Consider the following 61,108-nt stretch of genomic DNA (forward strand, 5'->3'; position numbering starts at 1 on the left):
ATGATCATTACTTTGCAATAGAGCTAATGCTGTAGAGTGATTAAATTGAACAGAGCAGATAGTGGGGGCTACTGTGAGATGAGCAGTAACAAATTCTGCCAGTGAGTATTGGGATCATATTTATTTAGCTATTCAGTACGTTGACTATAAATACATAAAGAACAGAACATGATTGCTCTTTGTCAAGAGGTTTGTTTTTCAGGATTCTCCTCTTGCTCTGTGTGTGTGTGTGTGTGTGGTGTGTGTGTGTGTGTGTGTTTGCATGCATAAGACTGGGGAGGGGCATCGGCTGTGGCTGGCCCCTACTGGACTGTTGATAACACATGCATGCTCTGTACAGTTCTCTAACAGAGACTACGGTTACATGCAGGCTTGCAGTTTTCCTGGAGAGCTCTCTGCCTCTTGCAATGAACTGTAAGTATAACTGCCAGAAGGAGGGGGGGGGGGGAATCAGTACTGGAACTGTTTAATTTAGCTTGGTGATCCTCCCATGCAGTTTCTTTGGTGCTGCAATAAGCAAAAATATTTGTTTTTTGCACCATGCAACCAGTGATCTCACATCCAAATTAACCAACAGATTCATTATGTCTTAAGAGCAGCACCAAACTGGAGAGATGGTTTTTGCATTTGGAAAATGCATGAAAGAAAACCTGGAAAGCAGGAAAGAAATTGGGAGTTTGAAATGTCTTTGTTAAAAGCAGGACGGGGGCGTGGAGAAGAGAGGAAGGCAGCAGTAGAAAAGAGCACTTCAACGAAACCTTGCTATCACTTTTCTGGTATCATAGAAAGAAATGTGATAGGTTTCTAACAACACAATCTTATATGTGTTTACTCAGACGTAAGCCAATTGAGAACAACGGTGCTTACTCTGAATGCATCTTAAACGAATTTGTGTTTGTTTGTTAATGTTGTCAGGACAATCCCTTTAACCACATGGATGGCACTCAAACAGAAATGCAACTCCTCTGTTGAATGTAGACAGGGCTGGCTTTTCTACTTACGATTGCCAAGTTTTTAGTCTTTCTCTGTGTAAAACAAAAGATGCAGAGGAGTTTTGCTTACTACCAAAATCCAGCACCATTGATATAACTGCATAAAAGCTATTGGGTATCCCAGGGGGTGCTGTTAGGAACACAAAATACCAGGTTGGCACACATGCATAACAAACATAACAAGTGTCTGCTTTGTACAGAGGGTAGGTACTGGAGGCGTTACCCACTGCTGAGGGTCACACAGTGAGTTAAAAAGAATTTTATGCCAGTGAAGGTTTGAGAATTTCAGATAAGAAGAATGCATTGCTTGCAATGAGCTATCACTGCTCATCTTTATCTGCCCAGTGTGTGTCCACAGCTGACTTATATCTCTCTCCTCTATAGGACTTTGGGAATGTAGAGGGCCCCTCACCGGAGATTCTATCACGGATGCTTTTGAATGATAAATGTCAACAGCTCCCCTGACTTCAGGAAATGAGGCTCCCCCAAACCCTTCCGCTCACCCTTCTCTTCCTGAGCTGCCTGGAAGGCACCACAAGCAGGAAGATCAAAGAGAGCAGCGAAAAAGTGAAGCCCGCTTCCTCGCCATGGGCACAGTCTGGACAGTTCTCCACCCGTGACAAACACCTGTGCACTTGGCAGGTGACCTCTGGCGAAGAAGCCACCGAACTCCTGCTCAGCTGCCACCAGCCTGGAGAGGAGGGTGGGAAGAGGCAGCAATGTGTCTACCGGGGCCAGCCAGAGCTATGCGCTGCCTACAGCTCCAAAGGCCGCCAGTTCTGGAAGCAGATCCTGGGCAAACTCCGCAAGAAGCAGCACCCATGCCAGGACGGCAGCCCGCTCAAATCCCGGCTTTGCAGTAGCAAGAAGGGGACTTCTGAAGCGCAGCTACACCTGGTGCCCACCGCTCCCGGCACTGACGCCCCAGGGGCCACTGAGGGGACTGCTAAAGGTAGATCCAAGGGGAAAGGCCGTGCCAAGGATGCGCCAGCCCCGCAGAAGCCACCTCAGGCGCCCAGGAATAGGGCAATCAGCAGCCCAGCCAAGGCGGAGGCCCCAGCCAAGCGAAACAAAGAGGGGAAGAGGAAAGAAGGCCCCGGCTCCTCAGCGGCCCCAACCCAGCCCTCCAGCATGCAACCTACATCGGTCGCAGGAGGCACGGAGCAGCCCACAGAGCTCAATGCAGGCGTGGTCGAGGCCTACTGCGAAGAGAAGTGGCATTCGCTATGTAACTTCTTTGTGAATTTCTGGAATGGCTGAACCTGGAGAATTGGGAGAAGGGTGGGGCACGGGTGGGGGGGAGGGTTAAAGGCAAGGGGGGTTAAAGGCAGAGTGTACAGCAGACAGCCTAGGTAGAGATAGTGTTGGAAGGAATGAATGTGGTGGTTTGGGACGAGGGCAAAAATGGAGGCAGGGGTGAATAGAGTCAAGTGGGATGGGAGTTTTTGAGCGCCAACAGAGCGTGGGTGAAGATTTGGGGCAGTGAGGAAGGGGAGGCAGGATGCGGTGGTTGTGCTTTTATGGGATGTATAACTTACTCATTCCTACTAATCCTGCAGCAGCTGCTAACAAAGTGGCCGTGGGTGTGCACTAGAAAAAGGTAGGTTAAGATGAAAGACATATTGTTCCTTCCATGCTAGATGTGCTCCAGCTGTTAAGTAAACTGTCCTGTTGCATCAGGCTGTTTATTCCCTACCCACAATCAAGTAGCTAATTCTCAGCTAATAAAAGATATTTGGGTTTGCCATGTCTAAAAAATAATCGCAAGGTTCTTTCTCTAACACAATGCATGCTACTGGGCGTAATTACATTAATGATAATAATAAATGAAATTATTTTACAGCAACCTGTGCTTGTTATTTCATTACACAGTGTCAAAATCTCTGCTATCAGTTTCAATGCTATCACATTTTACAAACTTTTATTTAACGGTATGTATTTTTAAAATATGTTTGTATCCCTCCAAAGCAGTTTCCTGGGGAAACTGTGTATTGTGTGTGTGCGCACACACGCACACGCACACGCACACACACACACACACCAGTTTTAAATTCACTGTTCTAGCCTTCCATCTTAATGAATCTAGCCATTGATGCAGAGTGACTTGGTTGAATTTATGTACCACCCTATTGTCAAATGCTTGAAATAGCTAAGAGCCAGTATTTATGGGCCAATAGAAGGGTCACCATAATAAGCTATTGCTTTCTGCGTTCCACCTCCCTTGCACTGTGGAGCCTCTGAGAAGTACTGAAGGAGACCTTCGTTCTGTTAGGTAGGGTGTGTTTTTTCTCCCACTCTCAGTCAAATTCTTCTTCTTCCACAACATAATCGGTCAAAATGTTCTTGACGCACATAGTTTGTATCACAGTTGCTGGGATTTATGCTTAGAGCCGTGGCAGCAATTTTATCAACAGACTGTTCTAACTTTTATCAGAGCTCTTGCTACTTCACATAGCCTATTTCACACTGGTTACATAGAGCACAATAGTTTTGCTTATCATACAATATATATATATATATAGGACATAGTTCCCGCAGTCTGTCCAAAGAATGTCACTTTCTCTCAAGGGAAGCCTAGCGATTACATTTTAAACCTTGCCTTTAAAAAGCTTCTATCCAGTGACAAATTCCAAGAGAGATCAAGCTCTCAGAATTTGCTTTCAATATTATGGTTTAGGACTGTTCTGTACATGCAGCTGTAGAACATGGTCAACTTTCCCTGAGACTACAGCACTGAACATTGCAAGCCTGGAGCTACCTAAAAACTTGCCCTGTTTTGATTGGGAGAATGGTGCTTGCATTTACACATATGTGCCAATTTTTCCTTTTCACTTAAGCAGATGCTGAAAAACAAATACGAGGATGGTAAATGGGAAGAGGTATTGCTTTCTATAGTAAAAGAACAATTGGGAAAATCTTGGAGGGTAAGAATGTTGATCTTTGTTCTAAAAGCCCTGAAGGGAGACTTATATTTGCCTTCTTCTACCTGAGGAATTTTAAGGAAAAAACATCTAAGGAGCTTATGTTCCAATGAGAGACAAACACATAAAATAAAGAAAGAATAGCAATAATGAAAGAATAAGGTAATCAGAGAGGTGGTTTTTTTAAATGAGCTTGACATAACAAATAATGTTATCTTGGCAGTTTCCACAACATATAAAAGTAGGGGCCCCTTGAGACAAGAAGGGTCCAACTTCACAATCAGGTGATCAGTTTTGATTTTTCAGAAGTGATACAGAAGTGGATAGCATCCGAGCTTGGATAATATGCCATAAGCCAGAGGTTTTCAACCTTTTTGAGTCCTTGACCAACTACATTCTTTCTGCGGCACCTCTGTGGGGATCAGAAGCCCAGTTATGTCACCTCTTGCCGGCAGAGCTGTCAGCTCCTCACCCCTGCCTTGTGGAGGCTCCTCTCAACCTCCTCTCTTCTCCCCTCGCCTTGAGAGTCCTCTGGGCAGCTGCAGCTGCCGCCTCTGGTCTCTGAGCTGCCACCCCCACCCCAAAGAGAGGTGCCTCCTCCCACTGCCCCACAGGGGCCTGGGAAGCACCCCCTGGCCAGCCCCAGAGGCACCATTCACCTGGGGAGCTTGTAGGCAGGGATGCTGCAACAAACAGCTGTGCAAGCCTTTCAGAGGCAGAGATGTGAGAGGGCATCAGAGGAAGGGAGGGAAGGAAAGAGGGGTAGAGGCCGGTGTTGCCCGCAGCACCCCTGACCATTGTTCAAGGCACTCCAGGGTGCCACGGCACAGTGTTTGAAAACCACTGCCCTAAGCATTTCACCTAGCACGTTGTATTTCATGGAAAGTAACATGTTCCAGTACTGCGGAGATACTTGTGCCTGTACAGGATCTTAAATGCTGAAGAATGAAGACGCTTGGGGGCTTCTGTGGAACAGAAACTATTCCAGCTTCACAGTGCTACCACCACATGGGCAGACAGGCTGTACCCATGTGGGCACCCAGAAAAAAGCTCGAAATAACTAAAAGTTTAGAAACTATCATAAGGAAGCAGCCGCAGGCATGTATAAAGCTATGCAAATGACTGCAGGAAGCTGTTGCTAGGTAACCTGGGCCTCCACATGAATAGTGAAGGATAACTGGAGCCTGTTTGCAGTTTGACGGTTGCAAACCCCAGAGATAGCTGGTCACGTGACACTGTTTAGGCAGCACCCCCCCTCCCCAAATCTTTGATCTATTTGTTCTTTTGTTCTTGGGAGCAAGAAGCACAATGGGAATGATTGGGCCCAAGGCCCCACACTGGGTGCTGCTGAGGCACCAAAATGTTTGAATCAGAAAAGAGGATGGTGAAGAAGTTGCTGGTGCAGCAGTGGAGAGAGAGAGAGAAAGAGAGAGAGAGAGAGAGAGAGAGAGAGAGAGAGAGAGAGACAGAGATGTGCATGGAAGAAGAAGCTTTTTTCACCTAAGGGAATTTATAGCTCTTCTTTAAGTTCCCTTCAGGCTTTTAAACACCTCAACATTTTTCATCTTCTCCACCTCATAAGGCTGACCCTTAGTAAATACTGTTTCGGGAGCTCTGACATGAAATGAGTTTACATGAAATTAAGTGCCATTGTTTCCCCTGCCCCAGCAATGTAGATATTCTTACTTTTGTTTACTCTTACCCGTTTACTCTTGACCTCAGGGTTGCGGGTTCGAGTCCTATGGCGAACCAAAGATTCCTGCATAGCAGTGGGTTGCACTAGATGACCCTTGTGGTCCCTTCCAGCTGTGCAATTCCTTGATTCGATGATTTGATACACACGCTAGAGATGTGCTGGGCCATTTGTCTGAATATGGAAACACCATCATGGGTGGGGGAACAGGGACACACACACACACCCCTACTGCTTTCAACATCCCTCTGTGCATCACATCTCGCATTCAGCAAGGAGGTTGTGTTTGCTTGACCTCCATGGTATGTCGGGAAGGTCTACAAGGGTAGAAACCAACCCCCTCAACCTTCCCTGAACAGCACAACAAAGTATTGGGACTACGATAAATGTGAAGATTTCTGGAGTGGGGCTTGTGTGAGTGCCCTTGCTCCTGTTAAGGCTTATTTCAGGATGCACCACAACTTTATGACATCACATTTTCTCTCTCCTTTGTCAAGCAACAGGTGACACCACTGCATGTTCCTCCATCTGCTAGAATACAGAGAAAGTTGCAAAGCTAATGGCATCACATTACATGGTTTCCCTTACTAAAAGCTCCTGCACAAAAGAAGAGGATGGTGAGACATGAGACTGTGGTTTCTTGCAGGAGTCGCGCAACCAAATATAACATGTTTGGACCAAAGATATAACTCAGACTCACTATGGAAGCTGTTTAGATGAAAGAAACATTTTGAAAACTTGCCTTTAGTTATGTAGTGAAGAACATTAGTTAATAGCTTAAGTATGCTTGATTACCAGAGTTAATTGAAACTGGTTGGAAAGTGATTCTTTTTTTCTTTTTTTTACAAGCATGTTAAATGACCTGTGATTTTGGAGAAAGATGCGACAAAATCCAACCAACCTTTCAAAAGAAAAAGAGCTTGACATTTGACCATTGATGTATTTTCTTTCTCACTCTTGTAGTAAATAAATTTGATCTGAAGTGCAATAGTCCAAATTCATTTATACCAGTCTGACACAGATGGTATCTGCCTGGGCAAAATTGTAAAAAAGTGGATCTCGTTCATTTCATATTTGAAAAGAAACTTTATATGTTCATGCATATAATTTATTTAAATAATCATTTGCATAGTTATATTACAGTACAAAGAAAACTAAATTAAAATTATATATTGGGCTTTTTTCCAAAAACAAAACCCAAGCCCTGATACAAAAGCAGACTAGAAAGCTGAATTTTTAAATGTACAAGAGATTGCTTCTCATTTAACTTTGCTCTCTATTGCTCTACGGCTGCTTTTCTGAAACACAGAATAGCGGGTGAGGTGGGGGGGAGTATAAAACAATAGGCATTTCCATGGCAGGCTTTCCTTACTAAAACAAGTTACTTCATTCATTTTGGATTTCTAAGGATTTTATGTTTAAACACCACCAAGGCTTTTCAGCTGGAAATGCTAGAGGCTGGAGCTAATTCTCTTGCCCCCCACAAACGTTTCATTATTGAAAAGAATCTCCAAAGCAAGATCCTGTATAAAATATTAAACAGCTTTGGAAATAATTTGGCGCCTTAGAGCTTAGCCATTCCCCACCCACCCACCGCACTCTACGTGCCTTACTTGGTGAAAACACAGCACTGTACATCCCAAGCAACACTCACTTCAGGGCCAATGTTTCGTTTGTATTGCTCTCAAGTGTTCACAAGGTTAATTATGCCTGTACTTTGGGGGGGAAGAGGGAAAGAGGGGCAGGAGAGAGAAGGCTGGGCCACCCTTAACTCAGCCCACTTTCCTGAATAGAGGAAGTGGCGTGATGGGGATGGCGTGATTTTACTCATCAAGAGCCAGCCTTGCCACAGAACAAGACCCTCCCCTCCTGGAATGCACCAAGGCCCTTGTTACAGGCACATTACATTCCACTTCGCTCACATACGGTTTTCAATGCGACAAAGGCCATGAGAATTTCCCAGGGCTGCAACAAAACTCTAAGGGGAAAGGACAAATGCCACGTCAACCGCAATAGCTGCATAGTACCTAGAAGGGAATATTATTCATGTCAATGCTCTCTATTCAGCAACATTTCTCGCTGTACGTTCTGTACTGGGGTATGTGGTCATGAGCACAAGATATATAGATGTCTTGCAGGAGTTGCAAAGCAGGCACATCCATGTAGCTTAAAGCTTTTCTGAACGAAAAAGGCTGGATAGCTCAGTTGGTTAGATCGTAGTGCTGGGAACACCAAGGTTGCAGGTTTGAGCCCCATATTGGACAGCTGCAGGGGGTTGGACTAGATGACCCTCAGGATCCCTTCCAACTATGATTCTATGAAATACATGGAATCAGAAATCAGGAAAAGACTGGCTTATTATAGCAATCACCAAAGAGATACAGTATATATGGCATTAGTACTTAAATGAATACTCTTGCCCATTGTTATTACGGTTATGATTATGAGTCGGGCTTTCCCTTCGTCTTTTCACATGTTCCCCAAATCTGCTCCAAGGGGTCCCTCTACTCTTGAAGGTGTGGAGGAGGCTGCAGGAGAGACAAAGGGGAAGTTTCACCGTGGTAGTGGCAGCCTGTTGCTTGAGCAGAACAGCACCACTGGATAGAGTTGTTTTTAAATTATTATTATTAATAATTAATTAATTAATTAATTATGTAATAGCAAATAAAAGCCCTTTCATAATAGTGAATAAAATTGCTGCTCAGATTATACTGGTAGGAAAGAATTAACAAGAATAAGCAAGAAGGTCACAGAGGAATATTGCTTCATGCTGATAGGCACAAAGATGTCAGAGATTTAGAAGTGAGCCATTGCCTCTGTCCAAGGACGAATGATGTAAAAATTATCTGCCTGCCTCTGCCAAGAGAGCAAAGGCCTCCCGACACCTTGGGCTGAGGGTTAACAGCTCTTTCAGATTCTGTTGTCTAATGTACCTTGACATGAAATCGTAGCCTGCAATTCATCACCCTTTTAACAGGAAAGGCAAGACCACAAGGAACTTTGAGGAGAGGGCGGGTGGGGCGGAGGGAGGGTTTCCTTTATCCCAAGGCAAGTTGTGTTTTCATTGGATCTGAGACCACATAGCGGGAGCATATTCCCCCCCCCCCCGCCTATGTGGTTCTCCTATTCTTTCGCAGCTATCCGCTGATATTTAGGCAAACCGAAGGACCTATTGAAGATAAGGCATGATGTCATGCCACCCAGAGAGGGACCAATAAGGACCCTGCTTTGGACCATAACAAAGACTGCTGTGCCTATTGACAGCAATTCCGCAGGCTCTAGTTTTTGAAACAGCAACTCCCAAAGGAAATTCATGAAATTCATGTATCTCCAGCTAGAGATGTAACCAACTCCAGGCTGAAGCCCTGGAGAGAGGCTACCAGTCAGTGTAGACAATACTGAGCTAGATGGACCAGTAATTTGACTCTTTGAAAGGCAGGTTCCTATGTGCTACCAGGCGTGGGTGTTGTGGTTAAAGAAGGACATGATACAGCTGCACACTGCTCTTTAATGAAGCCAAAATGCAGACAGAGAGTGATGGTGAAAATGTCTGCTAAAGCCAAGGTCACATGTAGGAGGGCAGAGAAGGCGTGGCATGGCACACTAGAACCGATGCAAAATTAGGACCAACAGCAGGAAACGTGAGAGATCAAAGTTCCCAGCTGTTAATTCATTATCCCATCCTTCCTCCATGTTCATGTTCAGTGCTGTGTGGAGTTCGGCATCATCTCATTTTAACCTCACTACAGCCGCCCCGTTCCTAGTATGTGACTTGCCCACACATTCTGAGCTGGTGAACTTAATGTTTCAGCAGGCATTCAGACTCAAGTCTTTCTAATCCAAGTGTAACAGCCTATATATTCTACACTACAGCTAGAAGCCCCAACAGTGGTGTATAGTGGTTAGAGTGCCAGACTAGGACCTGGGAGATTAGGTTCAAATTCCCTCTCAACCATGAAGCTCACTGGGTGACCATGAGCCAGTCACTAACCTCTCAGCCTAACCTACCTCATAGGTTTGTTGGGGCGATTAAATGAGGAGTGTGAAGAACCATGTATGTTACCTTGAGCTCATTGGAGAAAAAAGGTGGGATATAGACATAATACATAAAGACAACAACAACAACAACAACAGCAACAACAACAACAACAACAACAACGGCAACAACAACAACGGCAACAACACATAGGGCCCTGCCTGCAGTTACATTATAAGAAGTGAAGCGCTGTGAAGGTTCAGACTTCCTGAAACAGACTGATTTATCTTTGACCTGGAAGGTGTTTTTTATGTTAACCCCCCTAGCTGCCTATGAATTGGGTTAAATGTTTCTCCACGTGCTTAGAAAACACGTTAGCTTAAACCAGAGATCGGAACAGCTGTGCCCCCCCCCCCGATCTTGTTGGACTCCAATTCCCATGAGCCCCAGCCAGCATGCATGGTCAGGGGTATGGGGGTTGTAGTCCAACAACATAAGACACACAGGTTCCTCATCTCCTGGTTGATACATTCCAGTATTCAGTGCCATCAGTGAAAAGAGTTACTGGGGGGCCTGGGCGGAGGTTCAAATTAATTATATCAGAGGGGAAATTGAAAGAGACACAAACTTGGTATGACCCAGAAGAAAACACGGTGTTTTTTATTAGAAGTGGGCCTGGGGATTTATTTATTTTTTAAAGCAAGGTTTTATAATATTATTTACCATTTGTACAGCACTTTCCCTGGGTGTTCAGAGCGGCTCACTTCATAGCACTGACTAGTCTCTCAGGCCCTTGCAACAGCAATGACAATCAATCATGTATGTAGGAGGAGCATTATGGACCCTCTGTTAACAAGCATGTGGTAACATGAAATGGGGCTTTGAAACTGGAATACTTCTGTGAAAATGTAGGGCTTCTTCATTTTTAATTCAGCAGTTAAGCGAAGATCGGCAGGGTCAAAAAAACCCCCCACGCTCCTGACTGGAACTCGAAGGTGGCCTCTCCGTTATTTACTATCTTGGTAGGCAACAAAAGGATGTGAGAGGAGCTGCTGTGAGGAGGGAGTGGGCGAATGGGTGAAGAGGCAGGGAAGTGAGGCTGGGAAGCGTATTAAAATGAGCCAGGAAGACAATGCTAATGTGCTAAGTCAGAGCCATATGCAAATATATGCCGTGCCCTAGAAAGTCTAATCCCATCAAGAATGCCCAGGACTTTAATTTGCCCATCTTTTACAACTCATAAATCTATCCTCCTCCCAAAGCCAGCCTGCCAAATGCCAGGAGGAGGGGGCTGCTTTCAGGCTGGCAACTTCAGCGTAGCTGCCTGTATCACGCCTCAGTAAAGACTCATAAAGAGCTTTGTGTGGGGAGGACTTGGGAGCAGCTTCTCACATTTTGCCTCAATAGAGCCAAACAGTGGGAAACGTGAATGACAGATTGTCAGAACTGGTGGTCTCTCTTGTGCTGGCTTTGGCATCCTGAGCTACGGGCTTCTCGTTTTGCTGCCAGAGTTGTTGGGTTTTTCTGACAAGAATACTTTGACCTTTGGTATATATACCTGTGGGTGGAAAACTTACATGCAGTTAAAAGACCCGAGTTTTCAAAAGTTCATGTTAACTGTTAAATTGAAAGCTACTTGGTTTTCTAAGGTTGCAAATGCAAGTGTTTCGCACCAGCATTAACTGTTTTTAAAGCAAACAGGTGACAAAGAGCAGCCATGTTTTTTCTGAAATTAACTTGCTGTTAAATGAGTCTATGAGGTATATAGCAGACCTCTGGAAGAACAGGCTAATTTCACATTATCCTACATGTCATGATGGGGTGCTTATTCTGCTTGAACGGCGATAAGCGTTATTTGTTCTGTCATATCATAATCAAATTTTATTTGCCCTTTACAATGAGGCAGCTACCATAAGGTTATAACAATAAAACACGCAATTATAAAACAAATGACACAAGTTACAGCCATAAAGCAATTAAAAGCAGTTTCGTATACAAAACATTTAAAGACTATTCGAGATATTTTAAAAAATAAAAATATGAAACACCACACCCATTTATTCTGATTGGGGATGTATATTAATGAATGCAAACATCACCATAATTTATTATTTCTAAATCGCCCATCTGGCTGGGTTTCCCCGGCCACTCTGGGCGGCTTTCAACAAAACATTAAAAACTTCCCTAAACATACATTATTATACTTTGTTTCAAGCGGGGATAAGAGTGCAGGTGTCAGAACCAGCTCTACCATTAGGCAGTGAGAGGCCACTACCTCAGGCAGCACGTTTGAAACAAATTTCAACGACCAGTCTGGTTGGCTTTTGTAGTTAGAAGTGGGGAGGCGCCATCTTCTTTTTTACCTCAGGTAGCAACATCTTTTGGGTTAGCTTCATAGGGAAAGTGGGTTTTGACGAAGGGATTTATGGAAGAAAGTGACAGCCCCACCTGAGCTTTTCTGGAAGAGGGTTCCAAAAAGAAGAGGCCAAGAAGAGTAGCAGGATAGATGAAACTGAATGGTGAACTTACCTCAAAATACTATGGATGTTAAAGCTGGGCCATTGTGTCACGTGATAGCATGGGAACTACAGCAGCACTGCTCTTTCTGGTGCCACGGGCAGGGCTGGAATTAGGTTTGACGAGGCCCTAAGCTACTGAAGGTAATGGGGCCATATATATGTCCAGCTGTCCTTTGTCAACAACACATTGTCGCTGTTTTTTTGTGTTGAATATATGCTATATTGTAATTTATGGACCTAATAGGTATCTAAAGCCATTTGCACATGTTGCCATGCAACCACTCCATGCAGGATGTAGACACCCTATATATAGAAATGAGCAAACCAGTGATATTTTAGGGAGCAGGCTAGCAGGTAGGTCCCATTACAGTGGTACCTCGGGTTAAGAATTTAATTCGTTCCGGAGGTCCGTTCTTAACCTGAAACTGTTCTTAACCTGAAGCACCACTTTAGTTAATGGGGCCTCCCGCTGCCACCGCGCCACCAGAGCACGATTTCTGTTCTTATCCTGAAGCAAAGTTCTTAACCTGAAGCACTATTTCTGGGTTAGCGGAGTCTGTAACCTGAAGCGTATGTAACCTGAGGTACCACTGTACTTACATCATAGGAGCCTACACAACACAAAACACTGTTGCTATATGTAGGTTTTATTTGTTTATCTTAGATTTTGGAAATGTACATCCAGGTTTTTTTCCTTTAATTTTTTTTGGGGCCCCCAACAGAGTGTGGCCCTAAGCTATAGCTTGTTTAGCTTATACATAAATCCAACACTGGCCGTGGGGTTAGCATGAGATGCTCTGTGCAAATGCAAGAGCAGATCAGGTGAAACTGTGACTGGGAGCAGGGAAGTCACATCAAGGTCTCACCCTGTTGACACGGGGAAGATCAGCCTTGCTGCAGCTCCCACGTTACTTGGAAAACATGAGTACCCAAAGCCTAACTGACCATTTCCGGTAAAGATGGCTGTTCTAGATACCTTGCCCCTTCTGTTCTCCCAAACAAGATGCATCTTTCCTCTTTTGTCTGATAAGTAGCAGAGTTCCAGTTAGTCATTAAGAATCCAGTGTGTAGTTAACTTATACAGTGGTACCTCGGGTTACATACGCTTCAGGTTACATACACTTCAGGTTACAGACTCCGCTAACCCAGAAATAGTAGCTCAGGTTAAGAACTTTGCTTCAGGATGAGAACAGAAATCGTGCTCTGGCAGTATGGCAGCAGCAGAAGGCCCCATTAGCTAAAGTGGTGCTTCAGGTTAAGAACAGTTTCAGGTTAAGAACAGACCTCCAGAACGAATTAAGTACTTAACCTGAGGTACCACTGTACAGTGGTCTATTCAGAAGTTAGTCTCCTTGTATTTAATGTAGTTGAGTCCCATATGGGCAGCCCACTAAGTTATTTTATAAAAGATGGGTTTTTAATCTACAATAATTTTACTGTTACTAATTTTAAAAAATCTTTAGCGTTTAAAAATCTTGTTATGTATCTCAGTTCTGCTGCTTGGGCAGAACACTGTAAAGTGGGAGGTTTTCTTTCTTTTTACTGGAGAATTAGGAGAAATGCTGACTCCTTCCTATTTTATCTATTAAAGGAGTACAGTAAAAATAAAAGGACATAATTCTGCTTTCTGTAGTTCCTCCAGTGACTACAGACCTAAGACAACTCTTATCAGGAGTCAATCCCCGACACATTTGAATGTTCGGATCTAGTGCCCCCTAGTGCAAAAATAGAAAACACAAAAAGCTGTACTTTTAGGAAGTGCTGGGCGTAAAATATCTGTAACAATTACATTTCTCCTATGTGCGTGTCAGCTTTCTGAAGAAGTGAAATTATCCAGAACCAAGTGTTTCCAGGAATGCTATGAAAGCAGCTACTGTGCAAGCACTATTACAAATCACTTTTTGAGAGAATTGTCAAGCAAAAGTACAGGGAGTGTGGCAGCACTGCAACAATGCTAACCACTTATTAGAACGTTGGGATGATGTTATAGCTGAACTAATGTAAAACTTCCCTAAGTGTCTGAGGCTACTTTACATAGGTGAGCACAGAGAGCCAAGCAAGCTCACCCACACCATCAAGGATATGGAAGCGTGAAGGGGGTTAATTACAATAATCACAAGATTTAGTGTCGTTTGGCTAAAATGAGTAACTTCTGAATAGAATGTCCTTTTGTGTGACTGTGCCTATCCTACATAGCTGCCTTTGTGGTCCAAAGAGCAACTCAAAGATTGGGGAAACATGATTATTCCTTTGTATAGCCAACTTTAGGGGGATGTCACTTTAAATCTCATTCTCTACAGGGAATCCTGCTACTTGAAGAACAAGGACTTCCAAAACAAGTACATTTGCTCCTGACAGTCCTGTCAGAATTAATTTGGTTTCCCCTCTTCTTCTGCAGAAATATGGGGAGTAGGGCCAGGCCACAGCAATGCAGCCTTCAAGCAAGATAACAGGGAGTGAGTAATTATAATTTGCAAGTGAACTTAACTCCAGAGTTTGGGGGGGAGGGGAATGTCTGCTGTTGGTGGGTCGCTGCCCTTTTTGCCACACTTAATTGTAATGATGCAACCATACCAAAAAGTTTGTGAATGAAGTTTATTTGGGGCTGAATGGAATGGAATGTCGTACAATACAGGTAAGACACTTCAAGATGAGTAAAGCACTAATTGCACAGGAGGCTGGAATTTCACCTCAAGTCAACACAAGCAAAACCATTACTTCAGAAAAAGCAAGGTATGTCATGCAAAATTAAAAACAAAAAACCATTCTAACCAATCTTGTGGTACCATTTAAAATGCTACCCATACCACAATAATTTACATCACATTAAATAATCATTCACAAAGAATGAAGTATTTTCAGCAATGAAATGAATTATCTCAGTGCTTAAATGATAGTTAGCAGATTTTGCATGAACACTCGATCCAGCATTTAATTAAGCTAGCGAGTGGAAAACATGCAGTGATATAGTACCATACAAATCAAGACCCCTTTATATTTTTGTATTGCTTGCAGGAGCAATCACATAAAAGTGATATTTACTATATTTCCCACATGATTTTATAACTATCCATGCACTGACTTCATGTGCAATGCAATTGTTTAGGACTCAAGTCTCAAGTCCCCATATGAATCAGACAGCCCAAGCAGTCTTGGCAATCTCTCTTAAACCCTAATGTGATAATGATCCACAATTAAATTACATTATGGGTCACAATGTTGAAGAACTCCCATTGAAATGCTTAATTAAAGAAGTGGACAAATGAAACGTGGGATTATTTACATTTACGTAAGAGACTCTGAAACAAATGGGTAATCCTAGATGGAACTGAAATAAGGAAAACAGATGTTAGGAGAGGGTGTGAAAAAAGTTGACAGTGCCTTGAGGAGGTGTGCCTTTTTGTCTCCAGTGACTTTCATAGGGAAACCCAGCTACCGTCTACGATGAGCAGAACATGTCTTACAGGAAGTTGGTTAGCTAAACTGTAGACAGCAGACTTCACTCACGGAGTCCTACATGCAAAAATAAATTTGATCTCATTGCATCTCTACGCTTAGCTTTGTACTGCTGGAGGTATAGATATAGACTGGCTCATTACAAAATATATTGCCTTGGAATGAAATGGGTGCCCAAAGGTTTAACTGCACCATGTGTATAAAGTTTATTTACCTCCTCCAATAGACACCCTGTGGAGGATCTGTTGAGGAATTGGAATGTTCTGTTTCTCAGGAATGCATATGACTTAATGACTGCTGGGGCATTTCCTCCACTAAACTCTGCTTACTTAGCTAAAATCATGTGTATGTTTCTATTTGATTGGCAAATTACATGGGGTTCCCAAATCTCATGGATAGTGAAATGCAGATGAGTAATGCAACATTTGGGTGGGGGAATATTTGCATATGTTGTGGCTGTGAAACACTTTATATTACAAAACCAATGTAAATAAATACCAGGCTAGTAGAAAAGCTCTTATTTACAGGTTTTACAAATACAATTTTACTCAGTGTAAATGTAGTATTTTAAAGAACACAGTATTAGTAAAATGAGTTCCTATATAGCAATACAATTTGTTAAGATTTCACTGTAACAGCATATAGAAAACAAAGTTCAAGTTAATGTTTTATAATTTAGTACAGACAAACCCAGTATCACCTGGAATGAGATCTGTTAAAGTGCTGAAAAAAGGAAGTTTCTGAAATTTTAGAAAACTTACTATATATTTATTAAAGCTTTACTAAGTCAAAATGTTAGATTTTATTCACATTTTCTACCACAATGCTGTGGGGGTAGGATACATTTTTTCAGCAATTCAGTGTACTCTTCATTTTGATCTCTGCAAAACATCTGGGGTTTCAAGCTTCTGTGGCAGTTTCAGGTTTCATAATCTGGTACGTAATCAAATATTCTGGATAGGCCTGAAATATGAAATTATGTTTATTATTCTCTGTCATCTGTAAACATGTTATGTGAATAATGCATGTGATGAAAAATAACTGCTTATAGTAAGGACAAAATAGCTAAAAGTACCATGCACTTCTGAGCAAGTGAAGAACTCTCACGGCTTCAGGCTGCAATCTACGGGCTTACTTGGGAGTTAACCCCACTGAAATCAATGGAACCCACTGCGGAGTAGACATGTGCAGGATTTTGTTGTAAAAAGCTATTTCTCTTATTAAACAAACTGGAAGGCAAGATATAAAAATCCAAGATGCCTATGAATACCAACCTTCAAATTTAAGGAAAAGGGTGTTTAGAAAGTGAAATCTAAAATACACTACCTGCTCTCCTCTGTAAATGACATATTCTGCTAAAGCTAGTCCATTTACACTAGGCCGCCCAGTAACTGAATGGTGTCCTGGAGGAGAATGAGCCATTTTCATTGCACTGAACTGTAGAAAAGACTTGCCCAATGTAACACGACAAAACAGCAACTGCCTATATTAAAGAAAACAAACCCTTATTTATTGTGCAAAGGCAAAAATAAACAAGCAATACCATTTCTTAATATGCAAATAAGGTTTACAAAAAGCATTACTTTTACTTGAATATTATCCATATCCTCTTAATATTGAGTTTGATCCAAGAACACCAAGACACCTATTTTTGTTCTCCACACTGTTCTCTCAGAAATTCTTATCACATAACAAAAATGTGTTAAAGCACATGATTAAAAACACTATGTAGCTTAAAGGATATTGCCTTAGCTTTTCATAGAATTGTAGAGTTGAAAGGGACCATAAGGGTATCCTAGTCCAACCTCCTGTGATGAAGGAATATTTTTGCCCAACGTGTGTCTTGAACCCACAAACCTGAGATTAAGAGTCTCATGAATGAAAAGGCAACAAACTGCTAACGATCTGGCCAGGACTCCAACACAGATAAAACGTAAAAAGGGAATGCTTGCTAATATAAAGCTCACAATTTAAGGGCTAACTACAATCCATAAAACCATAAATGGGTGGCTAAAAATTCAGACATGATATTCCAGCTACAATTTGGACAGGTGTGAGAAAAGTCGGTATCTTTACCCTTACCCCACACAGGTAGCAGGCCACTTTCTCCCTGACAATCCAACACTGAACCAGGCATATTTTAAGTCTATTTTTCCAGTGAACTTAAACTAATTTTAACTTTTACAGATTCTGACCAAAATTGGATAATTAAAAGATCACCTATCCAATGTAGAGAAATTAATGTTCTTATGCGGAAGCAGACATACAAGGTTTTAATAGTCAATACTACTTTTTCCTCATCTGGCAAACATTACTTGGTTGCAAGTAACATAATATGCACCCATTTTTTGGGTTGATAGCTGTGCTGATAGAGACACTAGGGACAAACAAGACAGAAACCTTCTACCTTGATTTTATAGATGTGAATGATGGATTGGATCCTGAGTCTGCACAGGCAAAAGCAACTCAAACAACAGGACTAATCCTCCCTTCTCAGACCCACTGTAACTCTGTATCCTCTCTCCTGAGAGATGTGTCAGAAAAGTAACATATATATTCTATAAATAAGCAATGATGAGTCTTCTACAAATTTTAGTACAATACATATAGTTCTGTTAGGTTGTTTATTTTATTGCCCGCCCTTCAGCACAAGGTTCCAGAGTGGGCTACAAGAACGTAATCACAAAGATTACAAACCAGGTCAAACAACTTTACTGCAACTTACCTATGGCAGACGTAACAAGATCTGTCTTTGTGAATTGGGCAACCAGTGCCACCACCAATACCATACACATACTGGTTGCTTTTGGAGGAATTTTCAGCAAAATAAATTCCTGCTCCAAACATTCCGCCTATGTATGCATGCCTCTCGTCAAAACCTTTATGAATAATTGCATTCACAAAAGGGGAGCCTGTGAGTACATTATAATAAAAAGTGTTAGTCTTTATTACAGTCATACCTCATGTTACATTTGCTTCATGTTACGTTCTTTCAGGTTACGTCCCGCGGCAACCCGGAAGTACTGGAAAGGGTTAGTTCCGCGTTTTGCCACTTGCGCGTGCGCAGAAGCACAAAATGACGTCAGTGCATGCACAGAAGCGGTGAATATCAACCCGCAGACACGCCGCTGCAGGCTGTGTTCTTTTCATGTTGTGAACAGGCCTCCGGAACGGATCCCGTTCGCAACCAGAGGTACCATTGTATATATGCTCTTAGCACTGAATATTCTTCCATCTTGTAAATAATACTCATCACTATCCAGGGAAATACTGCAGGGACAGTTTTATTACAACAAAATCAGAAGCACTGTCCAACTGAATACATTAGGGGGAGGGGGAAGCAAAAAAAGGGGGGTGGGGATACAAAATCAGGAGTGCCTTGTTGTTGCTTGCACAAATTTTGGCACCAAGCCTAGTCCATAAATCCCATTAATAGTGTTGCCTTAATATCACAGGAGATGTTTGCTTTAGGCCTGCAAACACATCACCACTGTGCTATCTGGGGATGGTTTGACACTAAAGGAGGCATGACTGGCAACCAAAAATCCTGTTTCAGGTAGGGATGCTGCAGTCAGGAGAAATGACCCTTGAGACTCACAAAGCAGATCTAGGATGCACTGATTCAGGCTGCAACTGTAAATTAACAGGATAGACAGGTGCCTGGCATAGTTGATGACTGGCATGCTCATTGTGACAACCATCTTTTGGGGATAAAGTACTTTTGCCCAGTCTCTTTGCTCACAATAACGGGCCTTTCACAATTACACTTGCTGGAAAACTATATATCCCACCTGCCTCTCCTTATTGCTTTCTGTGTTATCATACTGAGGGAGAATATTTGGGGTGTGTGGGTATATATAATAAACGCACAATTATTAAATAGTGGCAAACAAAGACAACTAAAAAGAGCAGAATGAAAAGGCTAAAACAGCTGAGCATTAAAAACCAATATTCTTATGTTCACTCAGCTTTTTAGGCTTTTAATGCTCAATTGTAATGGAAATCTCAATGAAAAAAATCAATACAAATTGTTCTGTATAATATAATCCCAGATTTGAGAAGAGATTTAAGCACACAATGCCATTTTTAGAGGTTTTTTGGTTCTTCTCTTTTCCAGGCACTTAATGCTAACAGTATTGTACAAATACCAGTAAAATATTAACAATATGAAACTACATGGTAGCTACTGGTCAATAATATTTATGAGTTTTAGAAGACTTTAATGCTAAACATTATTTGGAGTTGAACTGCAGATCATTTCAAATTTCAGAATTAAAAAAAATCAGAACATTATCAATAGTAATGACTGGACATGAGAAAAAAATAATTTGAAATACCATGGAACAACATCCTTTCATTAGCATGATTATGATTCTCTTCAGAAACTTCTTTCCTCCTGTGAGTGTATCTTTCCCAGAGCTTTTTGTTACATACTTTCTGTATCTAAAAGGGCAGAAAACCCAGAATTCACAATTAAGTTTTCTTCAGTTGTCTGAAGTATAAGCAACTTCCACAAATCTGCTTAGGAAAAGGAATTACAATTAAGAAATTCAACTTTCTTGATTTTACCCTGAATACAGAGAATTATTTCTTTCCTCATCTCACTATAAATGCTAGTTAATAACGTCAAGATGCTAGCTTTATCATCTATCATATTGTTGTACAATATCATTGTGCTCCTCTTGCACGTATTCTAACTGAACTGTCACTATCTGTACTTTTTGTATTGAATTTTTCTCTAACCACACTTCCTTACGACCCCCATGTGTGTCTGCATATGCGTATGTGTGTGTATGCAACAAATGCATTTCAGGATTACACTTTATGCATTTGATGAAACAGGACTGTATCCAGAAAAGCAGTTCCATTAGTGTAAGGAATCCCCAAGAACAGATTTAGGGATGTGTGTGGAGAGGGAAGAGAAGTTTCATTCACACCCAGAAGTCCTTGGGCTAACGTAAGTATGTCACTGGAAATCACCCATGGCCTCTAGACCATGACATCTTAGGCCATAATAACATTTATTAATGCCACAACTCACCTTAGTTTTCTTCCCACTGAAGTGTTTCTATTTCTTTAACAGCCTACTGACAGCATTGTCAATAAACTGAAAGTTGCACATTTGTTTCTAATTCATTACAAATCCAGTTTTTGTTTCCTTGGCACAGTATATATTTCTACTTTCCAGACTGCACAATTAATTCAAGGGCAAGAACTGATAGCACAAACAATGACTTCTTGGTGACAGACACACCAATTAGTTACCTTTAGGATGTTGTATCTGTTGAAAACCCCGCCAGCATGTCCACCATCTCTGTGCTCTCGAACAGTGCTCTGCATCTGAAGTGGAATAAACAAAGACTCTCTAACCATAACTTTTATTAGATTCCATTGTGCTGAATAAAAAATTGCTCGGTGTCTTTGAATGCAAGGCAACTGCAACTGAGCTATGCTCCCACAAAGAATTTTATAATTATTTCCACAAACATAAGCAGAATTCAAATGGCAGGCTGCTTTAAAACTGGCTATATAGAATTTGCAGAGCCACTTGTGTGTTCTGGCTCACTACACTGAACATCTAATCCCATCTTCACATGTCCTGATTTAAAGCGGGTATTATGCCCCCCTTTGAGCCCAACCACAGCAAATACATGTCAGCACTATGTTAGTTCAGGGTATTTGGAAAAGTCACAAGAATTGCTTGGCCTATCTTATCTCAAGTGATACTATCTCCTCAGTTGGGGACAATGATTAATAACAAAATTAAAAGACATAACATGAGGATGAGCACCATGTGTTTAACACTGAATCAGCCAAGGCTGGGGGAAAAGGCTGAAAAATGAATTAAGTTTATTACATCTGATTACACAACAGTGAGGTTTTTTTATATGGAATATGAATTGAAAGATATACCTCTTCTTCCACTGACTGAAACTCTTTATCATCAGGGGATAGGTCTATGAGGATTGTTCCACTACCTGAAGTATTCAAAGCTAGGTAGGGGTTAAGACCTATGAGAAAATGCAACAGGTAATATTTAGACACATACAGCTCAATTAAAAATATATAATAGATAAGGTTGTAGTTTTAGAACTTAAGAGTTGTATCTAACAAAGCTGTTCTTAGTGCAAGGACTTCTGGTTGCACAATTTAAACTTTCCCCTCTCTCTTCCCTCAATTTGCGCCTGAATCTGTCCTGGGTTTTTCCCCCAACAGTCTGGAACAGGTTTTTGGGGAGTCTGTGCAACTTCTGTTGTGCAAGTAAGAAGTCCTTGCGCTAATGGAACTATTGGATTCAAGCCACAGAATTCATATAATACATAATAATTTTTGCTTGCAAGGTTTCCTGGTTCCAATACTATAGAAAAATGAGCTTGCATATCACACACATGCTCTAACCCCCCCCCCAAAAAACTTAGGGTGACACTGAGTGGTATTAAGCCCACATCTCCACATCAATATGTTCCCTTCCTCTTTTCCTCCACAACTTGCAACACAACCCTGAAAATTTCATCTGCATCATACCTTGTTGTCCTGAGATTAGTCTTTCAACTCCCTTAATTATTTTGTGTCTGTGCCCGTAAGCGTTAATACCAATTTCCTTTAATTCTTTGTGCCCCATTTCGACCAGTACATCTAATGTTATCTGCAAAGAAAAGTAACATAAATGCAGTTTCACATTAAACTCAGATTACGGCACAGATCTTTAGCATGGAAAACTTCAAGTTGCTAAGAACTGAAGCTATTATGCGCGCACGCACACACAACCGCAATTTAAAATTTCTCATTTTACATCTACATCTTGCAACTTGTTTTCCTAACAATAAAGCTACGCACCTGCTCTCTCTCAAATACGTCAATTAGATGTTCAAGTCCAAGATTTCTCACAAATTGATTTATGCTAAAATCAACACCTGAAACTGTATAAGAAAAGCAGACATTAGTTGCATATTAAAGGGCTAAGTGTATTTTACCTTTTCTGCAGGTTCACAAGAGTATAAATTAGAAACAATCTTCTGGATACAGGTCCAACAACACTTGGGACATGCTGTGGCACACTTTACAAGTTCGTGGTAAACCACAGCCACTAGTCTGCAGTAAGCATGCTGATTTTGCCTGCTGTGCTCCTTCCCACAAGAGAAACAAACCCACAATCTGTGGCTTAGTGTTAATATTAAAATTATGATCAGCAAGTCAAGAACAAACTTTGGGCACAAATCATAGTTTGTCTGTAGTGAAACACATCCAAACTAGAATTTTCGTTTAACACAATTAAGCTGGGGACTGTAGCAAAGTGGGCAAAATGACCCAATCCCAGTAAACCATTAACTATGATTGACCCGTGAATGAAGACAATGCATGTTTTAAGTATAAAATCAAAGTACTTGCTGACCTTATATTCTATACAATCAAATTAAAACATATTTTGCTCGATTTATTCTTAGGGAAATCTTCTCAAACCTGTACATAAATCCAACAAAGTGGAAGTACAAAAAATTATTTCAGAAATAACTACAGGAATGGCACTGGGAGGATGAGGGCATTGTGTGAGAAACTATTCGTAAATTTAACACACATAAGCCTCACATTCAAGTAATCTTTCTACCATACGGCTAATCAAGTTGCCCTGGAAAAAAATGTATTGGCATGTGACTATCTAAGAAACAGAAAAGATCATTTTTGGATATATCTAGCTAAAATCCAAATCACACATACATGCCCTGCAGAGCACTACTGTGCCTAAAGTTACATCAGATTCTATCTGTCTGCAATAATGAAACTGGTGTGGATAGGAATATCACTTGTAGCACCATTGGTATATGTTGCAGTCTTTGATGCATGTGTGGGCTGTCCTAATTCTTCATAAATCATCCACCCATCTGAGAAAGCCAATTCATCAGTAAGGGAAGGACTCACCTTCCTTCTTCTCCAAACCAGCGGCCCCATCAGCACTACTTGTACTAACAACTGAAAGTTCAGAAAAGCTACCAGACAAGTTGTCAAGGCTACTGGCAGCAGACAGATTAGAAGGGCTGGATGGAACAGAAGAAAGCGAATCTGCTGAAGATGCTGTGTTTTGAGATACATTTATAACCTGAGGCTTGTAACAAGATGGCAAGGCGGAAGGTGGCATGGCAGCTGTCAATAATGCACTAACATCATCTGCCTGTAAATAATAATTTGAAAAATTAGAATATCATTAAGACATTCAGAAATTTATTCAAGCATATATGAATACAAGGTAACATTTACAGTGAGTGGCCTTTTACTTGAGCTATCCTAAGAAGCCAGGTTTTCTTACATTCTGCTATTTACCAGTATCACCAGATATATTATCACTCTTATCCAGAGTCTGCTTGTGTATAATTACAATGCAATGAAAGGCATGACCCTAGAGACAAATCCTATACAAAAATCACTCACTTGCAGTGTACCCCACCTCATACATTAGAAAGGTAAAAAGACAATTTTTTTAATGTGGCAAACACTATTGTAGAAAGACTGGCAATGCAGCCCTATACATACCTACTCAGAAGTCCCCTTAGGTTCAAGAGGATTACTTCCAGGAAAGTATGCTTATGATCCTAGGCCAAATATAAACTGCAAGCTCCTAGGGTGCCACAGAGTGCACAATGATGCTATCTTTAACATTATACTAAGTAAGAAATTCTGTGTTGCGAGTTTTGGACCTAGACATTTTAGCCACAAACTGTGAATGGCAGGTTGCTATCAATAGTTTAACTTGAAGACATAAAGTAGCCCAGAAAATACTAGGTAATAACATCAAGCAATATGTTTGTAAATGAGCACAAATTCAATAACATAGTTTATCTCCTCTCTGAAAAAATGTACTTCCAAAAGCCACACCTAAACTAAATTGCTTGAGTCCATCTTCAGTCCCAACTTTAGGGAACTGCTTTTTAGCTTCCAGCCCACCATAATAACAACACGTTTTTAATCTCTCAGATTTCATGTCTGGGTCAGGAGCCAGGAACTGAAGCTTAATGCAAACTTCTCAAAAAATCCCATCACTTACGGTGACTAGGTCTAAAGGCGTTTGTCCTTCCTGGTTTTTCAGAGTAGGATCAGCTCCATGTGCCAACAATAAGGCACAAAGCTGTGTCCTTCCTTTCTGGGCTGCTTCATGCAAAGGTGTGAAAGCCCATTTGTCCGTAGCATTTACACACGCATTATACTTTATAAGTAAAGCTGCTACATCTACATGCTGGAAAATAAAATACATTTATGTAGTGCAACCCTTGGGGGGGAGGGAAGTTTGCTGCAATTTTCCTTTGGATTTCCTAAAAAAGTGAACGTTGCAAAATACATTCCATCAAAACAAAGAGGGCAGTTCAAGTCTCGGTACTCCGCTATTGCATGCAGGTCAGCTCACCCCACCCTGTTTTGTGGTTTGTTCAAACAGCCACCCTTTCTTGGAAGCTCTAATATGAGATATGATATTGCTAGAAATGCCTTTCTTATTCAACTGTTTGTCTCCATCTCTATACAGGGAGACTGTGGGGAAATGGGGAACAGCTTGCTGGAGAGAGAGTCAGCTTCTTGCCCAAGGCCATCAAATGACCTCAATACCAAGTTGAGATTTGAGCAGACAGCTTCTAGTTCATACTCCATGCTCTTAAACTCTAGCCCCATGTACATGTAATTTTTTACCCATGTGTGTAAACAACCAGCATGCTTAACAGCATGGCTGTTTTAAAATACTGTGAGTAGAACATAGCTATGGAGATTACCTGTTATGATGGTCACTAGAATGGGCAACATCTGGATAGTGCCTTTCCTAGGGAACATCATGCTGGGTAATCTCCATATCTAGGAAGCCCATGACAGTATATACACTCAATTTTCGTACAAAGAACACTTGTTCTGCAAGAAATCAAATGTATTCATACACTTTCTTTATTCAGGGCATTAGCAAAGTGTATAACTTGGTTCACAGAGCCACAGAGACCGTTGCCTCTGTGGTATTCTGACCATCAGCCTAATTTGGAAACTATTCCTTCGAAGTGTTCTAGGATTAGAGAGCAGAACAGGAAATAAAAGTAAGAAATGGCTTAATCTTGCCTGTAAACTTTAGTTTCTCACAATCTAAACTATCCTGGTTAGATTCCCTTCTTCACTAGAGTTGCGCTAGTAACTAAAAACGTCGACCCTCACCCTCCAAAATCATCTGTGGCAGCTGGTTTCGGAAGTACTGCTTCTAGTCTGTTAGCAGTATGCCTCTATCCCATATATTCTTTGGAGTGAGATGGGGGGGGGGGGAGAGACACACAATCAGAGCAGTAACAACTGAAGTTTTAACTACAAGTTCTCAATAGATAGGCTTGAAAATCAACAGCTTGAGTTGGAATTCACTGAAATTAAACATGCAAATACACATGAGTTGAAACAGCATGAGGGACACCTGTGTGTGTGTGTATTACTCAATACTGAGTTATGAAAAAGAACTGTTTCCCACAAATATTATGAAGTTTAGAAAACTCTCATACACCCTGGGCTGTATCCAGGCAAAATACTGGGAGAGTGAACACACAATCCTGTATTTAAGGAAACACCAACAAACATTGATTTGTGCTCAAATAAATTTTAGATCTTCTGGATCAATCACTCACTTCTTCCCATAGAGTTTATAATATACTTACCCCATAGGATGCTGCATTGTGTAGAGGAATTAGACCCCCTTTATCTTGTGCATTTACATCAGCTCCATGCTGTAACAGATATTCTGCAACCTCCAAATTGTTGTAACCAGCTAGCAAGAGAATAATTTTTTTTAATGGATTATCAAAAGGCACCTGAAAAATATTACTATAAATGTATCAACAAAATTCTTTTCCAGCTTACCTGAACCATAAAGTTCTGAACTATTTTTTTTTAATTGCAGAGTAAACACGGTTATATGTATACTCTGAGATGGAGAAGCCCAACTCAAAGGCAAAACACAAGCTTCACATACATAGCCTTCCATGTTCAGCCTTGTGTGTGTGTGTCCATTCCCATGAGGTGCTGTTAGCAAGCTTACAAGGCCGAGATACTAGACCTGCACAGTCACCCATCACTCTAGCTATTTTCTACTATTGAGACAATTTCTTTGGGTTGTATCCAATCTCTCTTCCCCTTTCCTGCCCCCTCTCCAGAGGTTCAGGGAAGCCCTCCTAAACAGTGTAGGCTGCACTGAGCTGAGTGTGAAAGGTTGCCTAAAACCAGGTGGGGTTTTTGTTAGATCTCTCAACCCAATTTTTGAGGGTACAGAAGACTGCAGGAGGAAGGACGTAAAAAAGCAAGATTAGCCTGAGGATCTGCCTTTGGCTTTTGCAACTGCTGACTACAATCCAATTATTTTAAATAACCCGTTTTCAAGTTCTAGTCCAAGACAGATCCTTAACAAATGCATTAATATGGTAACACCAACCTGCCAAGTGGAGCGGAGTGGAGTGTCGGCCTTGTGTATCACGGCAATTTACATTATCAGGGGAGCACAATTTCTTCACCCGAGCCAAGCAGCCCTTTTTCGCAGCATCTAGCAAAGCTGCATCTCCTCTAAGGAGATCCTGAATATCTGTGTCACCATCTTTAACAAGGTCTAATGGTGTGTTTCCATCTCTGTTTTTCTTTGTGGGGTCAGCCCCATGCTAGATAAGAAAAAAAACCCAACAACACATTCATTAGCTTTCATAACTCAAGTAGAAACATATTTAAGATTTGTATCATTGTCAGCTGATTATTTCTTTCTCTATTAACAAATATTCAAATATACTAAGAATGCTCACCAGCTCTGTGCGTACCCCAATTAATGAGGCAAACCAAGGTGATTTGGGTTGTGGTTCCATGTTGCTGACTTGGGTCCTGCTATTAACAATGCATCTTCAGGAGGCTAATGGACCCTCCAAGCATCCTCATTTCCCCCCACCCCACAAAAGGTTAAATGCACAACCATTCTCCCACCTTCCCTTTCCTGAGAAATGAAACCAAGCTGATTGGGGAAAAGCAGAGGGTTAGCAAGGTGGTGGGATCTTCCATTTTCATGGATAGGTCTAGCTTTTACTAATGCGTTTGACATTCACTGTAGTATTGTGTTTTAAAGTTGTAAACAGTCTTGCAGCATTTTATATGAACGTGCAGTATATAAAACAAACAAACAAACAAACAAACAAACACTTTTAAAGGTTCCTGCAAAAAGTCTGTCCAACATTTAGCAGGCTTAATCCACTTAATTCCCCATTATAATCCATGGGGATGAAAGACAACTTCAGATTTAAAAGATCAGATTTTAACCCAAATAATGAATTGAATGGGAACAATATGGCGCAGAAATGAAACACAGTGGACTGCTTCTAAATACAACAGACACAAGGTGAATCTTGTGGTAGTTGCTCTAATATAGAACATGGGATAGTTTGAAACATTTCTTTAAACACAAATTTAATACCACTAAATGGAAATAAGCAAACTAATGAAACTGAAACATGCTTCAGTTTTTCATGTGACGCACCTGTAACAGAAGCTTACAAATCTCGTATTTCCCTTTTGCAGCAGCTTCATGTAAAGGAGTGAACTTCCACAAATCAGCTACATTGACAACTGCACCATGTTTAACCAGCAGTTCAGCCACTTCATAGTGTCCATAAGAACAAGCATTGTGCAAAGGGACAAGGCCTCTGAAAATATGAAGGAAAAACATCCATCAGTGTTTGCATCACTTGGCGGGGTACCTTAATTTTGGCTAACATTTTCAGTATCTTAAAAAAGTACCTCAATTTTCTAAAGACTGACCTAAACATACAGTTAAGTATAGCTGTTATTAAAAATAAAATTATTTCAGAAAAAAGTGCATGAAGAATTATGTGTTCATATGGAGATAAATCAAATAATTTGGTCAACTAGATACATTTAATTCAAATAGCCTCTAGTTGCAAAGCAGTCTTCCCCAACCTAGTACCCTCCATATATTTTGAACTACAATTCTGATCAGCATAGGCACCAGATTGGGGAAGATTAATATAGTGTATATTTTTAAGGTCAACACAAAGATCATACAGCCATCATAATTCTGTAATTTGTAAAGTTGACATCAGCTAGAAGACCAGTTGTTGGGGTTCCAGGCTTTGCAAATGTTAAGCCGCTGAAGGTATAGAGGGGGACTTGAATTCTAAAATTCCTAGACATTTAATATATGCTTGAGGGAACATTTAGCCTTGTGTGGTGGATAATGCCTTATCTATATACTGAAACTAAACTTAGATGACAAAAAGATTATGAGTGGGGGGGGGGGATAAGCCATGATACCCTATGATACCTATTTTTTCTAGAAAAATTTTTTTGAAGCATAGCCCCCACCCAAAGCATTCTTGATCCAATACATGTGTCAGGCACTAACACAAAGAAGAATGGAGAATTGTCTTCCGCCCTCTGCTCCACTGCCTACATTCACTATGAGCTATTTAATGGAATATTTACCCCTTGTCTTTTGCATGAACATCAGCACCATGCTGCAGAAGATACTCAACCACTGATACTCTGTTGTATCCTGCTGCAAAGTGGAGTGGAGTGGACTGGCGGCCTTCAATATCCCGACAATTCACGCTTTGTACCGTACATAACTTCTAAGGAACACAACAGTTGAGACACACGTTACTTCAGCCAAATATTCAGCCAAACCCCCACCCCCCAAAAGCAACTGTCTTGAAATCAGAACTTTTATATGATTTTGTATTTCAAAGCAATTAAAATAGTTATCTAAATTTTCAACGTTTTCTCATCTCTGAAGACATGAGAATAATTTTCACAAATTAGCCTGCAACACTTATATATGCCATCTTTTTGATAGAAAGAAAAGCCACAATCCGTTTCTAAACTTACTTTTACTGTGTCCACATCACCTGCCTTTGCAGCTTCCAGCAATTGCCGATCTGCTTCTGAGTTGCCTAAAGGGACACCTTCTATAAAATAAATGAGGGTATAAATTACTTAACCAAGTTCAAATAGCACAGATGACAATAATAAATAGTCATTAATACTAACCCTTAAGAGGAATGCCATTTTGAGATCTCATAGTCTACAAAAATATAACTATCCTAGACAAAAGGCTTGATTTACAATTTAACTGAACATACCAACAAAACTTTCAATTACTAGTTAGAGAAACTCAGGTACAACAAGTAACTGCAGAACTATTTTTAATGCAAAATTAGACATGTACTGTTGGAACTGAACCTGACATTTTTTACTGAGACATAAGTAATTTTCATAATGAATTACAGTATGCAGTATTAACATACACAAACTGTCAGATAATTACACCAGCTGAATGACAAAGGTTCATGAAACAGCCAACTAAAGTTGGAACTGCAACACACAATCTTATACTGTAGACATAACTTTAGCAAGATGAAAGAAAGAAGGGAACCACCAGTCATTACGCTCTTCATCTCTGAATTGGAAAAGGGGGTCACTTGAAGAAGAGTGACAACACTCCCCCACTTTAACATTGTGCAATAGCCTAGCCTGAAAAAGCAAGGCCAACCATTTGTACCTATTCTAAGAAAACAGGCCACCATTAATTGCCCATGACATTTTTTCTGTTTTGAAGTTCCTTCAGCATGTTCCTCAGGTGGAGAAGAATCTGTGGGCGCAAGGGATGAAGGTTTCAGAATTAGTTTTAGCTTGTAGTGCAGCAAACATTTGCTGGTACTGCAAATCATACACATCAATTATTTTTCAGTTCCAACAGAAAAAAAATTCTAAAGATTGCTTAAGTAGCCGATACATTGACAAGGCAGAAGTGTTAAAATTATTACCTTGTAATAATTGCTGAACACTCTCATTTCCCATCTGAGAGGCTGTGAAACCCTGCAGTGACACAATTGATGGATCACACCCAGAGCTCAACAACAGGCGGCAGGTCTGCAGATGACCACAGTGTGCTGCTCTATGCAGAGATGTCTGCCCAAGGTTATCCAAAGCATTGACCTAGAGATGATCACAAAATGTTAAAAATATCATTAACATAAAAGTGTGCAGAATACATTTTTCAAGAACAATCTGAAGGAATTCTACTTACAAAAACCAAAAAACTACAGTGTGGAATATTGGTTTGCAAATTTTATTGCCTGCAAAGCATCTTTACAGCAAAAATGGACTGTCTATCAAGAGTTTAAACATTCCCAAAAATCTTTATCTTAGTCTCTATATAATGCCAAGAATGTAACAGTTGGGAAAATCACAAAAAGGTACACGCCTGAAGGTTATTATTAGGAGTAAGTTACAAAATTTGCAGGTTTGCAATTCTCTACTTTATTATATATGAAAATATGCCTGATTACAATTAAGTGGCTCATACCTTTGCTTCATGTTTCATGACTACTTCAACAACATCATTATGACCTTTTTCTGCTGCCACATGGAGAGGTGTCAGGAAGCTTGATTTAAAAAAAGTAATGACAGTTTCCACTGAGTTTTCTTAGACTGATAATTGATAATTAGTATGCAAATACAATGGCTAGAGCATCAGTTTGCAACTGGGGAGAACTCAAATTATGCATTATTTATTTAAGTATTTATATACTGCACTTCTCATAAAAATATAGCAAGGTACTATACATTGATAAAAGCAACATTAAAATAATCTTTGTGTGGCCTTCGACAAGTCAATGGCTACATCTGCATGTCCTGTTAAAGTTTACCATGAAGTCCATAAACCAGAACAAGCTGCAGCCTTCTCCTCCTTCCATGCAACCAAGTAGTTCAGAAGCTTTTGCTTCTGTTTCAAGTTAATTACAGTTTGTCATGCTGCCTGCACCTGGAATTATGGCTGACGTTAACTATGGTTTCAACAAGATAGTTTCATAAACCACGGTTTGAAGTTGACTTGTTATGCAGTGAGCACATTCTAAGGCAACTAAGTCTGCATGCTGGAATGAACCAGAGGCTTCACCTGTCTCTCTAGTTCTCATCTCACATGGCCAGAAGGACTTTGGCGGCATTTAGATTCACTTTCTTCCAATCTTAACTTGTTCTGTTGTATGCATCTACAATCATGGTGTTTATCACAAACTGGACAATTTCCAAACCACTAATGGAAGGACTGCCCTGAGATGCTTGGAAGCAGGGTGGAATAAAAAAGTGAAATGAAAACTCACTCTTTTGTCTTTTCATTGATGTTGGCTCCTTTTCTTAAAAGCAGTTCACAGATTTGTTTTCTTTTAGGATATGGAGATGCAGCAGCACAGTGCTATTAAAAAGTGAAATCATTATATCATTTGCCTATCAGCTTATGGTGAAACCAAACCATATAAAAATATGTGACTTTCAAACCAAACCACATAGAAATATGGGAATATTTTTTTCAGGCCTAAGTGCCTGGGAGGAATGATTTTCATGGAGATTACCTCTGGGAAGGGTTAAGCCTCCACCACTGCCATCTCCACAACAGAAAGGTCACACCCCCAACCAGCACTTAGGCTAGAAACAGCCTTGCATTAAAGTCAACTGGGATGCTCTTTCCATGCTGAACTGCTGCACTAGTGACAGTTTTCAGAACTACCTTGAAAATGCTTCCCATGCACCAATTAAGTTTGAAAAAAAGCATAACTGTCATTTGGAGGGGTCATAGTGCTGGAGGTTAACATGCTCTCCCCAACTGTACCCTATCCACCCCATGTGGCAATTAAGACTTGAAAATGCCTTCCATGGGCTCCAATGGGAGGCTGGTTTTAAGACTAACTGCTGCATGCAGGGGGGCAGGGGACAAGGAAGGGTAGCTGTAGGACCACACAGGTCCTACACCTTTTACTCAGGCCTTAGTTATTCCCTTCTCCTTAATCAGTATTTTAGAGATGAATGAAATTCAAGGAACTATCAACAAATGGATTTGGATAAACTATGCCTAAAAAACAACAATGCATGTTAAACAGTATGGCCACCAAAGCTGAGGAAAATAGCTGCATGTCAACTTGCCTAGTTTAGCTACCACACAACATAAATATATATTCAACAAATTACCAAGGCAGTTTCGTGAGTCTGGGGATGTTTGAAATTTACAGTCTCAAGAGAAAGGTGCTTTTTTACACGAGCTGCATCAGATTCCCTTGCAGCATGTAGCAGTGAGTGACCTTTGAATTCGTCTAGAAGAGAAAACAAGATTTCATGATGTATAGGTCTCAAGTCATTATCACAGGTACATCTTATTTTCAAACAATACACACACTGTTCTGCATTAAGACACATTTGCAGAAATCATTAAGAATGGTTCCTCTAATTTCAAAAAGATAAAAAGTTTGTCTTCTCACAGAATAGTCATCATGCCTAGTCTTGAGGGGGGAAAGATGCCTTTAAATGTCTTGATACTAGAAACTTTTAGTATCACAAATCATGACTGGCTACAAAGTGTGGGTCCCTACTGGAAACTGGGGGGGGGGGGGAATATGTTCATATCCATCAGTTCTTCTCAGTGAATCCCATTTCCTCTATACTCACATGCCAATCGTTCTTTTAACTGAGGTGTTGGGGCCAAGTCGATTGTACTTTTATTATGGCAGTTTAACAGTGTAGGATCAGCACCATAGCTCAGCAAGAGAGAACACACTTCCACTCTGTTCTTAGAAGCTGCTTCATGCAGAGGAGTAAACTGCCACAGATCCATTGCATTCACAGATGCTCCATGCTAGGAGAGGAAAGATAACTTATGATTTTATGCTGGATAATACTAAACTAGAACTCTGATGTCATAGGGAAGACATGATCCATGTAACATGACCCCATAAACACTCATATACAGAAGGTTGAGAACTTTTTTTAAGGAAACTCCTTTCCTTCAAACAGTGACTGCTTAGCTTCATGACAAGACACATGCCTTTATCCATAAATGGTTTGAACTTCAGTTTCCTTTAAAAAAAAAACAACCAAAAAAACCCCCAAGACCAATACTTCCAGGAACAATCTCAAAACACGTTGGGCAAGTGGTTGTTACAGCCAATATAATTACAGTAATTTCAGAAGCCCAGTATCTTTATCTTGAATCACTCTCCTAATCCCATGTTTCTCGCATGAGACATTTTTATCAAAAGAAAAAGTAGTATTACTTGATCCCATACAGAAAGTGTAAATTTAGCATTTTCAGACGTACAAGCCCTAAACACAATCAGTCCAACATTTTCTTCCATAATTTTTTTTACCTCATGCAATCTAAAATGGGTTACACATTAAATAATATGCATACTTCAATGACCATTTTGAAAAATCTAGGTGACAGGAAGTAATTTTCAAAATACCAAAACAGAAAGAAACAAAATTGCAATAACCTTCCCGTAAAAATTGCACACAATTAAGATACTAACCTTTACTAGAAGTTCTGTTACTTCGTAATGTCCATAGGAGCAAGCATTGTGAAGAGGAACAAGATCTCTGTGGGGGGGAAATCCCAATAACTTAGCACATGAACACTGAAAAATCTCCTTCAACAAATAAAATATTGTCAAACACAGTCCATTATTAGTATCAAACAGAAAGCCCAAACATTCATCTGACAAAATGAAAAACCAAACATTGGCTGGGGGGTGGGGGGTGGGGAGTTCCTCTGTCATTGGGCTCAATGCTCTTCAAAAGTATAACAACTGGGTGGTCAACTTATAGCAATTAAGTCCTACTGAAGTCAACAAATAATATTGTTGTTTTTAACTGGAGACGTTCAATCAAGTTAAATTTGATTAGAAAGAAAGTCAGTTGGCATTAGAGACAGCGATGTGGTAAAAAATCAATATTTGCAGATGATCGGCCCGTAATTGAAGATAACAGACTGCAGAATTAACTCACAAAATTTGAAGGAATGCAACAGTTATAAAACCCCTGGATTGACCGAGTACAACATGTTGGAGGAAAGACTCTGCATAGTTCTCATGCAAGTCCATGTTAAAACATGCCCTTTTTTATTTCATGAAAAGCTTCATGTAATCATCTGATTAAAGCGCCAATCAGTCATTCCCTTCCCACATGATTGGAAATTACATGGGTAAGAGTAGAAGCAGTTGGCAAGAACTGCCTCCTCCGGTGCAACACATTTGCCAGTCTTTACACCCCTCCATGCTTCAGAAGACTGTGCTTCAACTCATGAAGGGGTGCATAAACTGGCAAAGATTATATGCCCCCCAAAGTGGGGCTTGCTAAGGCATCCCAACCCTTTCAAATAAAGTTAATGTCCAAGAGGGCTTCTGAATTTAGAATTTCTAAAGGCCCGGTTAAGATGGCCTATTCTCTGAACAAAGTGCCACAAGTTGTGGCATGCCCATTTTAGAGATAAATCTAATCCATGCTTCAACAGAATCTACAAAATCATACCACAACCTCCCAAGAAAAACCTACCCTTTATCCTTGGCATGTACATCTGCTCCATGCTGCAGCAGGAGCTGCACAATCTTAACACGGTTATAGCCAGCTGCCAAGTGTAATGGAGTTGACTAGAAATAAAATAAATAAATCTGTTATATAAATAGAAGGAAATTTTCCATTAAAATTATAATAATAAATCAGTTAAAACATTCTACGTTATCTGTAGCATGACACTGGGGGCTGCAAAGGGAGGAGTGTCAGCAAAAACTCACATCCTCTACTACCTGGTAGAAGGATATTTAGAAACATAAAAAGAGTCTGCTGGATCAGATAAGTGGCCCATCTAATCCAGCATCTTCATTTTCTGCTGGATCAAAGCCTTCCCTGATTATTCAGAGCTGTTCCGTCCATGGAATGCTACCTCTGGATCCAACCCATAGATTTAGGAGGGCCTTTCTCATAATAAGTTACATTTGAGTACAGCACAGTGAGCCAGAGAAAGAATGAGGCTTAATTTCCCACCTCTGTTCAAAGGCAAAAATTACTGCAATCTTTTCTCAAGCTAAACTAGTTACATAAATATATTTAAAGAGGACAGCATAATAAAGGGGCAACAGATTTGATTTCTATCCACACCCCAGGCAAATATAATTTATAGAAAGTAATTAATGCTACCAAGCACACTAGTAATATTACTGATACAGCAGGCATTTTTGGCAAAGAAAACCAATGCATAATCTCTATATTAGATTCCTTAGTAACATTTGTTTCTGACTGGCTTTCAAAAGTACCATTTTATTAAAAACCAAAGAACAACTGATATTGCCAAGACAGAATATCCATGGCTCTTTTGTTTATACAGCTAGGGAACACACATAATATCAGATTTCTACTTTAAGTAAACATTCCTGAATTAAAATATAATTCAAAACATTAACCAAAGTATATGTTACCAAATACATTACCAAATACATTTTAATGTAAAGTGTGGTGTGTGGTTTTTTTAATCTTACATTTTAAAGTGGGCATTTGAAAACAAAAATACCTTTCGGCCATCGCTTGCATGACAGTTGACATTTAGTGGTGTGAGAAGAGCCATCAGTTTTTCTTCATTTCCACTCCTAAAAGGCAATTAAAGATCCTGAACATTTGGCATGCATCCTTCTTTATTCAACTTACACAATACTGCAAAGCAACTACAAACAGCTACCTGAATGCTTTACAATTAAAAATAAAACTTTGGAATAGCCAGTATGTGTGTGCAGGCCCTTCCTTGAATGTCATTCATGCACTGTCCCTGCCTCCCCCACCTCCACACACAGAGCGGATTGCCTGCATTGGAGAAGTATTGCCATTGCATGGAGAATGCCAGACATTAAGATCATGGTAATAATTTCCAATCCATAACGGTACATAATAATAGCCCTTGTTATGCAGAATATGAAAATCTTCAATGTGTAGCCTGTCTCATTTTTCGGGTATTTTTGAAAGAGGCTGGGCAGTAGATCCAGCTTACATCTTTTATTATTTCCTACCTGGCACTTTCCAAGAGTTCATCTTTCTTGTATTCACCTGAAAGTTAGCAAAAAGGAGATAGGATTTTTTTATTTCAAATACAAATGTGTAAAACTTTTATAAAGCAAGGTGTCCCCCCCCCCTGTGTTTTTTATCCTGTCCTCCCTCCCCAAATAGTATGCTGGCTTGCTAGAAACAAAATCTGATAAAGCGATATTCAATATACAATAATTAAAATTACAGTTATAAAGTCATCTACTTCCAAAGGCCTGGATGAATAAAAATGTATTCCTCTTCTCTGACTGCACACTACACACTGGGACATGTGGAGGAAGTTACTCCTTCAAGTACTTGGGACAAGGTCATTTACAACTTTTATGAGCACCAACACCCTGAACTGGATCCAGTTTGATAATTTTAAAATAATGGGTGTGATGTAACTAGGCTTTAGAGTAGACCTGCTGAAACTGAACGACTTAACTTAGTATGGTTTATTAATTTCAGTAGCCCTGCTCTCAGTAAAACTTAGCTGAATACCACCCCACTATTTTTGTATAAAGTCAAAAACTGCTAAACATTCAGGCAAGCAGCAAAACCTATGGTATATACAAAATATAATTATGCCAATTTAGATAAATAGCACAGCTGGAATAAAAAGTTTAGCCCTCAAAATGAAACAATCAACTCTGAAGCTAGCTACTAAACTTGCACAAGTAGCACTCTTTTCAAATATTACTTATTTTGCATGATGGTAGGATAAACAAGCCATTATATTTGCTTTCCCATAGGAGTGGTAAAAAAACAAATGGGCTGTTCTTTTACCAATCTTACAAAGTATTACTGATTTTTTTCTTAGCAGGTCTTCTCCAGTTAACAAAGAGTATTACTCTCACCAAGCATAATAGGAGCAATACCACCTTAGCAGTAGCCAAAACATAAATCTTACAGATTACAAAAAGACAACATTTACCTGAGAGCACTGCTTTTGCTGATGGATCCGCCAAGTCCAATGCTGTTCTTCCATCTGTATTTCGGATAGCTGGATCAGCACCATGCTGTAACAGTACTAAAAGGAGAAAAAATAAAGCTTTCATTAGAACTTGACAAGGAAGTAGCTCAGCGGAGATGCTAAGGGATTAGATGCCCTAATCTAAAACTATAAAATAAGAGTTAGAATTATGCTAACCTGATAATGAAACATAACCCTGAACATTTCAGTGTAAAAGGCTAGTTTCACTTGGGAAGTGTACACATATTTTCAAAAGCAGTTATACAAACAGCAGAATCAAGCAAAGGTAGTCACAGAACTGGTCCTAAGGATGAAACAGAACAGCTGGAAAATACTCCATTGTGAAAACACAATTTCCATGCTTTCTTTTTCAGTCACAAGTACAGTCTATGCCTGCAGATACACTCCCTTTCCTTCCTTGCTGCATGTACATACAGCAGAAAGCATTAGCTAGAACAGAAGGAAAGTGTTTCCTGTGTCTCTATCAGTCCCCCTCTCCAACACAGTGCTCTAGAAGGAAATTAATGTGAGCGCTAAGTAAATCCCTCCTGGAGCCCTAGGGTGGGAAAGGAGAAATGTATGGAAACATTTCAATGCACATATTATTCTGCAACTAGAAGGAGGCAGGCTCCATCGACCTTATAATAACAGCCACACTCACATGTAATTACAGTTTGACACTCCCCAATAAGCCACTATTATCACTATTAGGTCTGGGGTATTGTTTAGGGGTTTTTGTTGGGGGGCTTTGTTGCTGTTATTGATATTTTTTTTTAATCTTTATTTTATATATTATTGTTATGCTGTAATTATGTAATGAACATGGTCTGAACTACGGAAAGGCAGCATACAAATAAAATTATGGATGAATGGATGTAACAAGAACATACTCTGGCTTAAGGTTGGTTATATTATTGTTAATTAGGTTTGTTATGTGGAAACATAGATAATGTCTCTGAATGTATGCAGACAGATCCTGTCCAACCAAGCTGGATATTACCCATAACCAGCTTCTCACAAAAATGAAAAAGAAGAAAATTCATTTACATACTATCTATACAACCACTTATATTTAGAACAACTTGGTATTTCGTGGATAGTTGACTAGTTTATATTATTTTAATAAAGAACAATGTATCCTCATTCCTACAAGAAAGCCTCAGATTGTTCGAAAGCTTGTTTTCCGATTTAAAAGATACCAGTGGTTCTCATGCTTTCGCCACCCAGCCCCCATGATGCACTACTTAAAAATTGCCTGTGGATCACTTTCAGCTCTGGAACCATTGTCAAAACCAGCACCATATTATGAAAATCACAGGACCTAGGAGCTAGTTCAACAAACACAGCCCTGATGAGAATGGTTTCCATCTCTGTTGTTGAAAAAAAGTAAAAACATCCAGCATCAATACTTGATTGTTCTGCAACTTCTCCACATATCACCTGAATGGTGACTGAACCACCAATGATCCAGAGACCACAAGTGTTTTCAAAAATTACCTATGCAGACATCAATTTTGCCCTTAATGGCAGCTTCATGAAGGGGAGTGTAGTTCCAATTATCCCGTGCGTTAGGATCTGCACCATGCCGCAAGAGAAGATTGACAACTTCAGCATGACCAAAAGAACAGGCATTATGAAGTGGAATGAGGCCCCCATCGTCTCGTGCATGAACGTTACCACCACTCTGAAGCAAATATTCCACTACATCCCTTCGACCAAAACCTGAAACAAAAAAGTAGTTTTACATAGTCAGTCTTCAAAGGAAGAAAACTAGAGCTAAGAAACAAAAATCTAACTTGCTAATCTTCCTTATATATTCCATGAGTGCTATAACTAGACAAGATGCCAAAGAACTGCTTCTGCCTAACCAAATAAAAGAAAGGCTGAAGAACAGAACAGGAGATAGCTCCTATTTTGGAGATTTTAAATTTCCTGAAGTTTTGAAGTCTCAATATTTTCAAGAAATGGTGGTGGTGGGGGGTATACATTGTGTATTTTCTTATCCGTTCTAAGTATACATTCCCTAATTTTATTCAAACAGTATTTGCAAAAACACAATGTATGCCCATAATAAATAAATTGTCAGTTGGCCAATACCCGATTTAGTTCCAAACATCTGACATTTTGGTGGTTCAAATAAAGGTATTGCCCAACTGTGGATTTTTTAAATGTTACAAAATGGATGTGTAATGCAGAAAGTATCATTATATAGTAAACAAAGGGAAATTTTATCATTTGGACAGAGAAACAGTTGCCAGAGTCAGCATCATCAGTAAACAATACTGAAGTCCCTGCATCTCTTTGAGGGAACCATGGAATAACTACAACTATACAAAATGTCAACTGGGGATGGGTAGCCTTCAGGATATATGTTGCCTGGTGCAACATAGTGGCTATGAGGTGGAGCCACAAATGGTGGCACAGGGTAGACAATTTGCACCTGACAATGTGTATATAACAGATGAAGCCTGTATCTGAGTTACTCAGGGATTCTAAGACAAAACTCAAGCAATAGGCGGTAGAGCTGCAAAAAAACTAATTAATGCTTCTATTTTACAAGTAGGAAACATAGAAGCTGAGATAAATGATTAACAAAATGTCAGCCATCCCAGAGCTTTTTTTTAAAAAAAATCAAGTTTGCATACTAATATTCAATTCAGTCAGAAGCCCTTCTATATCTATTGCAAATCATGCAGATCTACCTTCTGTCTGCTCCTGCCATAAGAAATGATCCATCTGTTATGCTGCTTCCAATTCTTAAAAAATACTATGGTCTAACAGAACAGAATAGGATTTGAATGCACACATCTGCAGTATACAGTTCAGAAGCCCTCAACCCTAAAGGTAGGTTTGAAGGGGATGCTGGTGGGCACAGGAGGTGAAAGCAAGCAAGTCAACTTTCACCAGCCCACATGGGCATGCTTTTCTCTGGAGTATCTATGAAAGATATGCCACGGAATCCAATTCCATGTGTTGGTTATACAATACAAAGCCCTGAAGAGCTCAGGGCTAAAGTACTTGTAGGGATGTCTTCCCCTCAGTGGGTTCCCCCAGTGAGTGTGGCTGAGGGTTGGGGAACTGCTGGCCTGTGGGCTAAAGGGATTTGTCTCTAGATTCAGCATATGACCTCCCCTCCTTGGACTTGCCCCTGCCCTTAAACCTAAATGCCACATGGGGGATTTCTTGATGGGGGTTGCAAGGGTTAGTCAGTCTCCCCCTCCTTAAATACCTGGGCCCTAGTTCGATGTCACACACTAAGTCAAACCACAGTTTTGTGCAAATGCAAACATGCTTCTGGAGAAAACCTTGCACCACTATTGTTCCTCCCTGGTATTTTAGGTTAATGCAGAACAGCTGTTAAGCCAAAGTTTGGTTTAGTGTTTCATCCAAATCAGGCAACTTTCTCAACCACTACCTGTAAGTATAAGGGAGCCAGAATATTTGTTTGTTAAAAGCCATAGCATGGCTTGGTGTGATATGCTAATGTGGTCTGTTGCTGGTCTAGACATCATTAGGGTTTTTTTGATAGGATAAGTTTGCCTGTTCCTATCTGGGCAAATTAATGACAGTTAAGTAGTTCACAATGTCAGATGGACTAAACAACTTGGGCATTAAGGCTACATGCAACCCACAGCAAACTTATCTGGAAGCAAGCCAAAATCAGTAGGCTTTGGAAAAACCTGCATCTAAGAAGCTGCAGCCTCCTTTTCTCAGTTTGTCTATCTGGGTCAGCTCTAGCAACCTCAGCATTGCAAAACACCACCTAAGCCTTGGATCTGAAGAAGGCATCCTTGTGTGCAATTACAAGATGGAATTACAAAATAATTATCAACTCTGATGTGACATCTGCACACATGCAATTGTGACCAATGATTTCCAGGAACTTCTAAACACACACTTGCCTAATCACAACAACCCATCTATGTGCATGTTTTACACACAATGTGCTTGTTAATCCCCCTTGAGCAACAACATCTTCCTGAAAGCGCCCACAAAGCACAACGTGAACTAATGTTTACAGGATGTGGACCATCACTCGTTTTAGCTCTGAGAGTGGATTGCAAACTTATTAACAAATTCACCCCCGACGCGTTTCCTTCTCAAACTGGCCACCTTTTGAATGTCAGGACTTGGCCAGTACCGGTTTGCTTCCCCTTTGGGCGCCACTTTTCAGGTATGCAGCAGCCCTTCCGAGGAGACTCTGAAAACAATGCATCCCGCCCACGGAGCGGAAGGTCGGCCCACGCCACCACTTGCAGGCCTCCCTCGCTGTATGTGGGGGGGGGGAGAGGGGGGTCAGTCTGGCTGCGCTTGGCTACGGTGGCCATTTAAACACGAGCCCCCATAGGCTGCTTTCAGGGAACGGGGATCTCGTGAGTTCCTCCTGCATAGCCAGAGATCAGGGAAGAGAAGGGGGGGCGGGTTTATAGGCTCCTCTTATTTCCACGAAGGAAACGTGCGGACGTGGGGACACCCGCCCACCAACTCCCTGAATTATTCCCCTTAAAGCCCCAAATAAACAAACAGCACCTTCCTCGGCGGAAGGGGCCCAATGCCACGGCCCTAAAGCCACTATACCCCGAAGACCCGTTCACATGCAGAGTCAGAGTCAGGGGCGGAGACGCCCGAGGTGGCGGCGGCGGCCTGGCCACCCGCGAGTACCTGCGGCGAAATGGAGGGGGCTGGACTTCCTGCCGGCCGTGTCCCTGCTGTTCACGTTCTCGGGCCTCACTAGCCGCTTCACGCGCTCCACGTCGCCGTTCCGGCAGGCTTCGAAGAGCTCGCGGGCCGGCTCCGACGACGCCCCCCCGGCGCAGCACGGGGACAACAGCAAAGGCGGCGGCGGCGGCAGCGCTTCCCCCAGGGGACCAGCCGCCGCTCCGCCCCGCCGCCCCGCCATGCCGGGGGCAAGAGCCAACTTCCTCCCGCGTTCGCCCTCAGAGCCCAACACCCGCCATAGGCGGCCCGAGCTCTCTCCGCGGAGAGCAGCGGGGGGAGGCGGCGGTGGCGGCGGCGGCCGCCGCGGGGAGCAATTCGACGCCACAGTCGCCTCCGGCCGAGGCAGCCACTGAGGGGGAAGGGAGGCGGAGCAGCCGAGGTGCGCGCGCAATGATGAAGGGGGGAGGCGGGAGGGGAGGCGCATGCGCGATGTGCGCGAGAGAACTGCCGGCGCGGCGGTTAGAGCAACGGAGTGACGTCCGGGCAGCCGCGGTTGCTCCAGCGGTTGAAGCCCCGCCCCCCAGCCCGGCTTCCTTGGGAGCAGCCGTTCTCAACCTGTGGGTCCCCAGATGTTGTTGGACTACAACTCCCATCATCCCTGAGCTCTGGCCTTGCTAGCAAGGGGTGATGGGAGTTGTAGTTGAACAACATCTGGAGACCTACAGGTTGAGAAAGGCAGCTTGGGAGTCAGCTTCTCGTGGGTACCGCTGCTTGGTTACGCGTTAGGAATAACGCAATGCGTGGCTGAATACGGGATTGTAGCGTTGGAAGGGGATCCCCGAGGGTCATCTAGTCCAACCCGCCCGCCCCCGCAATGCAGGAATCTCAACTAAAGCATCCTGGATGGGTAGCCATCCAATCTGCTTTAAAACCCCCAGCCTCCTGAGGGAGACAGCTGTACTGTTGACCAGCTCTTGCTGTCGGAAAGTTCTTCCTGTTTAGTCCTAATCTACTTTGTTGTAACTTGAATGCATTGGTTCGAGTCCTGCCTTCCAGAGCAGGGGAAAACAAGCTTCCTCCTTTCTCCATGTGACAGACCTTTAGCTATTCCCTTTCCTCTCAGTTTTTTCCAGGCTAAACATACCCAACTCCTTCAACCGTTCCTCATAAAGCCTGGCTTCCTGTCATGAAGTCAGCACAGTATGGGAGTAAAGCTTCCTAGTCATTGCAATAGGATTGTTGTTTGGTATTGAGTGCCAGTGTTGGGCATGCCCACTATAGAAATTGGTGGCTTCAGGCACACCTGACAGCAGCACAGTGTAAAGTTGTGGCTTCATCCCAGTGTTGGTGTCATAGGCAAGTAGAATAACTGCTTGTTGGGACCTCCCCCAGCCCCATTGCTAATTTCGGTTTTCAAAAACACATGTCTGGTAGAAAAAATGGCAAGCACAATTGATACGGCTCAATTTATTTTAAATTGCAAGATTTTGTAATACAACAGTATTTGATTATCTTTCTCAATGCAAAGGAAAATGTTTCAGCACATGAAGCATGACTCTTGTGAACTGTAATGTGAAGATTTAAGTCTCTTAAAAGTTTCAGTTAGAGGCACATCAAAATCTCACTCTGTGTGGGTTTTTCCTTTGCAAATAGCTATAGTGTGAATATAATGAAACATGGCTATTACTAAAGGGTTTAGAAAAGCAACAGTTTTGTTGGTCCATAAGAAAAATTCCAAAACCTCAGATTGGGTTATACTTGCATTACAACCTCTGAAAGCATAATAAAATAGAACTTGGACCTGGTATTAAGAAAAAAGGTGGGATGGTTGAACTTGATGTTGAAGCCACAAAGTGTAAATTTAGTCATCATCTTAAAATAGAGCATAAGAGGAGATTTCAGACTTATAGGACAATTCTGAAAATGCTTACTCAGAGGTAAGTCCCATTGAATTTAATGGGGGCTTACTCTTTATGCATCCTTTGCTTGGGAGAAAGCTCCATTGGTAGACAAGCATGGGATTTGGATAACAGTGGCTTAAGTTCTGATGCTATGAAGTTTTCAGGTTGAACTGGAGATTTCTGGGACAAAGAAGCATGCAATAACTGATCCCGCATCTTTGAAAACAAAAAATCTAGCTGCTACCAAGATCTACTTGCAGCCTTAAGCAAAACACACAAGAGTTTTGTGAAGAACAGAAATATATTTCAGCTTTTTAAAATTTACTTTAGGAATTAATTTTCTTTGGATTATAGAGCACAGAAGACTTTGTAATCACTTTATGTATGAATATACAAATAGAGCCTGTGTGAAGAGAGCAGACTCCTAAAAACTGGCAGCAAAACCCAAGAGAGCAACTTGTATAGTATTCCTATATTATATCCCAGTTCCAGCTAATGCTAACTGGAAAAACATACACTCCAAACTGCTAGTTGTTTCAGCACATCCCTTTAGGTGAATTACCCATTCAGGCAACTATCCAATTCATTAACATTCTTATTCATATCCCTGAGATATGAATAATGGCATAGTGATAGACTCATTTACAGTAATCATGTCTAAACCAAATGATCATTTTGACCACATTTCCTTCTACACACAGCTATTTTCATTTCCAAAGTTGATTTGGCAAATAAAATAGTGCCACAATGTATTACATTTTTGCACACATTCGTTCATTCACAGACACACAAACACTTAATCCATTCAGCCCAGTCTTATGTACAGTTAGGATCACCTGGTCAGTGCCTTAGGGGTGTCTAACTCTCATAGACTCATTCTCTGTTTCTTTTTTCTTGGAAAGACACTACTGTGGAGGTCCACACTGCATGCTGCAGTGTGTGGTGCCATCATAATTTTCACCATCCTAAGGCCCTAGAGTGGTAGAGTGGATCCAAAACTGGTTAGTTTCCTGGAAAGGTGCAAAATGTGGGACCCTCTGATGCACTAGCCTAGAACTGGTGCAGCAAAATAATATTAATAACCCATCAGCACCTCCTTCTGCCCTGGCCAGCACATGGAGCAGCTCTTAGGACAGGCGATGTCAACTGGTGCCTAACCAGACCTTTATTGGTGCCCCTGGGCAGTGGCCCCAGGCTCTTAAGCTTTCATTTATTTAAAAAGTAAGTCTATAGCCCTCCAAGAAAAATAGGAAACAAAATGTGCTAGTGATTTCTGTGAGGTAGCCTGACTACTCCTACCTGTTAGTGTTTTTAGCCAATGAGTCAAGTCAGAGCTGCAGTGGATATGTAATGTGTTTGGGCACTAGGCAACAGGATCTCTGGGGTCCCAAAGAGATGCTGTTTTCCTTCCCACTTGGTGCATTTTTGTTGCTTCTGTCTTATTTTCTAGTCCTTAGACTCTTCCTAATTGGCCCTTCCATTCCCCCCAAGCATCCAGGATGCATCTTTCCTGTGATGGGTTCATCTGAAAGAAGATAGTCCAGATATGTTATCTTCTACAAATACTACTACACAGTAAGTGTGGGTGGAGGTTAAAGAATCCCCTCTCCCTGCAGAAAGGCAAATGTGGAAGGAGACTTAGGCTTGTCTCATGCTATGTAGGAGCTGAAGACCAGGCAGAATTAAGAATTCACTTACAGCGCAATAGCATGTATGTCTACTCAGAAGTAAGTCTCTTAGTGTTTAATAGGGCTTGCTACCAGGTCAGTGGGTATAGGATGGCAGCCTAGGCTTTGGGACATGATTGGCATTGGGGAAAACAGGGTTCTTGTGCCTTTAGCAGCCATATGACAGGCATAAACCGGTTTCTAGTTTAGAAACGCAGTTATGGGGGGGAAAGCTCACCATGAGGTTACTCTCTCTATTTTTGGGTTATGCCATGGCCATGACAGTGATTTTGTGTGATGCCACATACCACACAGCAGCCATTTTGTGACCAGCACTCCCAGCACTCTCTCAAAATTCAACTATGCCCACTGGTCAACAAAAGTTGGAGACCTCTGGCTTAGGACGTAGCTGCAGATCCACTTTGATCTGTTCCAGCCTGCTGCTTCTGACCAGGGCTTCATTTTGGTCTTATCATAGTTTTATGCATGTTGACTCAAAGTATTCAAAGGAGTTTACTTCAATGTAAGCATGCATAGAAATGCTGTTGCTCTTTGCCTCCAAAAGTCCTTTATTTTCACATTGGCAGAGCAATTCCCCTCTCCCCATTCCTCTAATGCAGGCACTTCCAACAGGTAGATTGTGATCTACCGGTAGATCACTGGATGTCTGTGGTAGATTCACTGGCTTCACCCATAGAAGCTCAACAACTTTGGCTCGCCTAAAAAAACCTCAGCATTTTCTCTCTGCACCCCTAAAAAACAGGTCTTCCTCATCCCTAAAAAAAGCTCAGCAACTCAATAACTTTGACCTAAACCCCACAAAAGGGGGTAGATCACTGCCAGTTTTTACCGGTAAAAGTGAGTAGATCACAGTCACTTGGGAGTTGGCCACCCCTGCTCTAATGGATTCCTACAAGGGAGACAGACACCCCTGTATACAACCCTAATCTTCAATATTTTGAGGGAAACAAAATTATATTAATAGAATATTCATAGTTTTGTTCTGGACTAAAGATGCCAGTAAATCCACCCCTGGACTAGTTTAAATGCATGCTAAAGTGAAATCATGCTCAAAGGTCTGAGACCCCACTTCTCCAACTGAATTGCCCATTCAGACAACCATCCACAGCCATTAACTCTCTTTTGTCAAATCCGTGATCAGCATCAAGCAGCAGTTTAGATAAAAAGCATACTGATGAATTCATTTGCACAGCAATTAGATGCCTAAGCTCACAATACCAAATGATCACTATGACCATTTATTTTTCCACTGGCACTGCCATTCCAGTTTTCAGAATTGGGTTGGCAGACAAAACATTGCCACCATAGATTACATTTCTGCATGTGTGTGTGTGTGTGTGTGTGTGTGTGTGTGCGCACACACACACACACACACGTGCACACACACACACACTCCCTGTATCCATTCAGCCCAGTTTTGGGCACAGTTAGGTCCTTTTGAACTACTTATTCCCATTGAAATTAGTAGGAAAATTCCATTTCATCTCTAGCCACAAGCATTCTTTCAATAATTTCTCATGACCGAGCAACTTCATTAAGAAATAACCCTATGGCACCCACCACAGGGTTCAGTAAATTTCCTCTCAAAAACCCACAATGCTGTTTGCACTGTTTGCATTGATGGGGTGCCTATACAATTTTGTGGCCCTGCCTCTTTTTCTGCTCTTACAGGTGGCACCCATTTGTGCTATGCCACCTTAGCATTGCAGCCATTTTTTATTATGCCACACTGACTGTTGCAGGCTGGGCTGCTGTTTTGAGCCCATGGACTGCCAGGATACACACCACACTGTGTGGCATGTGGCAGTCCCTCAAAGCATAAGGGATGGAGGGGTAGTGTTTTGTTGTTTTTGTTTTAATTATTTACTTCTGTTTTTATTTTGTGTTCTTATTCATGGTCAATATGCAGTGTTATGCCACTGATTCTTATATAGCATGAATCAACATGGCAGTTAGTGGTAAATTATCAAGCCTAAAATTCCTTACCATTCTTCAAGGATTTGAAGACTTGAAAATACTTTTGCCACCAGGGGGCAGAAAAACACAAAGAAGGATAGCTACAGTGCATAGCTTGGAATTAGTGGGGGGTGGAATTACGGCACACTTTCCTTTGACAGAAACACACATTGTAGATTTTTCTGTGGCTATAAATATCACAAAACTAGACCTAGGTTTGGTCATCATGCTTTTTTTACTGCTTCAGCTGTCATATCTTCAGCTGCAATCCTAAACATTTCTTCTTCTTCTTCTTCTTCTTCTTCTTCTTCTTCTTCTTCTTCCCTGACTTTTTCAAGGCAGCTGACAGATAAAAACAAGAATTGCTGAAAACAGAAAAAAACAAAATTTAAAAATTAATAGAATTAAAAACTATATACATATATAAAATCCATTTAAAGCATACAAATAATTACAATAAAAACAGCATGGCACGGCACCAGCCCTTTCATTAAAAGCAGTCATTTCCCCAGAGCCTGCTGGAACAAGAAGGTTTAGCTGCCAGCAGAAGGACAATAAAGAGGGTGCCAATCTAGCTTCTCCAGGGAGGGAGTTCCAGAGTCTGGGAGAAGCCACCGAGAAGGCCCTCTCCTGCATCCCCACCAAAAGGGACTGTGAAGGTAGCAGGACCAAATGCCTCCCCTGAATATCTCAAAACCTGGGCAGGGTCAAATGAGGGGAAACAGTTTTTCAGATAGCTTGGACCTAAGCCATGTAGGGCTTTATAGGTCATAACTAGACTCTGAATTGTACCAACTGGATAGGACAACTGGACACCTTCATTTGCCCCATCTGCAACTACCACAGCCGGCGTTGCAACCATCCAACAGCTTGACCTCACCCCCAAAGGCGTACACCTCCTTTGTCTCCAGAGACAGACGGATGCCAACTCAAAGGTCTCTTGAGTGAACGCCCAATGGACCCAATGACTTGGTCAATGAGCCCTATCACTTCATCTCTTTAACACTCCCATTGGACTCAGTTTTGAAGACTCTCCTGAAAACATTGCTCAAGGTACATCTTCTAAACTTCCACAGTGTCTAGACCGATGTAAATAATTCAAGGCCTGGGAGATTCTCTCTAAATCTCCTTTAGCATTTCCATCACATATCTGATGCTCCTTAGCCAGTTCTTGCTTCTTATGTAATGGGAGAGGAGGCATAGAAAGATTACTGGAGGACACAGCAATCTGTTTGCAAACCCATGTGCTCCAACACCAGTAAATACAAACTGAAATACAAATTTAAAGCTCGTTGTCAGATCCCAAAGTTCACAGGCATATTGCCAGATCACAAATATATCTCACTGAGGACAGATTGGCTGAGCAGGTGCTAAAGAAAACACAAAACACAGCACATGCTGTTCCAGGATTTTTCATTCGTGAACTCGGGTCACATGGTGACAAGGTGCTAGCCAATCGTATTCACTTACATAAGGCTAGCCTCCAGCCTTCTGGTAGTGAAAGATTCCCCATCCACCTGCCCCCCCCCATACTTCCCTAACTTACTGAGATGCTCAGTCTATTTGATGAAGTGGGAGTTGTGAGAGAACAAGCTTTCATGACAGGAAACTATAAATGTCAAATAAAGAAAAGAAAGAAAGATTTAGGATGCTGTAATCACAGTAGCTATTCCTCAGCTTGAGAAACCCACCCCCTTCTTGGTTCAGCCAGGTCTGGCTGATATTTAACTCCCCCCCCCCCCCCCCCCGATTTACTCAATTTCCAGTAAACTGCACCTCCTTTAATTCTCACTTATTAGAAAGATATCTAGGAGAGTTCAAGTATTCCAAGAGAAAGGGGGAATTCTTAAGTTATTAAAAAAGGTGTTTTTTTCTTCCTAATGAGGGAAGAAAACCCCCAAAGGAAGATATTTTTTGCCCCAAAGAACTCTACAGAATAGACTGTGTGTGAATATGAGCATTTAGCCATAAGACCAGTGATGTTTTCATTGCCAGATTTTTAATCGGGAGAAAGGACACAGAAGGAGAACAAGGAAGCAGCTGAGTTTTAAAAGCCGTTATAATGTGACTTCAGCAGCCCACACATAAAATGGCTAAATGTCAGTTCAGGACAAAGCTTAGACAGGCAGTTTCTCAGCAATTTAGACATCCTTTTCATGGAACACCTAGTTTCAAGGCATACAAAAGGTGAGCCTGTTCTCAGCCTCATCCCTGTGATTGATTTAGCCTACACAATGCACCATTCTAATTACTAGCAATAGCAACAATGACCTAATACAATTATGTTTAACACCTCAATAATTAGCGAGCTTCGGAGGTATAGAAATAATGAATTGGAAGTGGCAGGAGGGTGAGAATAAAGGGTGGCAGTTCAAAAGGCCTGGCACATCAAATGCTTTGAAGTGGTTTTCAAGCTTTTTGCCTTCCAAGAACCCTTTCCTCGCTGACTTGTCCGTTTTGGAATCCCTGTGCATATGCGCAGAGCCCTTGTCTGCTGAAGAGCATTCTGGGACATGTTCTAGGGTGAACTTTAAAAGTTTGCACAAGCCAGGACATGAACTTAGAATATATGCAAAACTCCCCACATGGTGCGCAACTGTATGGGGGAAGATCAACAGTGCGGAACAAATGGTCTTTCATGGAAGCCAGCTCATCTTTGCTGGTTTTCTCATTGAAGAACACCAGGGTACTCCAGAATGTAGTTTGAAAACCATTGAGTGCTATAGAGAGAGTCAAGAGGTGCCTCTGATCATGCCATCTTTTCATAGTCAAAGCTTTCTTAAACCCTTTTCAGGCATTAAACACCTGGCGGGGAGAGGGGCAGTAAGGATGGGAACAAGACATTTCCCTCTCCATTGCTATTTCACAGCAGGGAGACTTTGTTTCTATAGAAGTTTCTGTGGGAGGAAAAATATGAATTTCTGTGACGCATGTGTGCACGGCAAATAATAAAAGAATCAGCTGAGTGCTTTGATTCAAAACGTGGGGCTGAATTCTCTCTCCAGCAGGGGAGAGCCACACATTCAAGCAGTACAGTGAAGCGTTGGCATGTAGGCTGTTAAACCTTTTGCATATTCCAGTTTGTCCACTTGCGAAGCGCTCCCCTCTTTCTACCCCACTTGCAATGGACAGACCATTTACGGTACTTTTAAGTAAGCTTAAAATGTGTTACTTACCAAATGTTCCAAATGTTAGATTCATGCATTTACCCAAGCAGCAGTAAGCAGAACACAGGCAGAATACTCTTGTGTAGAAAACACAGAGAAATAACTTCAAACACATGCTCTAAGCTTGGAGCAAAGCTTAGACACATCTTCCTTGGTCAGATACATGGCGAGATGAGAGACAGGAGGAATAAGAAAATTTCACTTCCTCCCTCATCAGAGAAGAGATGGCATGGCCTACCTGAGTCCAGGAACTCAGTTCTATAATCTTAATTCCTTCATGCACTCACTAATGTTCATGCATAGTTATGTTTGGGTGCAATTTCCTGTGGCCCCTTGCATAATAAGGGTTCTGTAATGTGCAAGAAGACTCCAGGAATACAAAAAGCTACCCCTTGCAGACTCCATGCAGCTGAGCTAGTGTTTAAGAGGGCATTAAACTGCTTTTCAACATCTATACCAGACATAGGCAAACTGGGCCCGCCAGATGTTTTGGGACTACAATTCCCATCACCCCGGACCACTGGTCCTGTTAGCTAGGGATCATGGGAGTTGTAGTCCCAAAACATCTGGAGGGCCCAGTTTGCCTATGCCTGATCTATACTCCCCTTAAGAGTATGCTATCTGCTATCAAGGAGCACATGAGTATTATCTTTCCACCGCATATTATCCTCTCCCCTAGTCAGGACACCCATCCTGTCCAGAGCACAGATAATAAACCTATCATGAGTTGGAATCATCCTGTCAATCCCTGACTCATCTGCTTGGAATTCTGATCCCTGTTTCCTGTTTAAAGAAAGTGATGGTTGTTTCTTAAGTCCCACACCAGGGTATGGGAAACATACCCTCCAATACTGAGGCCCCGAGTGGATGAATATGTGACTTAGATCATTCCATTTACAAAAGCAATTCCCTACGTTCAGAGGCAGTATTCCCCTCTGTTATGTACTGAAGTTCTCACCCTGGGCCAGCAGGGGGATACTGTAGATAGTTATGCAAATGAAGGATCGAAAGTGACGTTCAGTTATTGGATAGTTTTAGAAAGTTGCTACAGTAACGTTGTACTGGAGCTCTATATAAGCAGGCTGACTGAGCCCTTCAGCTCAGTTCTGTTCTGGCCTCTGAATAAACAAGAGCTGTTGAAGAATCGCTGTGTCGTCTGATATGTTCACCCACAACTTAACACCCTCAATGCCAGTTGATGGAAATCACAAGTGGGGAAAGTTCTGCTGCATTTAAGTTCTGCTTGCCAGAAACATGTGGTTGGCCATTGTGAGAACAGGACACTGAATTAGATGGAACTTTGGCCTGAGCCAGCAGGGTACTTCTCATATTCTTATATTTTTACTCTCCTACCCTGCTGAGAGTCAAAACAAAACTGGCTGATTGAAAAGCAGTGACCTACAATTGACATGGACAGGATTTTAATTCTACTTAACAGACACCCCTACATAACAGATAGTAAGAAAGGACGGTTGTTTTCAAAAGCCAAAGAACACACGTTTTTAGCTCTGTGTCAACACTAATCATCCTTTAGGACCATTTGTTTATAGAGTTGCAACAGGTTCCATTTTGCGTCTAGAAATAACATATTCCAGTAGGAAACCACATTGTGATAATCGCTGCACCAAGGGCAAGATCTCAGAACGTATGCATCTGAAATAATAGTATTAATGACTCATTGGCATCCAGCATTTTGGTGTACAAAGAAAGCAACGGGATATTCTACCCCCAAAGGTTCCCCTCCCTCCCCAAGCATCATTCCAGCCAATAAATGAATACATCTGCCCCATAGTTTTCCTCTGTCTTTAATATGGGTCTGTAATAGCACCGATTAGAAGAGCTCTCACAATGTGAAGCAAATGCATGAAAAAGTAACGTACAAAAGCAACATTCAAGAATCCAAAGCTTTGTGAAAGGTCAATATTCAAATATAAGGGATGTTGTGAAAATCTGGCCCATTCCATGGAGTTCAATGCAACTTTAGACATTTTGAAATAAAGGTAATCAGAACATTTTAAAAATTATAATCAGTACCATTTCCCCCCTGGGGGTACTCAAGGGCGCGCGGTACCGGCACCTTTCCTCCTCAAAAGTGTGGCACATACTGTAACAACTTCATGATGAGCACCGGTGAATTTTTTTCTAAAAGAAAAAAAGCACTGATTATAATGAGCTACAAAAAGGGATGAATATTAAAAACAGACCATAAAAGGTTACCTAACAAAATTGAAGGAAGGAAATGTCCCTTTACTTGGAACAAATTTTGTTGAAACATTATGACATCATAGCATTTGTGGGCCAGTGGGGGCAGGGGGAGGTTGTTTGCATTGGCTACTGGTTTCAAATTAAACAAGTCTTCTCCAGCAGTCCATTCAAGCAGCAGCTAGGATTGTCCTCAGAATCACTTGACCCTCTTGCTCTCATTCTGGGATCAAATCAGAAACCGGGAGGGCTTCTCTAAATCAGGGACGTTCCTGGAAAATAGGGACACTTGGAAGGTCCGCTATACTAAACTGAAATGTTTAAAAGTTTATTTGATTGTCCTTGAATCTTCCCAGCACACTTGCCATCTGCTCCTGCCACACCAGTGTCGCGCGCCACAACTTTTGAGAACCACTGTTATACACCATGCATGCAATAATCTCCTGACAGATTTTTTTTTAAAAAATGAAAGGAGCCTGCAAGCTTGAATGAGAGAATGTTAATGGAGAACAGTTGCTTAACCCTTTCCCCTCCAGCCATTTTGCTGCTCAGAATTCCGCCCCCACCCCAACTTACTTTTCCATGGTTGGGGTGGGGGGAATCTCGTTCTGTAGGTGGAAAGGCATCTTGTAGCAAGAAAATGGCAAACCCACCCATACAGGTATATCTAGTAGAGACGGTTGTTTCTTCAAAAGGTAGGTGAAGTCCTGACAGGAAAATATGACGTGAAGATTAAAAGCTTCTAGAACTTCCTTGTTACATATGAATTTGCAGAAACTGCTCCAAGCAAGAGAACAATGTTGGAATAAAGTTTCCCTTGATGCTTAAGACATTAAAGGTTACCATATATCAGCCGCAGGGCAAAGTGATCCATAACGAAGCATGCACTTTTCAGATGGGCTGGGCTGAAGAAGATAAAGCAGCAATGTCATAGAAAGCAAAAACATTACATAATAGGATATTAGAATCATAGAATTGTAGAGTGAGAAACATGGGCATAGCCAGGGGCCCCTGGGAGGGGCAGCTGCCCCCACTAAATCAATAAAATTCAATGAAAATACATAGCACACTGAGGTTCTTTCCCCCCTATCAAAAGGGGGGATACCAAGGATAATCTAGTCCAAGTCCCTACAATGAAGGAATCTCAGCTAAAGCATCCATCCAAACATTGCTTAAAAACCTCCAAGGAAGGAGAGTCCATCAGCTCATGAGGGAGTCTGTTCCACTGTCGAACAGCTCTTTACCATCTGACAGGTCTTACTGATTTTTAGTTGGCATCTCTTCTGTTGTAACTTGAAGCCAATGGTTTAGGTCCTACCTTCCAGAGCAGGAGAAAACAAGCCCACTCCATCTTCCATGTGAAAAACCTTTAGATATTTGAATTATATATAATAATTGAATGGGTATCATATCTCTTCTCAGTCTCCTCATTGCCCTCCTCTGTACACATTCCAGCTTGTGAATATCCTTCTTAAATTGTGGTGCCTAGAACTGGACACAGTACCTCAGGTGTGGTGGCCCCCCGGCTTCTACTCCAGAAGACCCAAGAGCCACCAGCTACCACTGCTAGGTCCAGTGTTGCTTTATTTTCAGGTTCCCCCTCTCAAGTTCCCCCTCTGCCTCGCTAAACATTCAAGAGGCTGCCTTCCCACAAATAATTCTGGGCACTCAGGTTTAACCCTTGCAGAGTTTCAGTTGCCAGCAACCCTTTACAAACTATAGTGCCCAGAATTATTTGAAGGGGGAAATGCACTTCGAATGTGTTTTAAGGGGATAGTGCGTATATGCAGGCAAAGAGGAACTGCTCTTCCTGCTCAGTTCCTGTTTGCCCTGGCTCCTATTCTCCTATATGGGACACACCATCTTAAGCATGCCAACATTTCATGGGATGCCAGGATTGGACACCCACCTTCTCTTGTGCAAAGAGCATCTCACTGTGAGTGAGTGCAGCAGAAGCTGATGTAGGTGCCTTTCCAGCAATGATGGTGGTGGTGAAGGAGGGATGTCCATATCTTGTGATGGTCCTGGTCAGACATTTTGTGCCATATGGTGCCCCTGCGCCAGCCACATTTGTGTTACGCCATGCCCCCCGGTAGCTATTTTGCAACTCCTCTCACAGATGAACGTGAAAAAAGGAGGGAGGTTGGTGGCGTTAAAAAAGAGAGAGACGAGCCTTGATGTGTAGTTGCTGACACCTTTGAAATAAACCACCCCATCTACTAACTCTGGCTTGAATAATATGCATTTTAGTCAAGTCTGGTTCTGGCTGGAGGAAGAGTTTGCCAACAGTTTGAGGTCATGCTTTTGTTCTGTACTCAGTGCCCTTTTTCGGAGCCACCAAAAGTTGTTCCTGGCTGTTTTGTTGCAACTTGCAGCCTGGAAGCCTGTGTCCATGTCATGCTAATAATTGAAGTCAGCGAGAGAGAAAGTATTGCAGGGTGTGGCTGCTAACTGTCTGGCTCAAAAAGTGCACCCAGTCCATGGAGATCTAAGCAGCATCCACACTAGGGTAAGATATACTGCTCCTTAGGTCAACAGCAGGCCACAGGCACTGATTGTTTTTTGTAAACGTTTCATGCTTAAAACCCAAGGTATTTAGAAATGTTAAATAACCCTAGGCTTTTGCTGTTACCTGTATAGTTTTCCCTCTGAGAAAAATTTAGGAGGGATCAATACCAAAAGTACGACACACATGGACATTGAATTTTCACCCTGGTGAATATGAGGCCAGTCCCACCATTAGGCAGAGTGGGACGGCTGCTTCAGGCAGCAGAAGCTGCTTGGAACAGAGAGGCAGCAAGTTTTTGGAGGGCAGCATGGCCAACGTTCAGGGATGCTGGGAATTGTAGTCCACCAGGTTCCCTGTCCCCAGTGTATAGGATTGCAACCATGGTTATATAAGGGATCAGACTCATGCTATTATCTTTTCATAACAACCTATGGTTTGGTGTTAATTGACTTTCTAATACAAAGACCTTGGATAATTTAATTGTCTCCGGAAGCTTGATAGCACTTCAACTAGGTCTGTATTTTGGGATGGAAGAGAACTGTGTCCAGAATCTAGGAACGTAAGTTCTATAAGTCCTGACAAACTGTTCCTTCTTTTCTTAGTGCCAGGAACTCTGTTTATATCTTGGAACACAATCTGCGCCAGTTCCTTCTGCCCACGAACCAGTGAGGGTGGGAAAAACAGATGATAATTGAAGAGAAAGGCAACACAAGCTCAGCGTGCATTTTAAAAACCAACAACTTAAAGCAGCGAGAGACCCTCGCTGTCAGAGGTGGCTCCATTCCTATTTATATAACAGCTGATTCCATGGAGCTATGGCTCAGATATTTATCCACATTGCCACATGCAGATTGTTTTGTATTGCTCCCTTTCCAAGAAAAGAGAACAAATGCTTAATATCAGAGCTTGAAAGGCCTAGCATGAAACCAATAGCAAAGTAATGAAACAGAGTGTTCCAAATACTTTCATGGAATCACAGTGTAGAAAAGCGATAATTCTGCGGATGCTTCCGGAGAGCAATTTGCATTATATGCTGCAGATGGAATTGCTCACATCTGTTCTGACTTGGATGCCATGGGCTTTTATTTTATGTATTTATTTTTATTTTATTTAATGAATTTAAATTCTTCGCCAAGGAGCTCAAAGTGGCGTACATGGTTCTCTCTCTCCTCATTTAATCACACCAACCCTGTGAGGTAAGTTTAGACTGAGAGGCAGTGACTGGCCCAAGGTTACTCCATGAGCTTCATGGCCAAATGGGGATTCAAACCCCGGCCTCCCAGGTGCTACTCCGGCAGTTTAACTACAACACCACACAGGACATGGGTAAGCAAACTAGGGGCCAGATCCGGCCCAATCGCCTTCTAAATCCAGCCCGTGGACGGTCCAGGAATCAGCGTGTTTTTACATGAGTGGAATGTGTGCTTTTATTTAAAATGCATCTCTGAGTTATTTGTGGGGCATAGGAATTCGTTCATATTTTTCCCAAAAAATATTGTCCGGCCCCCAACAAGGTCTGAGGGACAGTGGACTGGCCGCCTGCTGAAAAAGTCTGCTGACCCCTGACACAGGATCTTTAACATAGCCGGATAGAGATGCTCTTTTGGACATGTTTCAGTTTGTGCAAGCTGGTGTTGTAGACAGTGCTTTTTTTCTTTAAAAAATGTTTAGGGGGTAATGCTCTCTTTGACTCAAGAAAATCACCATTTTATAGTTCAAATTGGGAAAAATAAATACAGTAAATGGACAAAAGTACAAGGAACATGTATTACCTCATATTACACAGCTGACAGCTGACAGTAACTTCCACATTGGCATGACGTTGTGTGCACTAACATCCACATTCCACACTGCTTCACACATTAAACGCTCGCTTCCATCTAAGACTCAGGAAACATTGTGACAGGAAATGAGGCTGCCATTGGGGGTAGAAATGAAACTGATGATTCACTGTGCTAGAGAAGAAACAAAATTTTAAATTTTTTTTAGTTTCTTCTTCCGTTAGATTCACAAAATGTTTAGGGGTATGCGTACCCCTGTGTAACCCCCCCCCTAAAAAAAGCACTGGTTGTAGACAAGCTTCTTAAAGGCTTGGGACCTTTCAACTGTTTTTCAAATCCTTGCCCTTTCTGGTTATTAAAATCTGCTTGGCCTGAGCTTACTAAGAGAGGCTAAGGTTAAATCCCCACAGAATAAATTCAAATGTGGACTCTTTCATTTTGTATAAGTCTCACCCAGCATCTCACGTGCTGTCCTTGAGGAAGGTCTTGGAAAAGGTATGGGTATCATCCATGTGGACTTGGATGTTATGAAAAATTTGGATTTAATCTTGGTCTCTCTGGTAGGCAGTATTAAATAAAATTGGGCAATATTAGAAAGAGGGAGAGAGAGAGAGAGAGAGAGAGAGAGAGAGAGACTATTTTAAATGCCGCTTAACATACATGCCTCTTGGTTTGAAAGAAATGTTAAATAGTACATTTGTAAATTTGTAGTCTTCCTCTAAGGAATTAACACAGAGCCAACAAAAGGCAGTGTGATGCTTAGCAGGGACTCTTGACAGAGGTTTTAAAATGAAGAAATCTACAGTTAGAGCAGCTGCTCCCCCCTCCAATAACAGAGAAGCCAAATGCAGCTTGAGTAATGGCTCCTTTGCAACCCCAATCGGCAATTGCAGGTCCCTTGTCAGTTGGTTGAGCAAGAATGGCTTTCTTGTCAATCTCAGACTGGAGAGAAGTATCATTCTCACCCACCTAACTCAAAGCTAAGCTGTATGCCATGCCAGCCTCGACCCTAGAGAAATTGAAGAGGGGGGAAAAAGAAAACACACGGAAGCAAATTGAAGTAAACAGATCAAGCCCCTAATAAACCCCTATTTTAAGGTTCACGCAAGTCAGAATCTAGACTAAATCTGGAGGAGAAAGGCTCCATTCATCTTGGGTCTATTTTACAGAGGACCTTCCTTGTGTAGGAAATCCAAGAAAAACTTGGAAAAAGAATTCCAACTCTGCTAATATATCTGAGCAAAGACTTCGCCTCTGTGAAACACAAAACAAGGAGGACCTTGTAAGAGATACCCCCCGCTAGCACCCCGAATTTAGGAATTGACTGTGTCTGATTAAGAAATAAAGAAAAAGAAAGCCAATGTAAGAAAAGGGGCTATACTCGTTTGGTGTATAGGAAGGACTCATATCTTTCTCCACAAGGACCACTATGGTTTAGCATGGGTTGCCATATTGTAGAGATCTCAGAATTGCACATTAAAGTTCCAGGTATAATAATAATAATAATAATAATAGTATCCTGCCCATCTAACTGGGTTGCGCCAGCCACTCTGGGCAGCTTCCAACATATATAAAAACACAATAAAACATCAAACATTAAAAACTTCCCTTCAGATGTCTTCTAAAAGTCAGATAGTTTATTTCCTTGACATCTGATGGGAGGGTGTTCCACAGGGCGGGTGCCACTACCGAGAAGGCCCTCTGCCTGGTTCTCTGTAACTTCACTTCTCGCAGGGAGGGAACCACCAGAAGGCCCTCAGAGCTAGACCTCAGTGTCCAGGCAGAACCCAGTGCCTCCCCAGGTAGGGCAGGGAATGTCTCCTATGAAACCGTCAAGAGTCACTGCTGGTCAGTTTGGACAGCATTGTGCTGGATGGACCAATATTTTGACTCAATGTAAGGCCCCTTCCTATATTCCTGTGGTGTTTTATAGTCTTTGTTTTATGTCTTTATTTGTATAGTGTGAGACAGTGTTTTAGAGACAGTGTCACTGCAAGGAAAAGTACTTGTAACAAAAGCATTTTCTCCCTTGACTCACAGATCACAAATCATTGTTTAAAACGAACAAACATGCGGTACTCAAATAATTAAATCTGTCATACTCTGATCAAGCCCAAGAAGAACATGTAATCAAGTATTAAAACAAAGTTTGCAGTCATTTGCATGCCGCAAATAAAATAAAGTAAGAAAGTATTATGTTTGAAGGGCAGAGTTATTTACAAAGCAACCTTATACACCCCTACTCAAAATAAGTCCCACTGTGGTCAATAGGGCTTGCTCCCAAGAAAAGTGGGCCTGCAGCTTTAGGACTTCATTCAGCTTGGACTCTTATGGTCCAGGGCTACTGTCTTCTTGGTAATTTACTTCATTTTCTCAAAACCTCACCATCCCCATCTGGTGGCTTCACCCCCAGCAGTCCAGGGAACTTCAGTGAGCAGATTGAGGAGAGGTCACTGCTCTTGACTGCATCAAACTCATGCCCCTGCCAGAGTCCTATCTGAAGCCAGATCCTACGAAGATGCAGGAAATGAATCCCACTGCAACAAAGAAAAGATGGAGGAGGCACCTTTTCCAATCTGAGGGCCACGTAGCCCACTGGGCAACCTGCTAAGAGCCACATGCCCGTGGTGGGTGGGACCAGAGGTGAAAGTGGGTGGAGCAACCAATGTTACCTTTGTGCCCTAGCCTTGTCTCTATACACACATACTCCTCCTCTCTGTTCTCCATCCAGGTGAGCAAGAGGCATTATCAGAGTTCAAGAATACACTCCAGCCCAGCAAAAAATATTGGGCTGTGAAGCAGGGCAAAGTGAGATGGGTATAGCCTTGGGAGTGTTGTGAAGATCACTTAAGCCTGGAGGGGCCATATTTGGTATGGATCCTAAGGTTCCCCACCTTGTCGTAAAGTCATCGCCTGTACTGTATGAAATTCATGTCCCGAAAGAGAAATGCACACCTGTGGGGCTGTGAAACAGTTGCTCCAGGAAGTCTCCAGAGAGCAGCATACCATGGCCTGTTGCACAACTGCCTGCCCTGCAGCTCACAAGAGTGCGGGAGTCTGCCAGAAACTGTAAGTTAACAACCCCACAGAGGAACAGTTAGGACCACCCCCACCACTACTAGGCATGAGAGGGAGCTTGTGGTCTGCCTGAAACAGGGCATGGGGTGGATCCTGTACCATCTCACAGCCTGTAGAGAGGAAGGAGCATAATAATAATAATAATAATAATAATAATAATAATAATAATAATAATAATTTATTATTTATACCCCGCCCATCTGGCTGAGTTTCCCCGGCCACTCTGGGCGGCTCCCAATCAAGTGTTAAAACCAGTACAGTACAGCGTTACATATTAAAAACTTCCTTGAACATTGAGCTATAGCCAGCAGCTGGGGCACATAGCGCCTGAATCTGGATGTCCAACAGGTGAGGGCATGATAGAGTGAAGAGGGAGAAATGTAGGATACAACCTTTGCTGTGTTTTGTCCATTCTGGTGGCATATCTGGTGTGTTCCCCCAGTGTCTCTTTTGTCTGGCATGTCCCAGGTTCATTGGCATAGCAGAGCTTCTACCAAATCCTACAGTTTTTCCTCCAATGGAACTCAAATATTGGATTGTGTCCTACGCCACCTAAAGAACCATGAAAGCCCAATTCACTTACAAGCTTGGCCACAGGTTATACAGAATGAAGCTCCTTTTATTTTCCTTGTACAGCAAACTCCTCTCGCAAGAAATGAATAAACAAACAAACTATTAGGCATCCGTTAGCTGACATGAACATACAAACATTTTAATCCTTTAAAAAAAGAAGGAAAGAAAGAAA

General features: G+C 41.6%; 2 protein-coding genes and 1 long non-coding RNA gene across 11 annotated transcripts; 2 read left to right on the forward strand and 1 right to left on the reverse strand.

Annotated features, from left to right (window-relative positions):
• The first annotated feature begins 279 nt into the window (after nt 1–279).
• On the forward strand, nt 280–2,838 carry FGFBP3 (fibroblast growth factor binding protein 3). Its single transcript, XM_083439522.1, has 2 exons — nt 280–414; nt 1,377–2,838. Exon 2 carries the CDS (start codon nt 1,467–1,469, stop codon nt 2,250–2,252), a length of 786 nt encoding a protein of 261 aa, XP_083295648.1. The 5' UTR covers nt 280–414; nt 1,377–1,466; the 3' UTR covers nt 2,253–2,838.
• A 7,221-nt stretch (nt 2,839–10,059) lies between these two features.
• LOC310679051 lies at nt 10,060–18,650 on the forward strand. 3 transcript variants are annotated; one of them, XR_014512097.1, is made up of 3 exons: nt 10,060–10,213; nt 14,500–14,557; nt 18,554–18,650. It is a non-coding gene; the product is annotated as an uncharacterized lncRNA (long non-coding RNA). The 3 variants fall into 3 exon arrangements; XR_014512098.1 differs by lacking the exon at nt 10,060–10,213 and adding an exon at nt 11,054–11,130; XR_014512099.1 differs by lacking the exon at nt 10,060–10,213 and adding an exon at nt 12,107–12,242.
• Nucleotides 14,683–42,544, reverse strand: TNKS2 (tankyrase 2). 7 transcript variants are annotated; one of them, XM_083443660.1, is made up of 28 exons: nt 42,085–42,533; nt 38,920–39,144; nt 37,384–37,479; nt 36,434–36,470; nt 35,944–36,019; nt 34,932–35,026; nt 33,911–33,977; nt 33,051–33,237; nt 32,577–32,698; nt 31,715–31,806; nt 30,916–30,994; nt 30,374–30,545; nt 30,109–30,198; nt 29,436–29,515; nt 29,034–29,179; nt 28,069–28,234; nt 26,989–27,208; nt 26,219–26,328; nt 24,595–24,783; nt 23,475–23,724; nt 22,395–22,477; nt 22,083–22,203; nt 21,471–21,568; nt 20,823–20,897; nt 19,895–20,000; nt 18,283–18,469; nt 16,884–17,040; nt 14,683–16,520 (listed from the first exon to the last, which is right to left on the reverse strand). In XM_083443660.1, exons 1-28 carry the CDS (start codon nt 42,320–42,322, stop codon nt 16,458–16,460), a joined length of 3,627 nt encoding a protein of 1,208 aa, XP_083299786.1. In that variant the 5' UTR covers nt 42,323–42,533; the 3' UTR covers nt 14,683–16,457. The 7 variants fall into 7 exon arrangements, with proteins under 7 accessions (XP_083299786.1, XP_083299787.1, XP_083299788.1 ...); XM_083443661.1 differs by having other exon boundaries at nt 29,034–29,176; nt 42,085–42,531; XM_083443662.1 differs by lacking the exon at nt 30,109–30,198 and having other exon boundaries at nt 42,085–42,544.
• Nucleotides 42,545–61,108: the final 18,564 nt, after the last annotated feature.

This window comes from Podarcis tiliguerta (genome assembly GCF_965153285.1).
Source record: "Podarcis tiliguerta genome assembly, chromosome: 5".
NCBI classification, from domain to species: domain Eukaryota; kingdom Metazoa; phylum Chordata; class Lepidosauria; order Squamata; family Lacertidae; genus Podarcis; species Podarcis tiliguerta.

Bases quoted from the DNA above. Each gene is read 5' to 3' on its own strand.
- FGFBP3 (XM_083439522.1), top strand. From the start codon at position 1,467: ATGAGGCTCCCCCAAACCCTTCCGCTCACCCTTCTCTTCCTGAGCTGC.
- TNKS2 (XM_083443660.1), bottom strand. From the start codon at position 42,322: ATGGCGGGGCGGCGGGGCGGAGCGGCGGCTGGTCCCCTGGGGGAAGCG. The intron at 33,978-34,931 runs GTAGGTTTTTCT...TCCCCCCCACAG, and splicing joins GTACATGCCAAGGATAAAGG to AGATCTTGTTCCTCTTCACA. The intron at 28,235-29,033 runs GTAAATATTCCA...TCATATTTTCAG, and splicing joins GTTCATGCAAAAGACAAGGG to AGGCCTTGTCCCTTTGCACA.